The 72,089-nt window shown below is 36.0% G+C and overlaps 3 protein-coding genes and 1 long non-coding RNA gene across 4 annotated transcripts; 1 reads left to right on the top strand and 3 right to left on the bottom strand.

The window, feature by feature from the left end:
• Positions 1 to 5,466: 5,466 nt before the first annotated feature.
• Positions 5,467 to 21,781, bottom strand: LOC100377314 (protein Red-like). The gene is made up of 22 exons (XM_006814640.3): positions 21,673 to 21,781; positions 21,012 to 21,087; positions 19,933 to 20,034; positions 17,804 to 17,863; positions 17,641 to 17,710; positions 16,984 to 17,081; positions 15,609 to 15,723; positions 15,004 to 15,077; positions 14,786 to 14,829; positions 13,956 to 14,119; positions 13,066 to 13,180; positions 12,428 to 12,476; positions 11,902 to 12,028; positions 11,544 to 11,612; positions 11,158 to 11,210; positions 10,744 to 10,806; positions 10,364 to 10,465; positions 9,488 to 9,554; positions 8,722 to 8,810; positions 8,000 to 8,114; positions 7,076 to 7,107; positions 5,467 to 5,822 (listed from the first exon to the last, which is right to left on the bottom strand). The coding sequence occupies exons 1-22, from the start codon at positions 21,680 to 21,682 to the stop codon at positions 5,792 to 5,794; spliced, it is 1,725 nt and encodes a 574-aa protein (XP_006814703.1). The 5' UTR covers positions 21,683 to 21,781; the 3' UTR covers positions 5,467 to 5,791.
• Positions 21,782 to 29,841: 8,060 nt separating this feature from the next.
• Positions 29,842 to 31,955, bottom strand: LOC100377167 (pyruvate dehydrogenase E1 component subunit alpha, somatic form, mitochondrial-like). The gene is made up of 5 exons (XM_085498294.1): positions 31,893 to 31,955; positions 31,170 to 31,418; positions 30,840 to 30,911; positions 30,335 to 30,514; positions 29,842 to 30,006 (listed from the first exon to the last, which is right to left on the bottom strand). Exons 1-5 carry the CDS (start codon positions 31,953 to 31,955, stop codon positions 29,842 to 29,844), a joined length of 729 nt encoding a protein of 242 aa, XP_085354420.1.
• Positions 31,956 to 32,792: 837 nt separating this feature from the next.
• On the bottom strand, positions 32,793 to 37,705 carry LOC146746819 (uncharacterized). The gene is made up of 3 exons (XR_014929174.1): positions 37,654 to 37,705; positions 33,500 to 33,566; positions 32,793 to 32,867 (listed from the first exon to the last, which is right to left on the bottom strand). It is a non-coding gene; the product is annotated as an uncharacterized LOC146746819 (long non-coding RNA).
• Positions 37,706 to 55,754: 18,049 nt separating this feature from the next.
• LOC102805190 (monocarboxylate transporter 12-like) lies at positions 55,755 to 60,231 on the top strand. Its single transcript, XM_006814649.2, has 4 exons — positions 55,755 to 55,968; positions 58,364 to 58,507; positions 59,071 to 59,226; positions 59,942 to 60,231. Exons 1-4 carry the CDS (start codon positions 55,755 to 55,757, stop codon positions 60,229 to 60,231), a joined length of 804 nt encoding a protein of 267 aa, XP_006814712.1.
• Positions 60,232 to 72,089: the final 11,858 nt, after the last annotated feature.

Raw genomic sequence — 72,089 nt, 5'->3', positions numbered from 1 at the left:
CGGTAAGGAACATTCTAAATCCCTCAAAATTGGTCAACAACAAATCAAATAAACAACGTCTAAATTTATTTCAACAAAAGTTAAATCTTTACTATATTACCCGAAGTGTGTAATGAATTTTTTGAGTTTTCCGAACAGGTCATACCGTATATCAACCTCGCCTCCTTGAAGATAAAAAGCGCTGGATGCATGGAGCCGGGAACAGCCACTGGTGGCGCTGTATGCAATCGAAACCTATTTAGGCTTGCCAGCGCTCACGTCGGCATCAATGTAAACATCAGAAACACTTCTTACCCATTATCTGCTGAAGTTGTGTAGGCAGTACACCGGCGAAACAGTGATGCTGGTTGTGTTACTGTGGTTGGTTTGTTCCCGCCTATTCTCCCTGTTGTCCCTGGTGTATTAGTTTATCTTCAAAATAGAAAGAGTTGTCATTTCGGTAGGTCGGTGGCTAGGTAACTTTTTTCACATACACACGGGGCACATATATTGGTTTTCGGGTGTAGTGAACATTTCCGGATTAAAACGGCGATGCTTTATGCCAGCCTGTCTGCCATCCTTTTTTTGGCACTATTAAAACCTCGTATTGTAAAAATAAGGATTCTGGTGTCGATATCCAGATTATTCCCTAGCGTACCAGTATATTTTCTTCTTCCAGTGTAATAACCTCTTCTGTATTCGGTGTTTTTCACTTTCTATGTTTCTTTAAACATAAACAAACTCGCATGGCTTCTAAACATTTAGAACTTTGGCTGCCAAGAAGGAATGATGCGAATATGAACACTTTTTCTGTGCTTTGTGTGGGAAAAACAAGGAAAATGCATAAAAATTTGTAATATATATATATAAAAAGTATGTTGCCTAACTGTCAGAATTACTGAACATAGAACACTTATATTAGTTATTGGTAATTCTGTCTTTTTTGTTAGTTTTCACAACCACTGTTGACGATGAAAAACTGCTTACTTGCCACTGGCGCTCACATTTGCCAATTGCGTGGGAAGTAATATTTTCACATATTTATTTTCACAAAGTGTATAATAAAAGTGTATTACTTTATATGCTGCTCGTCAATAACATGCAAAAGATGATATTCATTGTGTTTTTAAAACTTTTTTTTTAACAGATGGAATTATCTGTATTTCCATCAACCATATATTTACACCACTACTTGAGGGACCAACATTACATCAATTACTTGAAGACAACATCCTGGAACGAATTCAGAGAATAAAGATTTTTTTCACGAAGATGGCGGATATATAATGACATTTCGATTAATGGTTAATTAGTATAGCTATATCCACTGCTGGGCAACTAATTGAAGATATATAAATAGAATAGATCTAGAATAGTAGTTACTTCTCACTCATTAATATGCTAATACACAAGTATCACTGCTCTGGTTCCTAGTTACATCTACCTTATACCATTGTCATAATCCTTCTGATACATGTTGTACACTTGCTTACAATAATGACGCGTAGCTCCTAATATACTATAATATATATGTTAATGCCAGGTTAAAATCTATATGCTAATTCAAATCTTTTAACCCAATTACGTAATGAAATACTGACATATTTATTGTCTATGACTAATAGCATTTCCTTTAAAATAAATTTATTCAGACATCTTACTATTAAAATGTTTACATTTGTGTATTTAAGTTGTGGTTTGAAAATCAAATAAATGATAGTATCGATGAATACAACAACTGGTTATAGTATGGAAATTCACAAACACGTCGAGTTACGAATAAATGATGAAGTTTGGGTGTTGATATGTTTTATCTACACTAGCTATTCTAGGGTTAGCACAATTGACAGTTGTATTGTCATGTAATTCCCTCCGTGTGTGTTGTGTTTGTTTGCCAAATTAAGGTATCATGTTTTGAAAAATGATATACAAGAAACCGTCCCAGACTGCGATTTTTTGAATTAGAAAAAATTTCTGCCAATTCTACAAATTTGACACAAAATAACAGCCTACGTTATAACCTATGAGTATAGTACTTGTGTGTATCATAAATCAGGCAATATATCAGGGAGAGATCGGCATGAATATGACTAAAAACAAAATGACTAGGTTGGTTATTCATGTTCGAAAAAAAATAAAATGCGCCTGTAATATGAATGATTCTGATACAAATGTGGACTGAAATAGTCTTGTTTATCTTTGAGAAAAGATATCAGAATTTAGCAATTGTTAGGATCAAAATGACCTCCGGTAATCTATATTTAACCAAATGGTAATGAAAACGATGTTCATATGCAAGACATCTTTGTGTTCAGTTCAAATGTGTTTTGTCAAAGCATGTCTGAGAAATGTCTTCGAACGCACGCTAACGCAAAGCTTACTTTGTTTTGAATAAATCGATGACTGGCAATTAACGTAGTGTTTCTGTTCAAATGTCAATGATTTTTTTTTATAAATGTGTGTGATCGGTATTGATGGATTTAATAATCTCAATGCGATAGTCAAAATCCCCATGTACCATGTTCGAGTACACAAATAGTAGCTGTGGCAGTGTCAAAGAGACGGACAGACTAATTTATTCTAAGTCAGAAGAAATCTGCAGGTGTGTTTTCTACATAAATCTTAACTGACAGACGTATTAATCCCCTTTAATGGTATGTTAGGTAGTGTGGAAATACGTGACTTCACAGTACAAACTCCAGCAGCAACCAATTCATCATAGTCACCCTGTTCAGATAATTTGAGCATGGTGGGTAGAAACTATAGAAGTGACATAATTTTTTTCAGCACATGGTCCAGAATGTGTTCTTTCAATTCATACCAATTCCACATAAGGACAGGTGGAGTAGCAGGTAGAATATAAAAAAGTTGTTCCCTGTCTTTAGCAGTTGAAGAAACAACCTGAACTCTCAAATTAGCGACTGCATACAAATCTTGACTTTAAACCTTTAAAACAGCAATATTCAGGTCACTGCAGTGCCTTTAGATTTAAATTGCAGTTGTCGACTAAACCTCTTGGCAAACCCAGTTCACATACATGTACCGGTATGTACATGTAATGGTCAATAGTAAACACTTGGCTACCAATTCAGGTACACATTCGAAGGATAACCTGACCGTCTTTCACCAAGACCAACCAAATACCTACTAACAGTTTAGCAGTGTCCCAGGCACAATCTCGAGCAGGATTAAACGGTTCCAAAATAATTTAAGCTTTACACTACAGCAAAGAACAATTAATACGACTAGAATTTTGCCAAACCGACCACCTAATTATTTAGCAGATTTGTGTAATTTATTTGCTTCTAAAATTTCAACTGATCACATAATTGTGAAGTTCAGTTGTCTACAATATCATTTACCTTAGATTTTTTCTTTTGAACCAACAGTTCAACTCTAATTTAGGCTTTATTTAATAAAAAAAATATACATTTAACTGATGGTATGTGGTGTTTGGAACACTGGAAGAAACTGAAACATCAAATAAACGATCTACTACTGTAGACTTGCACACAATAAGCCCCCCCCCCCCCTCGAGGCTAGCGTTCAGGATAGCGTTAGAGACAAAAAAAGACCTGAATTTTGGAGCTTTCTGGGTTATATTTTTAACACACTTTTACGGTACGTGATGAAGATCTTACAAGCAGGCAAACTTTCGAATTTTGATCCCATTTCTACCATGCTAAATCAAATGTATTTCTAAAAAGTGACATCACAGAATTATACATCAAAAGTTTTTATGAACGCATCCAAAAATGCAAAGCACATGTATTAGACACTTTGCCAATAAGCATGAAATCTATGAAAACGACACAAGATGAACACTAATTAAATTTTTTCTACAGACTCACTAATTTGTATTAAAATTATTTGAAATGTACATTTATTTGTCTTGCAAATTTGTGATCATCTCACAATTTGAGTTTTATCTTTAATTTTCATAACACATGCATACTCTTACTTTCTAAATCATTGAAAACACATTTTGTACAATAGAAGAGGGAATTATAAATCAAAGAAAGCTTAGAAAGAACTCCCATGTGCTGAGAGTATTGGAGACACATTAAATATAATTTGAAATTACTTAGCTGAAAACTAATTATGCAAATCAGAAAATTAACATGAACAGCTTTGATTGTAAAACTAATGAGGTCTGCGCAATGTAACAAAAACTCTATGTACCAAGTTTAATTGAAATTATGAATTATTATGCTAATTAGGGAAATAATATGAACAGAGTTTTACCCCAAACTAATTAGGTTTGTACATTGTCCTAGAGCATCTTTGTACTAAGTTTCATTAAAATGGAAATTAGTACTTTAGATATCATTGTGAAAGCTTAAAATTGGTTAATTATGCAAATTGGGTAATTAATATGTACAGATTTTAACCCACAATTACCCAGGTATGTCTATTGTCCTACAGCATCCATGTATAAACATTCATTGATATGTGATGATCAGTACCTGAGATATCAGTGTGAAAGTTGGAAATTGGTTAATTATGCAAATTAGGTGAGTAATATGCACAAATATTTACCAAAAACTAATTGGGTCTCTGCATAATTCTAGATTCATTGAAATGTGATGATTAGTACTTTAGATATCAGTAGAAAAGCTGAAAATTAATTATGCAAATTAGGTAATTAATATGCACAATTATTTACCCTGAAACTAATCAGGTCTCTGCATAGTCCTAAAGGATCTATGTACCAAGTTTCATTGAAATGAGATGATTAGTACTTGAGATACCCGTGGAAAAGCTGAAAATTAACTAATTATGCAAATTAGGTGATTAATATGCACAAATATTTATCCGAAACAATCAATCTCTGCATAGTCCTTGAGTATGTAAGTACCAAGTTTCATTGAAATGTAATGCTCACTACTCATATCAAAAGCTGAAAATTAATTAATTATGCAAATTAGGTAATTATATGTACTGATATTACCATAAAACTATCAGATCTGTGCAGTGTCATATGACATCTATGTACCAAGTTTCATTGAAATGTGATGATTAGTACTTGAGATATCAGTGGAAAAACCGAAAATTGACTAATCATTATGCAAATTAGGTAATTAGTATCCACGGATTATTACCAAAAACTAATCAAAACCTAGCATTAGTTCAGAGCATCTATGTACCAAGTTTCATCAAAATCCAATGAGTGGTTGTTTAGACATCAGTGGAACAGTCATGGAACCACTAAAAAATAACTAATTATCATGCAAATTAGGTAATTAACGAGCATGGATTTTTACCAAAACCTAATCAAATCTGCGCATTGGCCCAGAGCATCTATGCACCAAGTTTCATCAAAAACCGATGTATGGTTCTTGAGATAGCAGTGGAACAGTCGGACACACATATACACACACACACACACACACACACACACACACACCCAGACACACTAACTGCAAAGACTCCCTTTTTGTGCTTCACACATGGGAGTCAAAAATAATGATCATATGCATAGTAATCTTCATATTTATAACTGTTTATTAGATCTTAATTTCACAATTACAACCATGTGCTTCCATATAAACACATGGAGTGAAACTCCAATGTATCAATCAGCATATTCATAAACCATACCTTTGTGGTGATCACATAAAAATTCGATCTCCCATCAAATCCATTTTACCACAAAACTGATCATCAATTTCAAAAAATATCATTAAAACATCTCTTGCTGATGTAATTTATCCCATTAATTTCAGCTACCAGTGGAAGCTATCAGAAGGCAGTATGACACAACCAGAAGGCCTATGAACTCCAAGGAACTGTAAAATTGAAATCTTCACTCCTAGTATCTTGGTACTTTAACATGTTCACCCCTAAAATACAAGAATTACGAAGAATAATCATTAAAAATTGCATTCAGAATCTGAAATTTATGAAGTACCTTCCATGTAAATTAACTGCTGAATATAAATTGAAGCAGTCCTCTTAAAAATAGAATATTACTCAATAGTAAAAGTATGTCATATATGTGAGATGTGTAAAAAAATAAATAAAAATATGAGGTTACTGGATTAACTTTGGTGAAAATCTAAGTACAAATTAGAGTGAAAATAGCACGTTTTGAGACATTTTACCATTGTTTTGTATGAAATATCTAAAAATTTTGGTCAGTTATCATTTAGTCCAAACAAATTATTTACAGTCTCTCAGATGTACAAAGTATTTGTTCATGATTAAACAAATGAATAAACAAATTGCAATTATTTTAGTGGGCTTTTAATGAAAAATTCATTGAATTCTATGGAAACCACTGTTAAATTGCTATTTTATGCTTATTTGACAGTTGTTTATAAAAACAAACCATACTGAAACTAAAATTTATACAGTATATTGAGTAAAAGTCACAGAGTATCAATAATATTATTATCCATCAACTTTCACCTAAGTCACCAACAAGATGTTTTTTTTATGTAACTGAGCCCAAACAAATTAAATGGATTTTTTAGTATTAATTTGGCACAAAGAATTACATCAGACCAAACATTCAGATTGGCACCTATAAACATTCTATTAGTGACCATATATATTATTGCACTTACTATACATCAATTACTCTCTAAGGCCTAATGATATGGAGAGTCATTGTAAATGAATTACATTAAGAAGGACATCATCAGATTTGTCGTTAAAAAACACACAAACAATTACTGTAAAAGGGGTAATTATTCACTGGGTTTTAATTATAGCTTATTTCGCTGACTGGAAAAATGCGCTAAATTAAAACACAGTGAATATGTAAAATTTAGCATAGAACACATTATCTAAATGACGAAACCGTGAATTTAAACCCACTGAATATGCCTGAAATGGTAAATCAGTGAAATTTAAACCCAGTGAAAATTAGTCATTTTACAGTACTGTAATAAATGTTTAATACAAAAAACAAAAGAATCATATATATGTGATGTACACCTGTAGGATACAAGATGATGTTCTTTTTGTGGGTTATCAATGACTTAGATGACATCACATCTACAAAAACAGACCCCCCACCTTGATTGTTATTGTTTACCTGTTGTACAATGGAATAAAATAATGTTAACTAAATGGAATAAGTGAAACTTACTTTAATTCACTGGCTTTTCGTTTTGCAATAATCTAGAAAAGAGAATAATGATAAATTTAAAGATCATATTCACCTTTTCACAATCCCACATTGGATACTATTGCTAGTCTATCATATGCAATGTCATCACACTGTTTTAATACATTTTGCAGTGTTTTTGACTTTTGCCAAATTATATAAAATGATGGACAAGTATATTTAATCAAAGATGCACATATTAAGTATTGAAATCTGTCTTAATATTCACTAGCAGCTGATAAGAACAACATGCTGCTTGTTGGAGCTTTGAGATGAACTGCGGCCATGCTATGGATCAGAATGATGTCTCAATGACGCATACAAAATTGTGTGGTACAGTGAATTTATACCTTCGATTAAAAATTATGCTAAGATCAAATATACTGATTTTATATCAGAAAAAAAATGCACAATGTGTACACAAATATATTTTGTATATGTATGCTAAATGATTTTAGCACAAAATAAAAAGTAGACTTCATTTCAACAATTTATCAGTATATGAAAACCACATGTCATTAATTAATTTGCATAACAATAAAGTGTGTTAGTCTATCGTGTTTATTGTTATGATAATTATGTGTATTGTGTATTCAACAAATTATAAGTCTGGCTTCAAAACAATGGAACATGATTGCATGTTTAGTGTTTTACATTTTTCTCTACTTGGGACAATTTCATTCAATTTATTCCAAACAATCAAACATGTTCTTACTTATTTCCAATTTACAGATGTGTTGTCAAACTGCTGCTTCACACATTTTTGTTCACAAGTTAATTTATCAATCGCATGAAAACTGGTATGGATTATCAATTGGATTTTGACTTATGATCTTTGATTTGTGTGTGAATAACTTTACTGAACCAATGAAAAGCAAGTGTAATTAAAATATAGATGAAACTCACATTGCTGATCTTTTGCCACTCCCTGTTCAATTCTGCTTTTTCATTCTTCTCACCAAACCCTGCTCTTCTAGTTTTACGGCCCTCTGACATCTTAACTCCAAACTGGAAAGCAGCTCTGAATATGAGTATACATGTATAATATATAATATGTAATAAATAATAGAGATAAATGGGAATGCAAATTTTATTCAAATTATTTTATTTTCTGAACATCACCTGGTCTTCATTATTCAACTGTTGTTTCGATCAAGAGATATTCAAGGCTGCTTGGGTCAAATTCAAAGTGTTCACTACTGAGTACGTTACTGCCCATGTATGCAGTGCATTATGGGAGAGAATGGGTACACTATTATCTCCCTAGAAACTCTTTAAATTGTATTTCAATTTGTTAAAAATGCTAGATAATATTAGGACTCGTGTCCATAATAATATCATGACTTTTTATACCATGTCACCGTGCCAAATTTTGAGATATAACAAAATAATTTCACCAGAGAAACCAGTGCAAAAATGCCAGTTTAATTAATTTCTTTGACATTATTGTATTGTATGGATTATTGTATTTCAAAAATGTTATTGTTTTCATTTTTAGTATCCTGGTGGCATAAACCCACAACAATGAAAGTATGATAAACATGGCATATAGTCTTCAATGCAGCCCAAACGTCCTTAATTTTACTATAAATTCTAGATTATTCTGTATGGTTGCCATAGTTACTTACTTTGGCAGTGCCTCCTTATTATTCATGTAATCACTGTACTCTTCTTGTGTATCAAAATCCCATCGTCCAACAGGACCCTTCTTATTACCCTGTGAATCAAGTAAAACCATTCTCAGTGTCAATAGAATTTGGTGATGATCACATAACTTCTAGGGTCAACACATACAAAATGCACCTTACTGAAAGCCCATATTAAAAGTAGAGTTGTTTTACTTTCAACTTACAAACAAACAATTATAACCTAAATATGCATGACCTTTATTATGTCTGGAGGACGTAATACGGAATAGACTAGTATATACTGACAGGTACACTAGACTATGATTTTTCATGAACTGAAAACGCTGTTTATGTAGCACATGACAGTATTCCTTTGATGTAACTATGAAATTCCTTGATACGCATTTACAGTGGTTATTTTGGTATGTACAATACTGCTTGTGCGTATTAGTGGTTTTGATTTCTCATCTAATGAATAGTGTTAGGTGTTCTGAAAATAAGATGTTTTTAGTTTACATTGTATTTTAAATAATAAGTCTGATTTAGTCTACAGTATAAAAGTGTTGAAACACAATAATACTAAATACATGTTTTCATCCATATTGCATCTTTAATAATAGCATCAGCTATATTTGAGTGACATGAATGTCAAGGTATTTTACAACAATGCATGGACACATATAAAATGTGCTCGTAGTCGTACTGGTATTCAAGATTCTTTATTGGTAGCAGATAAACTATTTCCATGAATAAAACAATGACTTACTAAATCCATTTTACTGTAGTCTGGTTCATCATCACTGTCATATGTAGCATCTTCTGTTTCAATAGCTCTGTCAATACAAACACAATATCAAGTCATTGTTAAGTTAAACTGAAACAAGTCATATTGTGAATGACATCATCCTTGCTAGTGTTCATCATGTGTAGTCCCTGTGGTATCATCACAATTCGTATGACATATCAAAGTTGCCAAATTACAGAAGGCAGGGTTAAACACTATGGGGGTAGTTTTATAGTACATATGTGTATGGACAAGTAAAATTGGCATTCAAACAACTAAATACTGTTAAACCATTTATTTTCACTGGCATTTAGTTTGACAATTTTGATGCTTGAAGCCATGACTTGAAAGCAACAGTTACAGCAGTGTATGTGAGTTATGCATGTTAAGACCTAACCGATTTTTTTTTTTATTTGGAATACCTAAAATACTGACATGCATGGTGTATCCTGCTTTGCAAGACGCTGAACACAACTAGCCTAGGAAGTCTGAAATGTTCCATGTTCGCTTGGACAAAGTGGCAATAAATGCTATGAAATCTCATAACAAAACAAATGTTTAAACAAATCCCTCAACTTTCTTTCTTCTCGACAAACTTGGATTAATGATAGGCCACATTAAACAGCCGCCAGTTTCGTGTACAATTCAGTGGACTTGTTGATGCCCTCAGCTGCTGAAAATTGTATCATAGCCGAGTCTACATAAATGCTTGGTGATGTACGGCTGTTTGCAAACACTTTGTGACCCAGATATCTTGTGAATACTGTAATTGTTGCATTTGGTATATGGCACATACATAATCAGATTTGACAAACAAAATATATCTGGTAATGCAGCTTTAAAAGAGTATTGTCTTACCCTGGGTAACATTCAGCATAACTATCTGGCACAAACATATCTTTATCTCGTCTCTTGCCCTGCTTACCACGTGATTCATCTCGCCTGTACCCAGAACCATGCCTAAAAGTGGATTTTGGTTTTGTCATATATCGCTTGATGAGCATGAAAGAATGTTTGGACAACTCGTAACCAAAACATAATTATGTTCCACAACAATTCTGGTCACATAAAATATGACATCATAAAGTTGTATTTTAAGTTAACAATAAATTTTACATGCGTTGCATACTAACCAACACAAATTGGTATGACAACTGCTGATTTAGGTAATCAGACTTGTTAAACTACAACACAGACAAGGTGAACACTGTCCAGTACACAAGTTAATGAGAACCTACCCTCGATCTTTATCCTCCTTACTTGATGGTTTTTGATTGCCTTTCCCAGCTTCTTGTTCTAATGTACCAAAAAGTTAAGGAACCAACAAAGCAGCTTTTCTTACTTTGTCCCAAGTGATAGGACATACTAGTATATACACTATGGACTGATAAAAGATAAACACACATAATATGCTTATATGCTCATGCTCATTAAAGAGGGTCGATTCGAAAGGCTTTTTACATGCACATATTCAATTGTTTTCTATTGTTAAATGTAATAATAGTAAAGTGCATGGTTCCTTCACAATTCATTGAATGTAATAAATACTGAATATCTTAGAAACATGGAATCTGCTAATAAACCCAGTGAATATTTCTCCTGATATATACAGCATTACATATATGTAAATGCACAAAAAACTGAAAGGATATTTGAGATCCGCAGGAGCCCATCCAGCAGCTAAACGGGCATCAGTTTCTTTAGACTATTGGAAGAAAAATAATATTATTTGTACGATTAATGGACAATATGGTATTCAGTTTTTCTGTGACGTATACACAGTTAACATTTAGACAACAAACAAATGTTATTTTATGGGATGCACTGCTAAATGCAATACGTGGCAGTAAACAGGACATGTATCGAGCTGATATACGTGATGTAATGAAATAGTTATTATAAATATCATTATTGCGAATGATAATGGTAAATATGTTTAAAATCTGCAGAATGAAATGCCTATTCTTCTACAATAAGAACCTTATCCTTTTTCTACACTTTCATATAAGTATTGACGTCATAAATAACTCTCTCTTACCTTCCCAAATCTGTCATGAATATCTTTCACAAAATCTTTCGTAGATTTACCATGTCTGTCATCTTCATGCTAAAAAACACACAAATAATATGCATGTTATTCGGTAGTCCTCTCGCTGACCATGATGTGTTCCACCTATGTTACACAGCGCATAAATATTCTAAAATATATTCATCCTGCTTTGACAATTCCAAATAAACGCATACGTGATAAAAGTCATAATTTTTATGTATTCATCAGTGATGTGGATTTTTAACCCTTGCATGTTTGTAAAATGCTAATGTTAACAGGTTAATGTTAACATCAGCTAGATATATACAGTGTATGTAATTAAATATTTGCTGGAAACTCAACATACCTCTTCATCTTTGGGCTTTTCAAAATAACTTTTTGTCTTTTTATAATCTCTGTCCCTATCTCGACCTTTCTCCCTTGAGGAACCAGGCTTCACTGTGGGCATGTAGTCACCGATGTCACCGAATATACTGAAAAGTAAAACTACCTTGTATGAAGTATTCCTTTCAAAAGTTAACAAGCTACAACATAACTATAGTTAGAGATTGCATACAATAAAAAGTTTTGAGGTCACATATCACAAAGCATGAATTCCAGGTGACTATTTTACGTCAATTTTATCAGCCTCATCGCTGAGTTATTTTTAGCATCGCTGTAAATTCAGAAAGAAAAGTTGACATATAATTGAGTTTGGTTAAAATTAATAAATAGAACAAAATGTCTAAGTTTATTACGTTATAATTCGCCCATTTTGAACAGATAACCCAACCATGTTACAAATAAAAATTTTCTAGTTCAACTATGATGTGAAATACTGGTGATTAAAATATTAACAACAATTTTTTTTATTACATTTATTTAGCACTTACTTCTCCTCACCACCAGTCAGCTTTTCACGCCTCTCTTCTTTATCTTTGCCTACAAAATAAATACACTTCTTAATTATTATACTATGAAATACATGTCCACTCCACTCATGAAATATGGTTTCTGATATTCTAATAATCCTTCAATATACTGGTACAAAGTAACTGCTACCTTGTTGATAAAAACAAGATACACAATAATAGTTTTGTTCATTGACCAAATAAGGATGTAGTAGTCAAACTTATGCTCAATAGTTGAATTCCTAAATGTTTGGGCAAGCTTATTACATTTTCGGCTATATATATATATATATTTTTGACCACTTACTCAACTTCTAGGAAATATTATTTTAGAGAATTTGTTTTGTAGATATATTCTTCATTATATGATTTAGTATAGTGTAAGACAATTTTATGGATATTAAGTTATTGTACTTTTTTCAAAAAGTAAGCTTGGGGAATTAGCAAGCAAATTTGCAATAACTTTAAAACAATGCATTGCATCAACAAATTGTTTTATCTAAACCTTCAAGCAATTACATGTAAACTTAAACTCGATATTTCCTGTAATATTTCCACCACAAGCCCACATATTTCAGTGATGACTGTCCCACATACAGTAGAATATATGCATCACATACCTGCTTTGTCTCTCTTCTTTAGTTTTTTACTAGTTCTAGCACCTTGTCTCAAGTATGATAGAATCTGCGTCAGCTTGTTGATAACGATATCGTTGGTTGTCAATGTAGTATGCGACTACAAGAAAAATTATCATTACAAATTCACGTACACATTAGTAGTTCTGCATAATTTCATATTGTTTTGTGATAAACTTGCATGTTGAAGACAAACAATATGTATATGTATATCTTTGTGAAAGAGATCAGAAAGAAAATGTGCAAATTCTATGAGCAACAAAGAGAGTAAAGTCAGTTTCGATAACTTATTAATGGGGAGCTGAAAAACTTTTTGTAATCTACTACTTCTTATATGTACAAATGTATATAGCAATCAGTGGAAAAAAACACCCCCACAGGGCATTTAAGCACACTTGTCTATAATGAATATATTTAGTTGTTCGAATAGCAATTTTTTTAATCCCAGGAAATACAACTACCCATAGTGTCAAACGCCACCGTGACCCTATCTATAACTCTACTTTATTAAGACAACTGAAAAATGAGATAAAACACTGGTATTTAATTTAATATTTTGATCATATTTACTAGTTCTTATTTTCAGTGAAATAATACGTTGTGCTTTAATTTCACATGTTCTCAGGAATTCAATTTAGCAAATTCTCTTATCAGCCAAAATACCAACATTTAAATGCAGTGAATAATTACCATGTTTGCTCACATTAAAATCACATATTAATGACAGCATTGTATCAATAGTCTATAAGACATATTTCAATTATCTAGCATAAGATAAATGCAATTTGGACTTTTGTGTAGAGCAATAGACCAAATATTGAAATGCATTTACAGTATAAATTTGCAGGAGGAAAAAAACCATGCTATTATCTTACCTCTAGATTTGGTAGATCAGCTTTGCTTCTGATTAATGTTGTTGGGATGTCACTTTCTAGGTACTCATCCTCAAGGTCAACAACATATGCCATACGTCCAGGCCAAAATAATTCATTACGTTCATGCTGCCTCGAACGAAATAATGTGCGAAAGACGCTTTTTCCTGTAAATGTAAAGACTTTGATTACTGAGAAAAATATACAAAACACACAGTCCATCATTTTGCCATATGAGATTGTAACATGTTTTACTATTAAAGCTGGTGGTTTGATAATTACAATAGACATTTTGCAAGGTTGTTATAATGGAGATGCCATTAACACGTACAGCTTTTTAAGAAAGAGACAACTTGTTAAATAGTACGAGATAAAAGTAACATTTACAAATACATTCAAACCTGTGTTAGGGACCACCTGCATATAAGCCAACCTGTGTATAACGACCATTTACATGTATTTTATGTGACCGCCATTTCAAGTTTAAGCCATAGTTATGCAGATATGTTTTAGTTCAGCGACCAAAACAATATGTAGCATTTTAATTTTTTTAAAACAATTTTTAATTTCCTCTAATCAAGCATATTATAAATGCTTTTCAACTCAAATAAATGTGTTTTTGTTTCGACAGTTCATTATTTTCTGGACAAATATGTGAAATAGTATGAGTTGGCAATCCATAAAAATAATCAACCCTCCAGATAAGGACCATCCGTCTACAATTGGTGATTACTATACACAGGTTTAACTGCATGTTAAATGTCTCAGTGATATGTTGGTATGTGAGGTTCCAGCCACGCTGAAAATAACAGTCACATCTTTGGTAAACTCACCAAGTTTAGTCCTAAACTGTATTTTCTCATCCTCCTCTTTCTCCCTAAATAAACAATATTTAAATATTAGAATATCATAAATAACATTATACACCTGAAATTCAACCTGACTGTATATAAATCAGCATTCGTGCCTGCATTAGATAATGTTCTAAAACATCCTTAGCCAGATACAACAGACGGGCGAATGGACAGACAATGATACATAGTGTACTTACACATCTTTCTTCTGCTTAAACACATGCTCCAGTTCATCCTCTTCTTTCTCTTTAGTAGTGATCTCAGCTCTTACCTAAACACATAATAAAATACATAGTACTAATGCCATACAGTGATCTCTACACTATTAATAATATAATCTACACTAGTCTACTAATATGCTGTGAGATCTAATTTGCATTTAATTTGCATATCAATGACATATTTAACCTTTTCACCACCAGAATTTCTTGCCCAAATTGTTCTGCACTTTTTTTTTAATATCCTTAAATATTTCTGGAAATGAACCCTAATTTTCTGAGCCATTAGACAATATTGAGTCATTTTATGTTTTTACTCAAAATTTTTTACTATTGTTGTCCCAATCTTATGAAGGAAAGTACAGACTATAAACAGGAGCATTTTTGAATTTGTGATGAAAAGAGGGAACTGGGGGTGTAAGGGTTAAATAGTCTGTAGAAAATGAAAGGCGATCTAAAAAGTTCGTGTGGCGAACATACACACAGAAAGACTTTGGTTTCAATAGCACAGAAAAAAATATGCATAATATCATCACCAAGATTATTACTGAAATCTATTGTGCTCAATTAAATCGAATTCTTACCTTCTGCAGCAATGCATAATCCAACCCTTTCACCAAATGAGTATGTTCCATATCACCACCAAGGTATTTGGATTCTTCAATCACCTGACGACGTCTGATAGCAGCTGTGTCACCACTAAGAAGATAATAATACATATGATGTTCCAAAAAGCAAGTTAAACAGCCAAGGCCACACCAGCCACATGATTAACTCCTACATTGTACTTCCAACTGTTTCTTACACTGTCTATCGCATGCATGGTACAATACCACTAATTGATTTCCCATGATTGGCAATTCTAGCATTTAGTTGCAAAAGTTTAGTTGAGTCAAACTAGTATTGATGTGTCCTGTAGTCACCCAAATCGTAACATTTTTATGTGGTCAATGACAATGAAATTTTAAACATTGGTTTAATTAATGAATCAATGTGCTACTGTAAGCAATAATTATTCACTCTGTTTTCATTTCATCTTCTAATTTAAATCCACATGTGATTCGTAAAATAAGTTCAAATATAGAAATAGAGAAAATGAATGCTTCTACAATATCAAGCAACATGATCAAGTATGTCAGATAATGATGACCACCAAAATTCTATTAGACATAAATCTATCTACAAAACTAATTTTATCTGATCTACATTCCAACCATGTTGAGAAAAAAATACACAATCAATGTTGGAGGTACCCCAGTAACTAGTAACCATCAGCGGCTTTTGTTTGTATGGTATGATAGTCACTCTGAAATTCAGTGAACGGCTTTCATGATCAATGTCACAGAAAAATACAGGAGTCTGTGTCCACAACCATGGGGGGGGGGGGGGGGGGGGGGGGGGGGGGGGCTGGCAGGAATAATTTTTCTCATATCATCACTTCACCCAATAGCAGAATTAAACCATCATAAAGAAAGTGCAAGATGTATAGACTACATGACACGTTAAGAGTGCGCCCTCTAAGTCAATATGTTGCATCACTGGTGTAGAGAATTTTGGTGAGGGAATTAGTTATGCTCATTGCCAGACATGTCATTAACTCAATAGGGAATCCTACATTGAAAAAGTGACCTGAAAAAATATCTAACTACAGTTGGGAATTTGAAATTTGGTAAATGAGAATTCATACATGTATTTTTTAAACAAAATATGTGTGAAAACATAATCAGAGGCCACCAACATTTTTGTTGCACTATCTGGAATCACCAACAGTCATACTAATTTTTTTTTCTTATAGATCTCTCTTCCAAGCAGTCAAACAAGGTAACTTTAAATTATTCTGGGGATTCCATTTTGACTCAAAATCCATACAAAATCAGTTCTGTTAGATGACACACTGTACATGTACATGAGTCTCAATGCATATTATCAAGTGGTGCAGCAAGAGTTCAAAGTACTCACGATTGTACATCTGGGGCAACTGCTTTGTAGTTTGCAGTTGTACTAATCATTTCCGTTTCTTCGTAATCCTTGTTCACACCATCACGCCTTTCTCTGGCCTATCAAGTGTAATAATAAAGCTAGTCACATTATCCTTGACCTCAATTGGAGATTTAATAAAATGACAACCAACAGACTGTGAATATTGAATAAAGGTTTTCATCTCTACCATCGCGTACCTCACAATGGGGTTGCCGTTGAAATTAGCAGTTATCACGTTGCCTACAACAATTAACTTTGTCGTGGGGAACCCAAATATAGAAACTGGTTGTCCATTGGAACAACTATGAAACACAAATACAGAAATTCCACGATCACTTCAACCCAAGATAGTATTAACAAAGTATCTACAATTTCGCTGAAAACAAAATTTTAAATTATTTTGAGCCAGATTTTAACATGACTGCTGACCCAAACACTATACAGGTTTAAGTGAAAGACGACAACCAGCTTTTTTCAGAATATTTGGAGACCATGTTCCTCTATTTAAATTTAAATTCCTGATATATACACATCAAAAACAAAAGTACGAACACCTGTGAGGCCACACAGCAGCCATTGAAGCTCTTATTGAGACTAGGTGTAAATAACAGGCATGGCATGTATTTATCAACTTACCCTATCTCTGTATTTCTTAGCAAGTTCAGCTTGCCTCTCAAGTTCCTCCTTCTTGATTTTCGCATAGTAGCTATAATAATTTGAAAAAAAAATAAGCAAATTTAAATATAAAACTACACACTTATACATAACAACACCAAAAAACAAAATGAGGCGTACTCACCTTTTTTTCTTTCTTCTCAAAGCCCCTTTATCATCACTTTCTTCATACTCAACAGGCATTCTGTGATAGATACAACATACATGTTAATTACATCATGAACATTAATGAGTGATCAAAACTCTTGTCAACTTAGGCAGACTTCTCATGTACCGGTATACAAACATCACAATAACAGGGTTCTCCCCAGGGCTTTTTAGCGCCGAGGTCCGCGGCGCTATACTTGTGAATCTCGGCGCTTTACTTGGGACCTCGGCGCTATGTGTTCCCACCTCGGTGCTTAATTTCATATTTGACATGCCAATATCACATGTGCAAAAGCTTTGTTTGGTCACTCAAAATTAGTGACTACCACAGAAACACTTCCGACCAGGACTATTGTCTGATTGTTATCATAATTACGTACCGACCAACACGCATCCTGCCTGTCGTGGATTATAATTTGTAAACAATAGACCTAATTTGTGAAATTAGCACCTCTGTTTGTAAGTAAATACTTTCTGCGATAGTCAGTCTTTAGATTGAAGGCTAAAATTCTTTCAAAATCAATTCCACCTTGATATAACATGTTCAAAGCGGAGTTCACGATTAGTTCACGCTACTCACGAAAAAAACAACGTGTTTATTGCGTGATTTGGTAAAAAACATTTGAACTGTTATCATTGCGAATCATGTAAAAACTGTTCTTTCAAGACCTATTTTACCTTTTAAAAATTGCAAATCACCTCTTCCGAAAGCCATCATGCAGTTTTCAATTGAAAACGATGCCAACACATCGTGCTACGACATCGCTTTACTTCCGCAATGTAATGTTTTTGATCACTACCGGAAAACTTTGGATTCTACCGACATTACCAAACGGTATTTTTATTGGTTAATGGCATTCTTGACCCATTGGGTCAAAGGACACATGCTAATGTTTCACAAACATCATGGCGGGTCAGTTTTTTTTTAACAAAAATTACAAAAATATTTACCAAAATTAGAGAATTGAAAATATCATCACAAAATGAACAAATCTGAGAGAGGTCCACATGTAGTACCTATATATGTAATATCAAATCAATTGGACTTGCGGTTTTTAACAAGAAGTCGAAAATATCACTTTTTACCAAAAATGACAAAAATATTCACCAAAATTAGAGAATTGAAGATATCAACATGAAATGAACAAACCTAAGAGAGGTCTACCCAAGGTACATATACACCAAGTATCAAAGCATTCAGGCTTGTAGTTTTCAAGAAGAAGTCGAAAAAGTAAAACATTGACACGGACGACGGACAATCACTCATATGATAAGCTCCGCTCGACAAAGTCGACAGCGGAGCTAAAAAGATATTGGCTTTCACTTCAGCCGATCAGTTATTGTCCACCAAGGGTCTTATTAGCCTCATAGTTTCTTATGTCAGCCTCAGTCTAGGCCAATAACTGTGATAATGATGCTATAAAAAAAGTCGACAGCGGAGCTAAAAAAAAAGAAGTAACATTTTTTGAGGAATTATTGCTATAACTGGTGTATAACATGACCAAGTAAGTTATGTCACGTCGTAACTTTGATGATCGTTTTTTAAGCTTTATTTGTTCGCTCATTACTGTAATTGTAAACGTTTTAGAAGTTGATGATATGAATAATAAATTACAACAATACGCCAATTAATTACATGATCGATTTTTTGAAGGAGAATCTTTTTGGAGTGAATAAAATTATGAGATTCGTGAACATAAATCTGGCTTAACGTTTTGAATGCGTTTCACTCAACGTTTTACAATACAATTAAATTGCAACAATAATTTATTTGTGTTTGTTTTTAGGCTGCAGCATTTGTATTTCGAGAATGTTTCAAACTCTTCTAAATTGTGAAACATAATGTGTTGATTCCATTAAAAAAAATAATTGCACTATGACTGAGCTCACTAATATTCATAATTGTAAATAAGTTCTGTTAATCAATGAAGGAAGGATATGTAAATGATATGCAAATTATTATGCAAATTAGCCGCGACGCTATGCATTTTTTCTGGGGAGAACCCTGCAATAATAAAGAAGTCAAATCAAGTGAATTAAACAAATGACTGTTTTTAATTATGCTGCAGGTGTGCCATGGTTAGTACGATATATTGATATACATACGGCTGTTTGTTTCTTGCCATAGCTGTTGGAGGAGCCTCTTTCGGTGCTGACCTCGGAGTCATCAGAAGTTTACGAAAGTCTTCATTTGTCAACGTCTGTGATCTACAATTAACAGAAAATAGATTGAATGTTGTATAACATGGCTATGTCATTCATATGTATGATAGACATATGAATCATACATATCAACACTACAAATACATGTGTGTATAGCTTCAATTCTATATTAATTATCGTTGGTGAGGACACAAATCTTCTGAAAAGAAAATGTGTATGACTGTTATACATTGAACTATAAAGGTACCTATAAAGGTATCTATTCATGTACATTTGTGCACAATATTTTATCTTGAAATTTTGCTATTCAAACACATGAATATACAAATGTATATGTCAGGAAACACTTCAAAAGTCTGCATACATTTTATTTAAAACAATAATTGATGGACTAATCAGCATGTAGACACTATAGGGAATTTCACGAAGATGGTAATATAATACATTTCTCCGTATGCAAAATGTATATACAGAATGTGAAGGGGAAAAAAATGTTGGTAATTTTATTTTTTTACTACCACTAGGCTTTATTATACATGGCTGAACAAACAAAAGATGGTTAATATTAGTGATAACCAGACATCAATACATGAAAATATGAAGCCTGGAGGTCGAAAGACACTCGGTAAACTTAATTGATGTACGATGATTCACTTTAGGCTCAAAATTAAATAATATTCATACATGTATTCGACTGACTGGGCTACCATATTAGAATGTTATTAGGTGTATTGGTACTTGTAGCCATGTACAAAACAAACACGTCGTGTCAACAACAAAAATACAAATGCAATATTTCATTGTAAATATATTTCAGGAAAAAAGTAAAAACAAGTTAGTTCAGCTGAGCTTCAAAATTTTGAAAATAGTACAGTGTACATGTAGCCGTGAACAAGAATGGTTTGTATTCGGATACTTTCAATTTTGATCCCTGTTCACAATTCAAAAAAATAAACTTATTTTCACTATACCTAGATACAATTCAGATAAATAATAAATAGACTTTGATAATCAATACTTACCCGGATGCATCCATCTCCTCATAGGATATCCTCCTATTTGGTGGAGGCAGGGGGTTGGAAAATGGTTCATCTCCTTCTGTGAAAATATCAATAATTACATTGTCAGCGTTACAACTAATACTAAATAAATCGGAAACCAGTACTTAAACTACGGAATTCCATGAATAAACTAATTACTTGATACAACAAACGTAGCTGTGATGCTAATCACACTCCACATTAGCCCTGCGTACAGTGCTGTGTGTACGGGGACGCGTTCGGTTGATAGATCATGTGGTGGGGACATCTATCAACCGAACGCGTCCCCGTACACACAGCACTGTACGCAGGGCTAACTCCACATTGAACCCTCCACTGTGAATGTGACGAGAACAAATTTTGATTGTAGAAAGACCACCGAATATCCTTGTCACATCGAAAAAAAAACGATTTTCCAGTGGCAGTAAGGTTGGTGTGTCTGTCACATAGTGGTAGTCCGCGAAGGTCCACACTAACGACTCTATCGTTGAAAATTACACAACTCTGCACTTGAAAATGCGAAACGACAGAGAGGGCTCGGCAATTTCTACTTTCCGTGACACTAAACAGTAATTATCTTTTATATAGCATTATTTCACCCGTAAATTGCACTCGGTACATAACTAAATAAACGTATACTTACTCTCCGGCATGTTTGTAGAGGTAAAATCAGTCTAGATGCAAAGACAATTAGATATTTCGTCAAGGCACAGAATTTGTAAACACAGCATACACGAACAAAATGGCGTATGTATTGTTTGCGCATGCTCTGATCTGAGTTGACAGGACGTCATCACTGGGGGCGCTATATTTGTTGGCACTTGCAATTTGACGGCAAAGCGGGGATGGCCACTGAACTATTTGAAATTTGAGTTTTAAACAACCGCTTTGTCCAAACCATTACTTTAGGTTATTATACACAAATACAATGCTTATATAGAGTCTGTCAGTAGGGTTTTGGACCACTTTACTTCGAGTTGAGCTTAGTTGATTCTCAGACAACCAATACAATCGTAGCAAGTTTGTCATGGGTGCAGATGATTATAATTTCGTAAATAAACGGCGGTACATTGCCGCGATTCACAACTCTTCGCTTTAATTTGAATATACAATGTGCATTTATTGGCCTCGCCTGAAGTTGATATAAAAATTATCACCCTCGAGTTGTTACCGTGACCATGGACAATTTTTGTATTCGAAGGAGAACAACAAGGCACTTAGATAAAAAAGCGAACTTTCCGAGTTAAAAATTACCCTCCAGTGGAGAAACGCATTCGGAAGTGTTATGTGTTATACAGATATACATATATTTCATCGCCCCCCCCCCCCGTCAATGTAAGTGCCCCGGATGTCATGACATCAGAGGCCAGTAACACACAAACTGACGTCTGAGGTAAGAAATACGCAGGTAGAGGTGAATATTTAAATAATAACACACGATTTGATGCCTGCTCAGGGCCTGCCAATATTGTGGTCATGACCACCAGCCCGAGGGCAGACAACAAACAAATCGTGTTATTGCCCGAATGACCATTTTTTTATTTTATCACATTGAACAGACACCCACTATGCACAACTACACCTAGCATACATCTCACACACTCGCTCCCCCACAAAATAATAACACTTATATTTTAAGTATCCAATATTTTGTATATTATATTAAGTGACACATTACTCAATAACCTGCGTGTATGTGAAAACAAACCTGCGAAATACACAGTAATGTGTTTACTTTCAGCAGCGTGAATCATCATCATCAGGTATCAATTTATTGGAATGAGTTGAGTTCATCTCAAACGTTATTTCACCACTCGCTAGATAAAAATGTCAGCACGCCGTGGAAGTGTATGCAACACGTCCAAGCCGCCACTTCGTACCACACGGTGATTTCGTCGTAAACGTGCATTTCGTCCATAGTCACTTTGTACCACGTGGTAACTTCGTACCAACTCACTACGACCAAGCCATTTTCATACCACATAATCATCTCGTCCCAAGTAACTTCGTAGCGCATAATGTATGTGCATATCACAACTCATTTCACTATTTTTATCTGTCTTTTTTGCACGGCACAATGATAATGAATGCTTTCCATCGTTTGGTACATTTCAGTACGCACAACTATCGGTTATCGAATTAGGTACCTACAATCTGAAAGTAGAATTCGTCCGACAGTTCAGTCTCCCAGAAGTCCGAAAACGTGAGTGCGCTGCCCACACGTGTATCTCGGACGTGCCGGGACTGGTTACTTTCAACTTGAAGTTTCGGCCAAGTGAGTTAAGTATTTTTTTGTTTTGTTCGGAGAGGCTGGGGAATCATTGGGCTAATCTGCACTGGCTCGGAAGGTTGTAAATGATTAGCTAGTTTGAATTGGCATAACAATACTGACAATGAACGTGCATTCAACGCCACAAGTTTTTTTTTGTTTTTTTAGCCAATCAGAATTCATCTTCCGAGCCAGTGCAGATCAGCCGGAATCATTACATGAACCCAATCACTGTATTCCGAAAGCTAAGATACCTATGATACTCATGAATATATACAATTATTTATGACAGACAGTTTTGCGCTCCTCCGATTGAACGCCATATTACAAGCTCTGAATGCCGAGAGTATGGTATATGGACAGTATGCATTTTTTTAAGCGCTGGGTTAGTCTAGAGTAAAGTATAGACTATACAGCAAAACATATACGTCTTCTTTCATATTGCATAACTATTGCCAGATCCAAATTCTCATCAACCACTATTCACAAACTACCATGCATGGTACCGTGGTTTTGTCCTCGTATCAACATTGGGAGAAGTGTTTAGGTCTCAATCACCGATTGTGATACAATTTTCATTCCAAGAAAAACATGCCTTAAAGTAGGACAAAGAAGTTGACTACTTAGTATATACAGAGGCTAACTATACTTGTAATATACGTTTGTTGAGTCAATTGAAAGAGCAGACTTATATTGTGACGAATTCCCGGCAGTAAAACTCTGAAGTGGAAAGCATTAAAACTGCTGATGATATAATAGGTTTCATCAACCCAGTTGTCGTGGAAGAAACGGGTACCGTCTACAGTATGCCATTCAGTGTCCCTCCAAAGCAATGCAACTTAACATAGGTAATTGGTATTGCATAATTGCATTTCCGTAAATGTAATCATATGACTACGTAATCAAATTTACAACTTCCACGCCTTGTTATAATATATTATTATACATCTGTCACCGTAACGCCATAAGTTACAGCGTGCCGTAATTTTGCAGTATTTTACAGGGCATTTTCATCCTACCATATTAGGAAAGTGAATTCTAAATATGGAATGAATACGCACGTAAGCGTCTCTAATAATAATAAAAAAAAACATGGATGCCACCAGGGTTTGACCGGACTCCACACAAAGAAGTTCGCTGATTCTGTTCTAAACTTGTTTGATATGGGCATGATGTATAGGAAAAGATGTATATTGATAAGGTTATTACGAGGTTGCCTCAAAGTATGCACTCAGACAAAAAATGTACATTTTCTTTTTGAGTTATTCATAAAAATAAAATAATCGCAAAAGTAGTTTTCCGACCTATTACATGTATTTCATTTCAGACTTGATCTTAGTATGTTGAACTGTTTTCAACGGAATATCAAGCGATTAAAAGAATTATTATATGACATTATATTGTATGCAACAATTTCATCATCCCAAGTATGTAGTTGAAAAGAACCAGACTGTCGTTTTCTTGTTACATCGTTTTCCTTTAAATTACAGCATTGAAAAAAGCGTCAATCTATTAAACCTGAAGTGTTCAAAAAGTTACTACCCTATTTGCTGCAGTTTATGCAGCTCTCTTGGTCGTAGTATACGTTGCGGGCGACCATGTAATGACCATGTAACTGCAGCAACTACCCAACATGTGATGGACGCCCCTTCCTGAGCCGACTGATCACTCAACATCGTACACTCTAGACCACCAAACTGAACTACACTAATAATCACCTTAAACTTCACCTTGAAATAAACGCATACGTTTATAAACGTGAACGTTGAAATAAGTATTCCAAATATTATATGCTCGTATTTTTCTAAAATCAAAAATAAATTGAGCCGAAGTGGCGACTTACTGAGGCGCGACTTACCGAGTAGTAACTGTATTGTGCGGGAAACAACTAGATACATCTTGAGTGAAGCAGTTTGACACGTGAGCATCATGTGATAAGCTGGTGGAGTTGATGACGTCAGAGGAAGGACAACAACAATGGCCGAAGTGAGACCACACCGCTCTGAGCCAACTTGTTACAGGGCGGACTGAACTGTTTGGCGTGCACAGATGGGGACTACTAGTATATCGCCGATGAGAGTGGGTTAGAGACTCTGCTGATCAACAGTTGTTAGTGGGATCAGAGTGTTCTAAGTCAAACGGACTGCAGGAAATTTGTAATGGGAACTGGTTTTGTCACGTTTATGAAGCCATCGTATACGCGGGAGACAACACCACAAGACTACTGTGAGGGAGTCACCGCTGCCGTAAAGAACTTTAACTAGGTTTGATTTTGTTATTTGCGCAAACTGTCATACAATGTAGAACATAGCTATGTGCGACATTTGTGTTGATAAATATTGATTTCCCACAATCCCACAATCCAATGCGCAAGTATGAGGTTTGACCTGGGTGCGACGTGCACTAATTACCGCTTGTGATTCTCCTTTGATACCTTCCAGTCACCTAAAAAATACCTAATTACAGCTTGGTAACGTCTCAGTGTGTACTTGTTGATCTGCTCAACAGTCAAAGTCGCCATCTTTGTTTATATGAGACCCATATATCTTGCACATGCGTGGCACGACGACTACCACCCTTTAAACATACATGATATTTGTTTGATATTGTCAGCACAGTATAGCTATAGTTACAGCCCTAGAGTACCGTTCATGCAATGAAAACTTTGTGCAAATAAACTATTAAAACTATTATTATGTAATGTCCTGTGATGTGTTTTCAAAAGGTGATGGGGACTGAGTAAATGCAGTCTGGTAGAGCATCCTATTAGACTTACGAATGACATACCCATACAAGAGAGGCTTCATCATTTGCCTCCAGCAAGCTGTGATGATTGACATTGTTTAATAGAAAACATGATTGAATCGAAAGACCATCCAAGATGAATACGCCCTCCTGAGGATTGAAGAGCAAGGAGTTTTTAAAGGGAAAAGTTTGGTTCTCCACTGTTGACCTACAGTCCTCATATTGGCTACTGTTGATGCACAAAAATGACGTTGTTGAAAAAACTGTGTTTCTGACTCTGGTAAGACACTACAACTGCAACAGTATCTTCTAGCAAACATTAGAGAAATGTTTAGGGAACTTTGTAAACTACACTTCATCTAGATGATATTATGATTGAATGTCAATCAAGCAACACTGTCAGAGGCTAGATGAGGTTCTAAAGCATTTAAAGAAACACGATTTGAAAGTCAAGACCCCAAAGTGTGAGTTTTCCCATAGTAAAGTTTTTTGGGGGGACATGTTGTGTCACAATATAGGGTTAAGACCACTTTCACCAAGACATAAATAATTAGGACTTGGCCTGTAGCATGCAATGCTAAAGAGACCAAAGTATTCGCAGGGGTGATTGGATATTAAAATCCTTTTGTGGAAGTCCATTCTAAAATAGCGAAACCCATCAGGTGGCATTTGAAACTTTAGTTAAACGGCTCACGAATCCACCAGTACCTGGGTATCGAGATTATTTACTACTATTTGAGTTTCACACGGATAGTATTCTGTTGTGGCTCAGGCACTGTTGTTTCAGATACAAGATAGAAATGTGAAGAGAGTGATATCTTACACCAGTCGCAGACTGCCTGGCATCAAAACATTCTGTAATGTAAAACAGACTGTACTGCTTGTCAACTCTTTCTGGCGCTTTTCTATCTACCGTTCAAAACTTAGTCTGTGCACATTTTATCAGCCGCCATATTTTAATATTTCCTTTTCTGAACAATGTCCAACAATTGCTGCATATTTTACAAGTCTGTGATATCAACCACAAAATTTGCAGCAGAATGATGGAATTGAAAGCGAAATTCATTCTGTTCATTAGTATTGGACGATAATGTTATAGGGGCGATGCATCTGATGATGAAAATCCTGGAGAGTCAGTGTCTGTTCAGTCTGTTGCAGGACCTGAGTCTAGACTGTCATGGAGTACTAATCAAGATGTTAAATCAAGATGTTAAATGTTAAATTTTTGTTTCTGTGTAAGTTATTATGCATTTGTAAAACAACAATTATTGGCAACCAACAATTTTGTACTTGGTTACTACGTTTTTCAATTTGCCACCAGCAGTTGGATGCCAATGACCACTAGGATAATATAACTTGAGGGCTGAACTTTATCCTGTGCAAAATTGGAGTTTTTACCCCTAAAATGGGTGGTGATGGACAAGTCACTACTTCCAGGTATTCACAGAAAACAAATTAAACTGTTGGTGTACTTCACCACTAGTGCCAAACTGGAAGTTGCTGGTCACTGGTGGATGACAAGGTTGGCAGATTATAATTGTTGGATCTAATATTGCAGTGAGATGCTTTTGGGGGACAACCACAGGCAGGATACTCTACAGTTGAGGAGGGACGTCCCCACTGTTTGGATTAGGTTCCTCCAAAGCCTCAAGAATTAATTAGTGATCAGCAGTCAAGCTGTAGTAGCAATCCTTGAAAGAAAACTTACCCACATGAGTGGAAATAGTTCAAACATTCAGAGCTGTTGTTCAGAAATAGATGATGATATCCCGGCAGGCTTAGCGACTTTACCTACAATTAGTCGTGCTGAGTAGAAAGGGTTACAATTGACAACCCCAAGATCAGCACGGTATATAACTATGTGTACAGCAGTACACCACCTGAATGAAGACAACAAGCATTAGACACATGTCAGGTCTCTGATGAAACACCTGGGGATGCACGTCCGACTCGAGCAACTAAAACAGACACCATAACTGCAGAGAGAAGATATGCGATAAATAGTCGAAAAACAATATTATGATTTTAATGACATGAACAACATTGTGGATCTTAGGTTAAATCCTGGCAATGCTCATGTCCAACTATCAAAATGTTGAAGGTAAACTGCTGAGGTCGCAATATGGAAGAATACTGGGGCAATTTCCCAGCTCTTCACAGAAGATAGTATTAGGCAGTGTAGTCTGCAAATATATGTCTAGTCACTTCTCATTCACCAATCTGCAAACTGCCAAAAAATATAATGCGAGTAAACATGATGTTAAGAACTGTAAGAGAAATAAAATTTAACACACGCCAAACCCCTGTACAGATCTACCTGCGTGGGTAATAATTTAGCAGTATCTGATTGGATAGGAATACTGTTATGGATAGTTAATATTAAAAGTATTGGTAATAGTAATCACGATATGGTTGCGACATGCCTACCTTCTACAGATATATGGATGTCATCATGTTGTTGTGTAGTGAGGCTTTAAAGCATGAAGATTTGGTTGAGCAATCATCTGTCCAGATTGTAGTTCCAACGTATTGTGCGATTTCGGGTTGGTATTATTCTTCTCACATGGTTCGACAAGTAGGGAGATGAAACACGACATAGTAAGGAGGAGACTGGTTTGTTATTCATCTACCTGGAAAGCAGAGATGGTTTGTGAAGTAACTCCCAAGACGCTTACTGGGACTGCCTTTGATAAACCCCTGGTCATATCTGTGGACATGTATATTTGTGTAAATGTACAACTGCATGTATTTGCACTTCACTCCTGAGGTGGGTCGACCTGATGTACTGTTGTTTACTCGGGTGGTTACTTGTAGGCTGGACTATCAAATTCTCAAAGAGCAGATGCATTCTCATTAGGCCATAGTAAGACAGACTTGTATTAAGATGTTAAGTTCAGCTATCACGTATAGCCACTATGAAGACCTTGATTCATTTTTATGAAATGCAAAATGTTGTTGTTTACTTCGACATATAATCACTGGGTTGAACAATGTAATAAATTATACATGCTAACAAAACCCTCGTTGATGGTTTCACTACACTGGATCGCAGACCATGTCAGTAGATTCAGCCTTTAGTTTATACCCAAGTAAGGTGCCAATTATTGTGTTGTGTACAAATAATTGTGTGTGTCCACTGTTGCCCTTGACTCCCCTTTATGAGATACGAAATATAGTATTGCCAACTCATAATATGGCAGTTATGTTAATTTTTAAAATATATTTGACTTCAGCAAGATCTTCAACTGGACAGTAAGGTAAATTGGTAAAGAATGTTTCTCAATACCATGATACGATAAACGACCTAATCTGGCGTATAATAACCTTAACATGGTGTAGCGTAGGGAATGACCACGTTGACTTCTCTACGAATTTACATGGAATAAAATCTTTGTGATTTTTATTGTTAAAACAGAAAGTGTCCAGCTTCATACCCGATTATTCTCATTTAATGAGACATCATCTACAAACTGAGACAGTAATTGTTCTACGTGGTTGCCCGAGGTTTGTAACCGAGGAATTTACGACTCACTGTTACACATACAACAGACAATGAACCAATCATTGTCTAGTTTCAAAGAATTTATTGCAAAGTGAACGAAAAGTCACAATGCAACTTCAGAGCAAGTGGAACATAAGGGAAACACACAAATTTACTCAGAGGAGTCGATCATGAAATATTTATCCAACACTGTGTGATGCTACAATTGATCAAAAAAAAAACTGGAAAAGTAACAACGTGTGTGACGCTTTGCCGCCACTTAAAATGACGACTATAAAATGTACATTATACACACATTAGTCAGGATATATGTAGGCAGTCCAGGGATCGCACCCTTTAATAGGACTTCCAGAAGAATCACAGTAGACATCAGTGTATGTTTCACTGATGTCAGGTAATGGGTCTTTTTTGGCTAACTCTGTTGCTTCGAATAATTCTTCTTTGACATCGGCATCAATTTTCTGCAAATAAATTAATCAACAATAATATTATCATTGCTATCAGAAAACAAGGATTACAACTTAATAATTAGAATTTTGTACTGCAATTGTATTGCTACTATATTGGTGATTTTGGTATTATTCAATTGTTAAATATTTTTATCAGGTTGAATTATATTCGAATTAGTCGATTTGTACTGTAAAAGTATTCGAATTTTGATTTATCGTATTGTAAATTGCTGTGTATTAAAGTATTCAGGAATTGAAAGCATTTATTTTTCTGTCACGACGGGTTTAATTATTATTGCTCTTGTAATATATATATATATATTAAGACGTGCACTGTTACCGATAACTCCTGCAGGGTTGCCAGTTTAGATGTCAATAATTTGTCTCTTAGATTATGTATAGCATCACTTGTTGCTTTTACTCTATCCTCTTCTTCCTTTGTCCTGTACAATGCTGTGCTCGGAAAGTTAACAGAGTGACCAACATAACGATATGTCATAAGCTCAAGTATAATTGGCCCCTGAAAATAGTCGTTGTATGTTAGGATAATATTCATGTATTCTAGTATCATACTTACACCATGCAACATATAGAACAAACATTATTATGACTGATAAATATTGGCTGTAGTATTCGGATATGTGTATTGGACTTTATTTAACAATGCTGCGAGCAAACCCAAAATATAAAGTCAAAGACGACCCATCGTTTGTTATTACAGTGAGTAAATCTACGTTCAATTGATGAATAGAAATTACTAACCTAACATATGCGAGAGTTGTCACTTGCTGTAGATCTATGGCACATATACTATACATTGGTTGGACTCCGGGTAGGTTACTTACCTGGTTATCCCTGATATAATCTGCACAATACTTAGTTGCTTCTCTTACGGCTAACACATCCATACCATCAGCCTATAATGCACGTATTAGTTAATCTGTCATATTATTATTGCACTGTACGTCTACTAAATAACAGTTAAATGATGTAACAAATAACATTTGCATTTATCAATTGTAATATTCATTGAAATTAGATATGTGTATTGGATCGAATCGGTGACAGTATTATATCGAAAGAACATTACATCACATGCTGAGTTTGATAAAGAGCAGAATAAGGTGTCCCATAACATTTCTAAAACACGCTATGGTGGTTTGACATATGCTTACGCGAATTCCAGGAACAAAATCTCCCCGGGTGTAGAACGTCGTTGAAGCTGACGCACGTTTGACAGGCGTACTAATAGCATAGTTGTTGTTCTCGCATATATACATCACTGGTAGGTTCCACAGCGAGGCTATGTTGAATGCCTCGAAAATCTGGCTTTGATTCGCTGAGCCATCACCATAGATACCAACACTAATGTTACCCTTGTTCCGATATTTCATTGCAAATGCCATACCAGTAGCGATAGGAATCTATAGTGATTACGAATGTATTACTAGTCTGATATGGTTTGAGAATGCATAATTTCTACTTATATTAAATAAATACCGAAGATTAACACCTACTAATATTTATTAAGGTGTAAACGGTTTGAAAACATGATATATGGTTCAGACATGCTACTAAAACAACTCATTATAGATGAAAGCTTAGATATATGGGATTTTGGTAGTGCATATACGCCGTACACATGTTTGTCTAAAAGATTATCTGACGGCCAATGTCCGCCAAAATGTATGTTCGAAGAACAATTTATTATCTAAGGTTTCAAATATCATTGTCATGTTATTCTTAGTATCGTTTAGATAATGTCTGTGTTAACCATGTTGCCACCTTAGTTGAAGTAGTTGAATTAACCGAGGTCTATACATCACATACACAAGGCTGGAGTGTAGACAAAGAACATTGCGTCACAATATGGTACATGTATGTAGTAAAATTCTAACCTGAGATCCAAGAATCGTAAAACCTCCGAAAAAGTTATAGTCACGTGGTGCAGCTATATGCATTGATCCTCCCTTTCCCTTTACGCATCCCGTCGTGCGACCTGATTTTTTTAGTAAAAAGACGACAAATCACTGGGAAATGTATATGAAAGAGAGATTGCGAGATTGATACACGGAATGTCAACTAACAAATAAATAGCAATAAACAAGTGTGTTTGTTAAATGTTAAATTTCCGCTAAGATGCTTCGAAGCGTCATGCCCCTGGCGTAACCATAACCATGCGCACGGTAAGTTGTCACTATTGGGTCATCCAGCTTAAGTGCAGATATAATTCCAATGCAACAAGCTTCCTAATACAAAAAGAATGTGAATGAGCGTTGCACAGTAAACACAAGAATTACAAACGTCACGAATATTCAGTCGAGACTGCAATGCCTTCTCGTACAAATGATATAATATTGTCATTATAAGTTACAGTTTTTGTTACATTATAACGCAATCTAATTGAATATAAGGCATTTACTACGTATACCTGTCCCGTCTGTGTATGAACAGTTCCAGAAATCAGATCCTTTTCCTTCTTTAATTCAAAAAGTATCGTTCCGAGCATCCGAATTGTTTTCATCTGTTTGTAGAATTTCAGTCCTTCATCTCTATTCAATAATACATCAGTTGCTGGTCCTTTCTGAAGCTTGTGAAGATGACATTCCTTGAAAATTCAGTAATAGCATTGAAATATATCATTAGATGTAAGGATAAATGTTTGTGATAGGTATGGTAGTGATAATAATAACAAAAAATAGTCCCATATACAGAATATTTCTCGTTAACTGTCAGAAATATATCCTATCCAGTATTCGAACTTGCATAATGTGAAGGATCATCGGTATACTGACCTTGACTCTGAATGTGGCACACTGTGTACCATATGCTTGACCACCCTGATGTGTTGCTGATGCACGATGAAATGTACGCTGTATGAAATATTTCGCATTAATGTTCATTATTATGCTATCGCTTGATAATAGGAAGTGCGTCGTACTCTATACCCCAATTGATAATATTGTTAAGGCGGCTGTTCGAATTATTTGCTCATACACAACATGTGCTGCATAACATAAACTACATCCGTAATATTTCTACAAATGAACAGATGTAGTACCTATTGTACTGTGCTAGAGCGTGTAACTATAATTCTCTTGTGAGCGAGTTAATAGTTTATTATAAGCGATTGTTCCACTAATAATATGATGTGCAGAGTAGCGCATTAACAGCTCCATTTTTTTTTCTTTCTTTTTTCTCTCAATTTTTTTTTATTATTATTATTTTATTTTACTTATTTATTTCTGGAGATTTTGTTTTTTGTTTGTATGTGTATATGTGTGTGCACGTGTATATACGTGTATATATATATATATATATATTGGTTAGGATTGGGCCACAGACTAGATTAGTTCGGATGAACTACCTCTGTGGTCCACACCAAGAAATTATTATTATTATTATTATTATAAGATTACTAGAATTGTTATTATTATTGGTGAAAAATAAATCATAAAATAAATAAATAAATTAAATAAGCCACAATTCTTAATATCACACTAACCTGCTGTTTGCGCAAAAAAACGTCGCCAAATATACATCATAATAGACATCATCCACATCACCGGTACCTGTGATATGAAAATCAATACGTTAATTATTCGCCGTCGAGAAAAAACATAGGCATAACATTTTCAGAATAAAATTGAGTATTTCACTAGTATATATTTAATAAGAAATGTCTCAGTACTCTATACTTCAAATAGTTTTTGAATATATAATGAGCAACTTTGAAACAATATTCTCGTTTGTTCAATGGGTCTCGAAAGCATACTTTTGTTTTGTTCAACGGGTCTCAAAAGCTTACTTTCAATAGATCGCAGAGAAGCGGCTGCTCTGCTATATTTTGTTTTTGTGTCCAGGGGTGCCGAAACATGGGATAGCTGGTGTTATATACATGATATCTCTCAGCGTAATCAGGTTAGCAGTAAAAACTATACGCGTTGTTCGTAACTATCGTCCTTAGATTCGCTAAATACCCCCTTACTTTTAGGCTATTGTATGTTCATGCAACTGTCCATTCAGAATGAATCGAAAATAAAGTAGGTGCAAAGAGACTATATCAAATGTAATTGTACTTCATAGGAATATCATTGATGATATCAATCCCATCAGACTGATAGAACTCGTAAAAGTAATGAATTTAACGCATGGCAATGGCAATGTGCCATCTGACATATAACCAAAGTGAATTGACCATGTGCAAAGACAGCATTGTTGGTTTGCATAAGACAGCCCACACACATGCTATAAGGAGTAAAATCCTGGTATCACCAATGACAGGGCTGTAAATGAGTCAACATCAAACCAGAAACATAGAATGAAAATGCATGAACCTGTTCGTACAGAATACCAGTTTGTCCCTCATTATTTATGTGGACCATGTTGAAAAGATCTCAAACCATTATAAGGCCAATGAAAAACAAATTTGGTGTTTCCAGTATTAGGGTAAAAAATATTGGGTAGTTAGGCAGGGATTTTATTATTTTAGATTTATTTTTCCCCCAACATGTTCAGTCTACATCAAATACAATCATTTTAAACAGTTGTTTTTTTACATGATGATATTAATACCAACTTTTGTTCATTTTAGAAAAAGGTAACTCATTTCCATAAAAATAAAATTTGGCCTTATTAACAAATGACAACACATGTCATTGTTTAAGGTTGAGATGAGTGGCATGAACTGTTGATCGATGGCACCATTTCAAGAATGACAGCTGGTGACAGCAAAACTTTCACTGATGTACATGTGTATGTAGACATCAGCACAAGGAATTGGCCCCTATCAGTTACTGCCTAATAAATGACAGTTATGTACATTCTTGCTGTAGCCATTTATCTACAATAGCAACATCACAAGCATGATAAGAGCATTTTTGATGTACACATTGCAGCTCTTGCTGTTTCTTGCATGTGACAAAAATCCGTCTAAATCACAAGAAAATTGTAGTGGGCCAAACAATGGTCATAATAAAGTAAGAATGAGTACAGCCAGCCATGCCAATGTGGTGAATGAAATGCAGTTTTTTGCATGGCTTTCTGTTCAATATTATACAGTGTGTGGTAGCCAATATAATCAATGGCGTGGTCACAAATGATTAATCATGATCACATACTTCATAGACACTATGACATTACATTAGTGGGCGACGACTATAAATCATATTCATGCCCTAGACATGGCTACATGCGAGGTCATCATTTTGCCAATGCCATTCTTGCAATTTCATTATTGCTGGCTGCATAGACCAGACTAATGTACAAGTATTTACACATATCGGCTTTATTTTGTTTTTAGATGCTATTTTATTGAGATGCATCGTGACAACTGTGGCGTGAAGGACCGCTAGGTTAGGTATAATATATTATACACCTTCACATTTATCGACCAATCATCGTTATCCACACATCGACTGAGATAATCAGCTTTCTCATTTACGGTACGAGGTACCCATTGCATTTGCAACTGAATATTCATGATCTCACAAAAATCATATATACGTAATGCAATAATATGCAAATTGGGCTGTCTACTGCCCACTTCAATTATACGTACAACATTCTGATTATTAGTACGCCATTGTACTACTTGACCCTCAATGGTCATGCCTAAGTCATGCAGTACAATGCAATTATCATATCTCACGGAGAAGCCTCCGTAACCGATGCCCGAAGCATCGGAATATACAACCTGTGTGTATCTTGGCGTCCTATGCCAATTACGTCCATTTAGACGTTCCAAATTATTCAACCAGAAACACAACTCGTTCAGTGATTCTGAGCACACTAAGACTTTTCCCCACCAACTTGTGCGACTATTGATGCAATTTCACACTATTTCCCTCTATGGGAATTATTTGAATGGCCTTAAGAATAGCCGTCAGAGCTCGTTTGACTCGTATTTCTTGCCCATATACTCTCCCGTCTTTCAAATCGATATCGTATCCCAGCCACGGTACTGATTGCCGTGGGTTCCAAACACACTTATCCTGAGCGATAAGGAATCCAAATCGGCTTAAATCTCTTTCAATCTGTTGTGCCAATACTATTGCCTCCTTGTATGTCGATATACCAGCAATGCCATCGTCATAAAACAAAACTATTTTCTTACCTTGTCCTCGCCAATAACTAACCATGGTTCTGGTTACTTTTGTGAAAATATACGGGGCAGTTGAAACCCCAAAAGGTAGTACATTAAATACGAAATAATGCGTACCTTCCCCGAGATCCCAGCAAAACCCCAAGTATGTGCGATGACTTGGGAATATTTCAATATGATGAAATGCCGATTTTATGTCAAATGTGATTAAATAATCCCCCTGGTAAAATATTTGTTGAGCTACTTTCATATCTTCGCATCGAAATTTGAATTTGTGAAGAAACCAATTAATTGCTCTACAGTCGAGCACAAGTCGACACTTACCTTGCCGATTAACTGCCACACTCAAAGGATTTATAACATGTGGTTTAATCTCAGCAAATGAAATGCATTCTTTGTTCAGTAACTTACGTATTTCAGATGTCACAAAATCATTGTGTTTCAAAGCTTATGCGTTATTTCTTAACTCTTTGTTAGATGGAAATTCTTTTAGTGGGAGTTTGTATCCCTGATCAATTACTTCAAGTACAAAGCCATTAACACCAGCTGTTTTCCACATATCACGAGCAGCTTTCCATCTGCCTCGTGGACTCACAACACTGTCACACTTGTCATAGCCAAAGTGTAGTTTGCATTCACTCAATGGGTGGGATTTTGATCCACAACATTCAATCTGTTGCCATGCCTGACTCATCATATCAAAACAAACATCATCACTTTCTAATGTGTTTTCCTTACTTTATTAACCTGAACTTTGTCTTGACAGCGCAAATTATACCCAAATAAGCGTCTTTGGTTGATTTCTGGCACCCAAAATTGATTCTCGTCTCAGTCCTAATTACGCGTTTAGGAATGACCTGGTGATCCATTATTGACCTCGCATGAAAATACTGCCGCCTACGGCGGGTCCCGGGGTCATTGCGTCAAGTTTATCATACTGCGATAATGGAATTTCCATATTTTTGGGTAGCATTTTGTTTTTAATCCTGTGATTTTTCCCATTCAGCAACCGGATTTAATGGCCTGTGCCATTTTATCACGATACTCGGCAATAAATCAACAGCGATAGACTGAGCTTGACCTTTCGATGTGTTAATTAGGTCATTTTTTCAATAATACCCGTTTTTACTGCATGCTGTTATAAATAACTGCTTTTTCTATCGCAGTTCATACACACGAGGTAAAACGACACCCAGACGTCGCATTTCTCACAGAACTAACCCATATAACGCCGCGTTGCCAGTCTGTTTATTAGTTACCTGGGGTTAACTCAAGTTTATCATACTGCGATAATGGAATTTCCATATTTTTGGGTAGCATTTTGTTTTTAATCAGATTTAATGGCCTGTGCGATTTTATCACGATACTCGGCAATAAATCAACAGCGATAGACTGAGCTTGACCTTTCGATGTGTTAATTAGGTCATCTTTTTCAATAATACCCGTTTTTACTGCATGCTGTTATAAATAACTGCTTTTTCTGTCGCAGTTCATATACGCGAGATAAAACGACACCCAAACGTCGCATTTCCCGCCGAACTAACCAACATACAAACCTGCATCTATGTCCGTTCGGATCCAAAACGTCGGTGCGATGGTTGCCCATATGATATCCACTGAGAACAAATTTATTTCAGATAATCATGTACACTATGTGGGTCTTGTCCATAACATCCGCCCTCTGCCGTCGATGGTTGCTTCATTGTCCACCACACAAAATGAGAACGTAGAGGGCAGCCTGGATTAGTGTGTTTGTCAGTGCGGTAGTAGTATTTCTGTATGGTGGCTGGGTGTCAGTTTCAGAAATTTTACCAATGCATCTCCGTATGGGCATGCAGTGCAATGTTTCAAATGTTGTTCTAAGAAACTGGCAAAATTGTGAAATTAATTAAAAACACTTTGGTTCTAGCAAATATCGATTAAGTTACATTATAAATACAATTGAAAATAGTCGAAACCGACCACTGTGATTGAACTCTGTACAGTGTGGTTTGACATGTGCAGAGGTCACTACAATGCTGCATATATGGACAGATTAACAGAAATATTAGTGAGTATGATGAACCGATCAATCTATGTGGATGAGACTTTCATTCATTCATTCATTTCCGATTTTTATTTCTCGAGTATACAATAACAAGATTATTTGTAAAATCACAATAGTATAAAAAAGGTTAAATACGAGCATGATGTAACGATATTATTAATAGCAGATTGTTTCTCTCATTTTCTCAGCCAGTATCCAGTACATCTGGGAAGCGTAGTATCTCTCCATTCAGTATTGCCACAGCGCCATTTCTGTGCCATTGAAATTCAAAGACATCCAGTGACTTGTCAAGCATATGGTAATCGTATTCTTTCTTAATTCTGTGTTTTAGGCGAGTAGTGAAACATTGTGCTGCACAGACATCAGAATCATCATTAATTGTCTTGTATCTTTTAATGTGAATTGCAGTTTTCACCGAGACACAAAGGTAACACAGAATACGTTGTGTTTGTGTTATTGCTTGACGTCTTAGCAGACAAAGAAAGTAGTAGAAGTTTGGTATACTATCTACATCAAGTAATGTACAATCAATAGATTTGAAAATGACAAAGACTGAGTCGTTTTAGTCGGCTACAGTCCAGAGAAATATGGAGCGAATCATCGTGTTCTTCACAGAAAGGACAATTGCTGGTTTCTTGGATACGGGCAAAAAATACCAGTGGGATAGGCGCCATGTAAGTCGCCATCTTTTTTTTTATGGGTGTCAAGTAACAATCGCGAAAAATTGGTTGAAGTTTCTTTTCTAAAGAGATAGTCAGGTTGCCAGCCCCAGTTTTTTTGGGAAAAGCGTAAAAGTGCGTATGACTTAGGTTTTTTGGCTGAAATATGTTCTCCAGTATGTCTGCTTCAAAATTCTAATGGGTGCCCAGTTTGCACCCTTGAGCATTTTTTCTAATTTGCATAAATCCAAAATGGCTGCCAATGACGATCAAGCAAGCTATTATGATGATATCTCCGCATCAAGATGGAAATTTCAACTGCTGTATAATATGCAAATTGTGTATTGAGGCCCCCAAAATAAATGTTAATCCCCATGTTTGTTAAATTCATCATTTGCATAAATACCTCATTTGCATAAATCCAAAATGGACGCAATGACGATCACGCATGCTATTATGATAATATCTCTGCATCAAGATGGAAATTTCAACTGCTGTATAATATGCAAATTGAGTATTGAGGCCCCCAAAATAAATATTAACTCGCATGTTTGTTAAATTTATCATTTGCATAAATACCTCATTTGCATAAATCCAAAATGAATGCTAGAGACGATGGAACATGCTAATAATGGCACACTTGGGTCCTGAGAATACAATTTGACCTTATCCATTTTTCTTCAATTTAAATTCTTTATTTGCATATATATATATATTTCATTTGAATAAAATCCCGATGATCTAAATCACGTATTTTATATTGTGATAATGAACAATATGTCAATACCATCTGAGCATAAATTTGGTAACCTCAATCGTGTTAATAGTGGTAGTCATTCCCACAAAACATAAGTAGACTTAATATCCACAATTTTATAGACATGAATAGTAATTTAAATTTGTTTCGAGACACTGCAGTTGTATTCCAAAGAACCACTTGAAAATATGTTTAGTATCGACGTAAATGCACAATTGTTCAAAGCACAGATTAACCACCGCATCAAATAATTATAAAAGCTGAGAAACTGGTGAAGAGTTATGCTACCTATACAAAATATGATATTGTATAACAAAATCAACTCAACATGATGTAAAGTATTCCACATGTACAATAATATTAAATAGGGAAAGTGTTAATTCTAGTCCACATCTGAATCTTCAACAATAGTTGTTGGAATAGTGTTCTCATTGCAGCAGTTGTTTTCGCCTTCACATTTGCAATACGATGTACAGGAAAGCCTAGCCAGTTAGCAACTGCATCGATGCAGCTGTTCTGTGATTTGCAGTTGCATGCAACTACCTTCAACAAAGCAGTTGGAGCAAGTTTGGTAGGTCCGTAGATTGGGTGAGGGGTACAGTTCCCTTCAAAGTTTCCAGTCATAGCGTGATATATCAACTGATGGTGGATATCTCTGTGCTGCTGCACACCAAATGAGTGTCTGCAGATGAGCTCGTTTCATGTGTTGTACTGCAGCTACACGGGTTAGAGGTAGGAACTTGATTTCTGGAGGATCCTTCATCTTGCTGAAGTTTTGGTATCTGAGATTGTTAAAATCTTAAGTTGATGTTCCACCATAAAAAGAGTGAGGAAATTGATGCCAAAATTCAGGATTTCAACATCAGTGGAATTTGGATCGCACATAACACCAAGACCTAGGTTGTTCTTGAGCAGGAGGTTAACACATGTTATCTTGCCTTTTCCAAAGGGATATGATACAGTTTTACACCCAGACACAGCATGTAAAGGCACAATATCGCCACATTTGTCTCCTAAATTTAATACATGATTTAATAATTTGCGTTAATGTCAATTACCCTTCCATCCTGTTTTTTCATGGAAACTTGAGTTGAAATGCTGTTCTTCCATACATAGTACACCAATAGCACGAATATGTCTGTATCATCAGCAATTATTTGAACATGATTTTTCTGGTCATGGAACATGAGTAGATAACTGATGATATTCACATCTGCTTCTTCATGTTCAAACAAGCACTGCTCCTCACCAATGAGGTGAAGAGTTGGTGACTCGAAGTCAGTATTGCAAATCAATTTGATTAATTGAGTTTTGTTGTGATCACTTTTCATGATAACATCTCGTGCAGGTAGTGTCATATTTCGCGTGAGGTTATGCTCCTTATGTTCCTCCCACACGTCGCATTCTTTCATGTGACTTTGTGGAGCTTGGTATTTATTTATCCAAAATTACATAAATGTCATATGGTCTATTAAAACGCTGGAAAAAGCTTTATGAGAACTGTTCTACAGTGCCAATTTTGGCCAAGGTGTATGATAGAGAGCTTCATTTCCATCCACTATTTCCATGTCTACAGGTGAAAGATGTGTAGAAGCAAACACGGCCAACTTTGTCACGAGAACTGATTTCACTCCTTTCCGCATGTCTCCAAACTCATCAAAGATTGAAGAAGGTACTGGTGAGAGCTCGTACTGAAAACGATCAGGCAAGTGGACCTCTCTTTTCTGGGAGATAACAAGCAGGCGTGCATACAACTTTTCCATATCATAGACATTAGTATCTCCTATTTTAGAGCTTTTCTTCATAGTCTCCATGGTTATTACTTTCTTTCTCAGTGGAGTATGAAATCGTTCCAGCAATTTTGCTGAGAATTCGGCAACCATTTGCCGACCAATGAAAGTGCGTTATCTACATTCACAGTATCTTGAGCAAAACGGACACTAACAACATTGATAGTGCATCGCCTGGTTGTGTGGTAAGAGGATTACCGTACTTCTTTAGTTCTGCAATAATTCCTGTCGGAGGCATCTAGATCTTTCCTTCTTTTTCCCTCTTCTTTGTGAAAATTTAGTTGCATACCATGATCTTCATCAAGCGCTTCATCATACATTTTGTCACAAGCAAGAGATAGACTATTGCATAGGGGGTGAGAAAGTATCCAACCAGCTACTTGTTCTTCAGAAAGGGTCTTTTCTACTAACCCTCCTTTGGCCTTTCCATATCGTATGTGGATTTGTTCACCAAATTGGTCAAGGAAAAGTGAATTCCACACTCTACGACGGTGTCGACAAACATGTTCACCTCTCAGGAAAGCAGCTTGTACCACTTCTGGTAATGAAGTAGACATGTCACAAATGTGCCACAAAATATATCGTGCATAATTCCAGTGGCATGCTGCAAAGAAATATGGCAACATACACTTCAGACAATAAACTTGGAGCAACCAATCTCACTCCCTTTCCACATGGAGGAACAAGTGCGGGATTATGACAGGTGTAATCAGACAGTCTATCCAAAGGCGACCTGTACGTGAAGAACTGCGAACACTGTCAAACTCATCTTCCAGGTCTTCCAAAGTAAACTTCCTGTGAGAATCAATGGTTCTAATAGTGCTGCTGTGACCATCCTCAATTAATCCTCGGAGTTTCTTGGGCCATGCCTTTATTCCATTTGTCAGGGAAAGGCCATTGAATCTGCATAACTACCTTGTACAGCTGCATATCGGCAGATACATGAGTGTACGGTACATCATTCTGTTTCATGAAATCTTCAATAAACAAGATTGTTATCACAGTATCAGGATGGGAAGGTGGTGAATCTATCAATGGGCCGAATGCAAATCATGTTGAATGTCCTGGCTCAGGAACCATCGTGCTAGTAATACCAGTCATGTAACCAGACCATTCAGGTACTGGAGTGTTACCACGAGTGTTAGCAATAACTGTAGTAAACCATGTTATATCAGATTCTAGATGAGTTTTTATAGTCTATGAAGCTGTGTTTATTGATGAATACAAATAAGAATTTGTTTTTCTTCTCAGAATTGCTATTTTACTTTACTGTATTTTACTGTACATGTGAATTGCCATCTTGGAATTCTGCTAATGTTGTTCAAGTCCCTTCCTGGCACATGCTCAATACATAATTACTATTTACAGACTTTGTATAATAAATATTTTATTGGCTGTTTGGTGATATTTATTAAGGAATAATACAAATGACGAAGTCAATATACTTAAAATGGTTAACCCATTAGAGGTGACTGAGGGTCAACCGATCGTCGTCTGTGCCGAGAAACAAAAACTTTGGGGGGGGTCATAGGAACCCCATCATAGTTGTGTTTATCGCCAGTTTATCATGCAGAAACAGAGCAAAATCTGCCACTTTAAACAAATGTAAAGGTTTATTACCTCAATATTGGAAAACTTTACTTCAGCAAAAACTCATTGAATCTTGGCCTTAAATTGAAAAATAACAAATAAACTCGGCATCTCACAGACTGCATACGCGATCATACAGGAATGCATTGTTGCGCGCGCACTCTGTGAAATGCGTGAGTCTGATTGGCTGTCACAGAATAAGTAGACTAAAAACAACAGCTACTAATGATTTATTAATAACCTCCAGATCAGCCAAAATGTAAATATAGTCATGAATATATCGCCTTAGAGCCTGTTTGATTCTCATTTGCGGCCATTTTGGATTTATGCAAATGAAGTATTTATGGAAATTGTGAATTTAACAAACATGCGGCTTAATATTTATTCTGGAGGCCTCAATACTCACTTTGCATAATATACAGCAGTTGAAATTTCCATCTTGATGCGAAGATATCATCATAATAGCATGCGTGATCGTCATTGGCGTCCATTTTGGATTTATGCAAATGAGGTATTTATGCAAATGATAATTTTAACAAACACGGGGACTAATATTTATTTTGGGGGCCTCAATACACAATTTGCATATTTTACATCAGTTGAAATTTCCATCTTGATGCGGAGATATCATCATAATAGCATGCTCGATCCTCATTGGCAGCCATTTTGGATTTATGCAAATTAGAAAAAATGCTCAAGGGTGCCAACTGGGCACCCATCAGAATCTTGAAGTAGACATACTGTAGAACACATTTCAGCAAAAAAACCTAAGTCATACGCACTTTTACGCTTTTCTGGGTCGGCAACCTGACTAAGAGATTATCTGTTCATACATGCTTTGAAATATAACTCACTTTTGTAACTTATAAAGTAGACAATTTAAAAGTATGTCATTGTCTTTATCTTCGATAATTTCTTTAAATTGAGGTGGGATAGCTCTGTGCACCACATCAACTGCAACATTAAATACCCTTCTAGAACATATCGGCATTTTGTTCTACAAAATGTCACGTCCAAGCCACGCAGTTCCAGCGACAAGATCCCCAATTTTCGTAATGGCCGCATCACGAAAATGTGTGAAAGTGAGTGGAACAGCATACAAAGGGTGCAAAATGTGCCTGTTGTACAGGAGCGGTTCCCGAGAAACAGAGGTGGTCGGTTGTCATTTTCTAATAGTTGAAGACGGAGGACTAAACCTTCATAAGCTCACAATAGTAAACTGGAATAGTATGAACAGAAAGTGGCACATTTGCAACAAACAACTGTTTGTCATATTTTAAATTATTAAAACGTTTAAGAAAGTAAATAGTAAAATAAAAACTAGAATGCTTCTAATTAGAGTAAAAGTAATGTGTTGCAAACGAAAGAAGGCAATTCTTGATGGTAAAACTTGACCACCCTGTGAGGGTGGTAAATACATATATTCTGCAGGTAGCCAATGGCGACCCTGCCAAAAGAAATCAATAAAGAGTTTATGAATATGATGAATTAAAGTACTGGGAGGAATAAACAAACTAGCTTATGAAGTAATTTGGACACTGTCAACTGATTAACAACCAAAGTCCTCTATTTTTGTCGCTAACATCAGTCCATTATTTATCAAGCCACATACTAGGTGTATTCCCAAGAAATGTGCCAAGAACTCTAAGACCCAGGTTGTTCAAGTTGATATTCAAGGGCATATCAGTTCTTGTTTTCCATTGCCCCACCCATAATTCCTAGGACTTGTGTTATTTGTTAAAAAGAAACTGACGTCATCAGCATACGCAGTGAGATGGGGTGTTCCCCTCGCTGAATCACATACTTGAATACCCTGCATACCACTCTCAGTTCGTATATTGTGAAGCAACGGCTCAATACAAATAGAATACAGCTGTCCAGAGAGTGAAAAGCCTTGACGTATGCCGCCGGCGAATTGCAGAAGGAGCAGTAAGATTGCTGTTCAATCGAACAAGAGAATGTGTTCCTGAGTAAAAAAAAAAATTTATATAAAATTGATATATAGTTAGTGAAATTATCACCAAATCCGAATGTTTTGAGAGTGTTATTCAGATAATCGTGGAGTATACGGTCAAAAGCTTTTTCTCGATCTCAAGATACAATACCAAGAGCTGTATTGTTACATTTGCATACGTGATGATGTCACGTGCCAAGTTAATGTTGTCAAATATCTGTCGACCAGGTATACAGTAACTCTGATCAATGTGAATTATGTTACTGAGTACAGCCTTGAGTCTGAAGGAAAGAGCTTTGGTCAATATCTTATAATCAGAGCATAATAGACTGACCGGACGCCAATTCTTTAACAAATTATTGTTTCCATTTTTAGGCAGCAGAGTAATGACAGCTCGTCTACATGAAAGCGGTAGCTCCCAGTCCTTGATCGAGGCAAGAAAGACTTCATGTAGGTCAGAACCCAAGGTGGGCCAAAAATGTTTGCAAAATTCGCCAGGAAGGCCATCAATACCTGGAGATGTACCTGAAGAAATTGATTTTACAGACGCAGTAAGCTCTTCAAATGTTAGATCCATGTCGCACTTGTCTTTTAAATCATCATCAAGTTGAGGAAGATTAGAAAGTAATTTGTGTTGACAATCCATAGACACAGGGTCCGGTGAAAACAAGTGAGAGTAAAAATCTCTAGTTAGTTGTTGCATCTCATGTGGGGCATCAACGATTGTACCATCTTGTTAGCTCCACTGTCTACTTTGTCAAGCGGAGCTTATCATATGAGTGATTGTCCGTAGACGTCTTTCGACCGCGTCAACTTTTTACTTTTTCAACTTCTTCTTGGAAACTGTCTGAATGCTTTGATGCTTGGTGTATATGTACCTTGGGTAGGTAGACCTCTCTTAGATTTGTTCATTTCATGATGATATAATTGTCTAATTTTGGTGAATACTTTGGAATTTTTGGTAAAAAGTGATATTTTCGACTTCTTTTTCAAAAACGTAAGTCTGATTGCTTTGATATTACATATATAGGTACTACATGTGGACCTCACTGCGATTTGTTCATTTCGTGATGATATCTTCAATTTTCTAATTTTGATGAATATTTTTGTCATTTTTGTTAAAAATTAATATTACATATATAGGTACTACATGTGGACCTCTGCGATTTGTTCATTTCGTAATGATATCTTCAGTTCTTTGATTGAAATGTGTATTGCCAACAGCAGAGTTATCCCAGCCGACAGGCTGCTTGTCTTTGTAGTTGCAACGTGATTTTTTGACTGCCCCTGTTTTTTCAAAGTTAAAAAAGAACGAAGTTGGAGCATCGGTACTTTGTGCCTGGAGCGTATCGCTGCCCCTTGTTTTGGACTTTACTAAATTTTCAAGTAGAGCTTTCTTTTCATTGAGCTGGTTGACGAGATCAGGATTGGATTGCAGTTGTTGTTCAATATTATTGATGTCATGTTGTCATGTTTTTAGTTTGTTTCTAATTATTACTTAACTTGGAAGTGTACAGTTAAGTGAGATCTTGATGTTTCCAATATCTTACCACAACTGGATGTTATTGAAATGCGACTTCTTTTTATGCCATGTGAGCCAGTAATCATTAATTATTTCACAGAAAACTTGAAGAAGACTAGAGTTAAAACACCATACAGGGTTAAGATTTCGTATAGACTTGAATGAAAGACAAAGTGTAACAAGGCAATGATCAGAGAAATTATAATGTGGACAGATGGAACTACTGTTTATTTCTAGACGCAATAGATTTATAGAATGTGTCTATACGGGATTTGAATTCATTTCTTTTCCAAGTAAACTCTTTGGCTTAAGTGTTGCACTGACGCCATGCGTCAACAACTTTAAGCCTATGTAAAATATTGGACAGGGAGTTTGAAGATAAAAAGTGTGGTTCAGTGCTTTCAGCTCTATCATTCGCGGGGCATGGGGTACAATTAAAGTGACCCCAATGACAAATGGGTCGTTATTTAAGCTGTCCAAAAAGGATTTTAAAACTTTAAAGATTTCAAGAGGTTCAAACCCGCTTGTCGGAGCATACACATTAATTAAATGCACCGGAACGCTATCACCGAGTGTATGTGCGAGACGTCCAGGAACAACATTATTTAAATTTAAAATATTAACATTTTTATTTGGTTTAAAAAGTATGGCAACACCAGCAGAACGCGAACTTTCATGTGAAAAATACATAGGTGCTTTCCATACCACTTGCCACCTTACTTCATCAGAAGGTACGGAATGCGTTTCATGGAGGAAACAAAAATCACTGAAATGGTTTTGTTTAATAAATTCAAACACTTGATATCTCTTGAAAGAATCACGACAACGATGTAAATACCAAGTAATTCCTGAATGGCTCGACACCAGTGTGAATACAGGAAAAGTGTATAGAGAAAAACATAGGCGCAACTATTTGATTTATTATTAATTTTTTTCAATATTAATGGTTAGTTGTTAGTTCGCCTTATGCGATTTTTTTCCTTTGGAGGGAAGTCGTTATTTTCCCTGAAATGACTTTAAAGAGCTCACAAGTAAGCGCAGGTCCGGACAAACCTATTGGCTAGAGCAATCGGAAGTTTATAATTATAAGAGTCATCCAAAATGTTTTGTATTTTATCATGCGCAAGAAGAGACTTGATGTTTCGCTCGACATATCTGAAACGTCAAATGGAAAAATTTGGATGTTGATGCTTTGAGTCAAACGGATCGATGAACGATGGATCGACGGAAGAACAGGATGCCATCTCCTCATCATTGTTTGGTGAACCATCTATTATTGTTTTTGTCGCAGTGCTGACAATCTCATTAGCATTACAATGACCTGTACGCGCGGCATTGAATAGCATCTGTGCTGGGCTCAATCAAAGTTGAGTCGTCACCACACACGCCAGTCAGTTCAGTTTCCATATTATTTTTATCAACATTATCAGTTATTAAAATATAAAAAAATCTGTTTCATCATTTTCAGTTGAGTTTTGATTGCGTTCAGCAGTCTCAGTTATTGTGTCATTAATGGCAGTGCTAGTCATAATGTCAGTTGTAGGAGTATAAAGAAATGACGACCCAATAGAAAGACCCTCGGGCAAACCAGTTCTGAGGTAACACATTCAACAAAAACAATAACACTTCGATTGACACGGGAAGCAGCTACAATACACTTTGCCCCAACAATAGAAGATATTGCCTGTACATAGGCCTCAATTCCTACGCCATCAACATACTCGCACTTAATATCGTGCTTGCGAGTAACACCCGAAAACGGATTTCCAACACGTGGGAGCGGCCATCTTGGCACCGGCAAGACAACGAAAAATTAAATCAACCAAAACACGGCAGTTGTATGCCTAAAATGAATAGAAAAGTAATGACCATATGCAGAAAGTATTAATGAAGCAACGTAGATAAGCAAAAAAGTAAACTTAACTCTCAAAGAGGTGAATTTTTAGCAAGTTTGAAGAGCTCAGTGCAGCGATGTGTGAAGCTAATTAACATTCATTCATTCATTCATTCATTCATTCACTCCTGATTCAATAATGACTGTGGTTAAATCACCGATGCCGATACTATTAGTTGCTAGTAAGATTCTTCGAGTTTCTTTTTTGAATATTGGGCGCATGTTTAGCGCCAGAAATAAAAACATAAATAAAAAAATGACAGTTTCCTAGTGTATGCACTATAGATGATTGTTGTTGATTTCCGATATTTGCTTGAAATTTGAGCATTGAAAAACGTGTTTTTATAATTTACTGAATAAATACTGAGCCAGTATAATAATGATTATATTTGCCTGGCGAGCAGACGCAGCCAATGGACTCACTGGAGTTGAGTTAAAATTCATTAGCAATTTTTGTCATTTTCTTAAAGTGACAATTTCAGACATGTAAATTGCGTCAATACAATTGATACTAAGTAAAGATTTGTTCATTGTTATTTTTGAGTGGTGATCAATACAAGATTTCCCGTGTGTATTTTTATGCGCTCTTATCCTCACCTCGCCAATGAACATTAGTAAATACTGTATTCACATTTTCCATTATATAATACTATCAATAAGTACTTTTCTCAGTGTACTATTTGAGGTTGTTCAGCTTCAAACTTTTCAAATATTTCGTACTCAAGACATGCCCTCCCCTCAACTTAATAACCGAAATTTAAATGCGGAACATGACATGAAAAAGCATAGTAGCACAGACAATGCTCATCAAATTTATACTACATCACATGTTTATCGGAATATATGAACTGTGAACATGTTACGATAAAGCACCCTGCTAGAGGTAGCAGCGAAAAAAAAAACCATTAGGTTTTCTTCAGCTACGAAATTGGACTTCAGAAAATCCCTTAAACATCGGTTCAGCATATACATAACCGTATTCTATATCAAAGCTTTCAAACAATAGATTGGAATTATAGTATGCTTAGTACCTATTAGAGAATGTCTGGATAAACATCTTTCTCGCCAATAATTGATAAATGTGTACTCTAAAACGTAATCAGAAATACGTATTAATCCACTAGTTATGTATCCACCGATGTAATACATGTGGTCGGAATCACTTATGACGTCACATATAAAGCCTTATTATTGAATTACAGTTGGGATGTTAATGTTGTCATGTTTCAATACTATTGTACATGTCAGTTGTAGCCGAAATCGATACACGATGGTATAGAAGGCAACCATTTAAAATGGTTTAGGTCTTATTTGAGCAACCGTGTTCAGGTTGCCCATATAAATGGATCTCTTCCTATGTCAGAGTCCATTACAACCGAGGTTCCCCAAGGTTCCATTCTGGGGCCTATGTTATTTGTTATTTATGTCAATGACTTGCCTGTTTGTCTGAAATACTGTGATGTTAATATGTATGCTGATGATACAGCTTTTTATTTCAAGAACAAAGATATTGTTAAGGTCACAAGTGCTCTAAATGAAGATTTAAAAAATGTACATACATGGCTATATGCCAACAAGCTCAGCCTTCATGTTGGCAAAACTAATTCTATACTGATTTGTAATCACAAGAAAGTTCGGCATTTACCAACAGCCACCCTTAATGTAAAGCTAGATCAATTTAATTTAGAGCAATTTAGGGCTTTAAAATATATCGGTGTTTCTATAGATGCCCACCTCAACTTTGATGAGCAAATTACAAAAATAAATAGAGGTCTGAGCATTTTAAAACGCTGCTCTCCATTCATCTGTATCTTCTAGTAAGAACATCTCCAGATTACAGAGACTACAGAATCGCGCAATGCGAATTATTTTGAAGGCTGGTCCTCGGACCCATATTGAGGATATGTTGTCTAACTTACGATAGATGAGTGTTAAACAGCGAATCCATTTTAATAAGATGGTTTTAATGTGGAGAGTGTCCCATAATTTGGCACCTTTGAGAAGTGCACTCATATGACACAGTTTCAAGTGTATGGAGTGACTTTAGGGTCCCATCTGGCCACAAGTCCTCTCTCACTACTCACTACAGTTGTCAGAGAATGGAACTCTATCCCCCAACAATTTTGTATTCTGAAAACATAGCTTCAGTGCTCAAATATTTCTTGGTGTGTTGCCAAACCAACTGATTTTATCATCTCTCGCGATGATTACAATAGTCGATGGGGGTTGTCCTGCTTATAATATGAAAAAGGAATTCAACTTTACATACGTAAAAGCTTTTGCACATGCTTACCTAGGCAATACGTTCCTTGTCTTTGCTTTGAATTTGACAACCATTCAATCCCCATCTTCCATCAGGCCAATCAAGGAATCCTGTGCTGCCTCTTTTAGTCGTGGCGTAAGTTCCAAAGATGGTAACTAGATATATAGTATTCCGTTTTGACACATTTTCTACAATACAACTGCCACATATCTGACATGGCAGTTTGTCATATGGCCCTGGATCCACGGCATTGTCAATGTGTGCGTTATTTATATTCGGTCGTCTGCTAGTCACTCAACACAGGCATGAATCCTGCTACAGAAAATCATGTAGATGCGCATCAATTTGCTGTGGCACAAGGGCTAATTCTAAAACGTTTTTGTTCGATTTTTGCTGTTATTATCTATGACAATTTAAGTTATTTTCCCTAATTTTGAATATATAATACAATTGCGGAGTGTAACTAACAGAATATTTTGCTTTGACATCCGGATGTGAGGATTATATTGTGAGATTTCTTTTAACAATTGCCATGTATTTGTACAAAAAAAAAACCGTAATTTAACTGTTTGTGTTAATAGTTACGATTTGTAACAATGTCATGGCAATGCATGCCAAGCTTGTAAAATGAGCTTTTGATGCTTCGACGTCGAGCCATGTTTCATTGTCAAGACAATGACTGACTTCACAAAGGTTTAACATAATTAAAAAATATGTATGCACATTACTCAACGGCCAATACATACTTTCAGCGAAGATCCAATGGTATCCCTATCAATTAAAAATAGTTATTTTTGACTGTTTTACAATATGTGGGCGTGTTAGACAAACACATCTTTGCAATAATTAAGATGCAATGAGCTGGGTTACTACTAGAAAACACTAAGAATATCAGGGGCGTACTTTTGACCAGAAGTTCAATTCGGATTGACATTGTGAGTTGTATCTGTGCAATTTTTCTCCATATAAGATAGAAGAAGTTGTGTATTTCACTGTAGAACATATATTTCATTTTCATTTTCTTAACCGGCCTGTCTATTAGGGTATGGGCATACTTGACATCTCTAAACGCCTCATGTATGACTTCTACTACAAACAGTTTAAAGTATGGGAGCACTGTCAGCTCAAATATATACGGTCACTGACTCTTCACTTCTTGAGATCAAAAAGATGTCTACAGGAACATGGCCAGGTGGCATGTCTCCTATGGCACACCTGATTAGCCAAGACAGAATTTCCGGAATCCTATACAAAAGTGTGAGACAATGTGTCGTGGAAAAAGCACATCTGTCACATAGAATATGAAGACAGCTGTGTAAATTAGGTTGCCACTATGGCCACAGAGAACATTAACGTTGCTTGGAACATTAACATATAACCTTCAACCTTCAGAAAACTTAAGGTACCACACAAAATCAGTTCCCTCCAGCGTCCAGAGAGCAACAAACACATACCTGGCTTCTTTTCTAACCAGAGTCTCACTGTTGTCAACATCAAGAAGAGATACTTTGACCCACTGAAAAGGAGCATTTATTAGACAATCATTTATAAGTAATGCCACAGCGGCCATCATTCCATAACTTGGTAGGATAGTTGGTAGGATACCTCCATTTATTTAGCATATCCTACAAGGCCATGGCCAGATAATATGAACAATGTGGGATAGTGCCTCTATATCATATGGCGAAGCCAGCCACAATACACCATGGTATAGCGTACTGGCAATCATTTATTTCATGAGAAGCAATCACTGCATATATATATTTGGTTACAAATGTTTAACAACGGTGGTTTTCACTCTGAATATTATGTGTGACGCATGCATGGTCAACGTGGAGGTACTATATTGCAATACCTGCTAATTTAAGGTAAACCCTCCAACAATCCAATATATCCAGAAAGCTGCTTAAGCCTTTGTTGTATCCTCATGTGATTGCTGTGCAGTAGTTATAACTAATTAAAATAAGGATATTTGCAATTTGAGTTATAGCAAAAATTGTTTGAGGCGCCTGTCTAAAAACTTAATTGAAATGAATCTTTAATCGACACTAAGGCTTTCTGTAAGCATATACAGTTCTTCCTTAGTCTTCTTAAGTTCGTCCTTTAGTTTCTTCTATTACATTTCGAAGATGTCTTTGGGCACATACATTAACAGATTGAGGTGGAGGCTCCATAATGGGTAAAACTATCACTAAATTCTCATTATCACTCTCTGCAGCTACAAATTGCAATGTTTATGTTTAAAAGCTTATTCGTTGAAAATGAGCAACAAATAAGCATTTTTTAATGATGATCAATTTGTTAAATGTTAAACCCGGATCGGTACCAAATGGGTGCATTTGAAAATTGACAAAGATGATGATGATTGTATGCTGCGTATAGAAGTTCTTCCACCTCATCTCACCTCCACACCTCTATTTCACACAATTTAATCAAAAATTATAAAAACGACAATCTTAGATTTCTCAAAGTCTACTTCACCAATACCATGAGATGTAGACAGAATGTTGTATTCTTTTTGCACACAGGGCCCTAGACTACGGAAGTAGTATATAAATCACCAACAATAGTACATTTCCTGACTTTGGTTGAATGGTATATGATGGGTGGCATACTATACAATGCAATATACCCATTCATTCAATTTATTCCATACTACCAATGCTCCCTACCAACCACGTACACATATATTTCCAACCTTACTTTCATTCTTTTCATGGCATCATCAAAAAACAATTGTCCGAAGACAAATAACTTTAATCTTTAACCATTTATAATTGAACTAATATATTAGACAGAGTTGTGTGAATAAGTAAATGATCATTACTTATTATTTATATCTTCATCACATACATATCATAATTTAATTGGGATTTGGCGAAGTTAATCGACACTTTTATGTTGTAGTATTATCTCTCCGTATTTTCATCACTTCGAGGTTTTTGAACAGTCTTCCTACAAACTGGACAGTATTTTCCAAAACGATTACTATTATCCATGATTCTACAAACTAGTATCGATAATTACGGTTGGTGATAGGCATACTTAAATATCATGGTTATGATTTACATGCACTCATTGCATGTGTATTGCTCAAATCCAGTGCAATGGGGCCGCCCAAGTACATTTCCCGATTCGTTTATATGTAATTTGTGGCAAGTGGGATAATAGTCCGTGGTGCAACGGCATTTTTACAGGCAATTTAGATACTGGACTTATGGAAACGTTTGACTGCATCAACGCCAATTTCTCATTTTCTGGGTCTTTCCTTCCTTTGCCGGCAGGTCGGGTGGTCTACTTTAGGATTATAAAGAGTAACTTAGGGTGCGTTTTATGCACAAACAAACCTTTCCGGGGTATAGAGACGAGTCGATTGACTGGGTAGGGAAAACAACAGTTTGACCCCGCTCTGCTTCAGTTTGCTGTCTACATTATATGGGTTATTAATGAACAAATAACACTTGTGACCTGCTTTAGCTAGTGGTGGGCACGTGACCATTCTTCGTTATGTAAATTATATTGCCATTCACGGGAAACGGTGTGCCGATCATTGACATCATTCATATATAGTCGTTTTTTGGTACAAAACTCCCTCACAACATACGATGTATGCACATGTAGTATAATTTAAAGCGGGAGGGTCGTCACCTGCGCACGCGACGATAACACACGCTAAAAACGCAAAGGCTCATGGGTAGACGCTTGTTTGTAAACAATGACACGCTATGACCATCTGACGCATGCGCAGGTGCTCGACTCCCGCGCTTTAAATATATGCACTCAATACTGGAGAAATTATCTTTAGCTTTAAGTTTGTAAAAAGTATTTAAAAAGGGATCAAATAATTCCTGTGTTTTTTTTAATCGTTGGTATTGTATTTATTTTCACAATTAAATTGTCTGTGCTAATATAACATTCTGCCATGCATACTTAACTAAACTAAAAATGAGGCAACAGCAACTGAACAAAAAAACATTCTATCATATGCTAAATGAAAATATCGATAAACAACAAAAACGTCCAGACCAACACAACCTCCACCTATCGTCTATAATATATTGTTTGAATCGACACGCTGGGACTCAATGGAGCATTAAATGACGGATTTACCGTGGGTAGCTCTCATTGGATGAGAATTAATGAATACGTTGAACTTTTACACTAACTGCACTAATATTGCCATCAAAATTTGGCATATCAAATAGTGGTAGACATTTATGGGAAAACCAGCTCAGTGTCATCGTGTTTGCTCTCCGGTTTTGGGTTGGTTGGCTGGTTGTGGTGCGTCGTCCGGGAGAAATGAGTGACGCTGCCTGGGTTTAATTTGGGGGATGTTGCTTGGCTTTGAGGGTACTTCTGGGAATCGCATAGGTGATATCTGAACTGCTCAACAATATTTACACAAGTCACTGCATGTCGATTTCATCATATATAATATAACACGCACCCAGAGTTGTACATTCCGAGGTCGAATTGTACATCGACGCAGAGTGGTGAGCCGATCTGTCGTTCACTCGGTCTTCGACCCAACTCTCGTCGAGCTTCTACCCTGCACTCTCCACTGTCTACTCTACTCTTAACTCTCACTGACCTAACTCGTAAAGTTGCATTGTGGGGGTGTTACCTTGTGATCACTACGCTCTTTTGCGTAATCATGCGAAATGGAGTGCAGCGCCTTAGTTAAATACAATTCAGGAAGCAATCACCTCTGTAATTGCTCATATAGCCAAGTTCATATACTTGTAAGTGTATCTCAGACTGGTGACATCAGTGTAATTCACTATAACGCATATGGTACTTGCGTGTGAGTATACGTAAGTACAATTCCGTATCTCGTGTCTTCTCTTGTGTCGCCACAATTAATTAAACTGCAAGTCATTGCGGATACGTCTATTCGGGTATAGCGATTGTACGTCACATAATCGTGTTAGGTTTGCTCGACGTGACGTTATACTGCAAATGACGTCTGCTGTGAGGTGAGACGTTGTTTTCACCAATACAGCGTAGCTATGTAAAATTGCAACTCATATGTGCAATAAATCTAATAAAACATATATAAATATTTCACTAAAAAGGCTAAATATTCAATATTGATCAAATAATAAATTATAAAGAAAAAGGGCTTTGCTATGAGATTTTGAAAATCTTGACTGAACACGTATCAATTTATTCGGTTACAGCATGACCTCTAAAAATAGACGTCACGTGGTTGAAGGAACTGACGGAGGATATGGATGGTTGGTTGTTGTAGCAGGAGCCATAGTCTACGGATTGGCTGGCGGTCTCCCACAAGCTATGGGCTCATTCTTTATTGAGTTCCGGGGCTATTTCGAATCAACTGCAGAGCGCACAGCTTGGGTGATATCTATATTTGTTGGGTGTGTGTTCGCTAGCGGTGAGCAATTTCATTATTATAAATAAAATAATTACAACTTCAATTCAAATTCTTGATATATCAAGCAGACAGCTCTGATTGATAATAAACAAAAGAATCACTTATTTTCAAAGGTGGGGGGCAGCAGTCAATAGTGGAATGATGACCAATGGGCCGTTTATTTACATAGTTTTAATTTAATTTAAATCGGTAAGAATAACGTTTGGGTTTCCGACGTTCAGGCATTACACATCTTTCGGATTTGATCTCTTTCTATGATTACGAAGTTCTATTTTTAGTAAAGAAAACGCTATACAAACCCGATACCGCGTGTATGCAATCACGCACGGTCGTATCAGACTATCGACCGTAAATAGTAGAGGTGAACACTTAATTTGCGGTATTCTCGCCATAACCTTAGGTATTTTTTTTTTAGCTTATAGTATTACTGTTGGGGGTTAACAATCGAAATTAGAACGAAAACATTGTTTTAGTTGTTCGAACATTTTCGTTCAGTGTCGGGATTTCCTTCGCACTATAGCACTTAATAATGTTGAACGCGGCAATGTTAATGACGTAGTTTACCCCCAAATAAAGAAAAAAATAATAGGTTCGGTACGGATTTGAACGAGTGCAGATACAGCTTCTTGTGGAACAATAAATGACGGTTTAATAGAATGGCTTAGTCTATTTGAAGAAACGAAATGATATTGAAAACGAAATAGCGACATGGTTTTCGCCGAGATTTCAACAGTGTCAGTGTTTGTTTGGGTGATTCATTTCTACATTCGCATGAAGCATATTCTATTAAAATCCAAAGTGTAATGGTGTTATTTCATTGATATATCCTTAAATCAACAACTGACTCATCAAATTCTGCCTTATATATTTATATAAGTTGCAAATATGAAGTTCGAAATTTACGTCAATAATGTTGAACGCGGCATTGTTGATGACGTAGTTTACCCCAAATAAAGAAAAATTAAAAGGTTCGGTACGGATTGGAACGAGTGCAGATACAGCTTTTTGTGGAACAATACGGTTTGTATGGAATGGCTATTTGAAGAAACGAAATGAAATGAAAACGAAATAGCGACATTGTTTTCGCCGAGATTTCAACAGTAGTCAGTGTTTTCAAATCTACAGCATTCGCAATTTCAATTGACTGTTTTTAGATAGTGAAACGGGTGTTTCTAAAAAGTGTCCAAAATCGGGTCATTATGTTACACAGCACATTCAATTGTACGTAAAAAAACTAAACTAAACCAAGCAAACTAAATCTAACAAACGAAAATATCTGTAACTGTCGTCAAGACTACATGTATTAGCGTACCTGCGCATTGCCTACCATACCTAATTTCTAGTGCTTCTGGGATATATGTGGATATAATTAACGACTCTTGATTTCAATGAAGCACTCCATGATCTTGATGTTTTTGAAAATCAGATTTTGCTGGGTGATTAATTTCTACAATCTCATGAAGCATATTCTATTCAAACCCAAAGTTTAATGATGCAATTTCATTGACATATCCGTAAATCAGCAAATGCTGCCTTATATCTTTATATAAGTTTCAACCTCAATAACTTCTTAACAGTAGCCAAAGCCAGATCATCAATGCTTCGTTTATTGTCCACGTTTAGAGGATATTTTTCTGACACTACTAGTCATATTTATACCAGACTTTACAATAAAGGAGATGATTTTAATTTCAACATCGTGAAATTGCCACACATCTCATCTCTCGAGCCAATGATGTGTGTACATATCCCAAAGCATTCTGTATACTAAATTATTACATCAGGAACTCATTGCTAATGACTAGAATAGTCTTTCAAAACATTGTATCGCAGGTACTACGATTGTTGCAAATGGTCGCTGATGTTGGAAAACAATTTGGGGGGGGGGGTAAGAAATGTTACTATAAACAGTTTTTTGGTTATTACATTTCCCAACAAGGTTATGTAGTCAGATCACCGATTCAATTCCCGACTAGAGAAAAGCGGTCCTGAGGTGCATATAGTGGGTCGTTGCGAGTGAGGCAGCGGATAGGATGTTCTCACACATTTAAAGAAGGAAAATACTGACATCCATTCTTAGTTCTCCTTGGATTTTGTTTTCTTGGAATTGAAAAATTGTTTTAACTTTTTATGTTAGGTTAATAATATACATATTTAAACATATTTTGTTCACTGTCTTGACCAGTGTTTTTCACATGCTGTCACATGATATATCATTGACATCAACAATATTCTCACTGTCTGGAGAATCATAAATTATTTTTGCTACCTAAATGTCAAATTTTAAGGTTTAAAACGTTGTGCTACTGAGGCCAAAGTGCTGGGGGAATTGCCTGTTATTTCGTACTGGTCGCGACTTACTATGTGTAACCGTTGATGTTTTGTACTGTTGTAGGTATAGTTGGATCTTTCATAGCGAAGTGTTTTGGAACACGTCCAACAGTATTTGTAGGAGGTTCATTAGCCGTGTCAGGATTCTTTATCAGTAGCTTTGCTACTAGTTTAGAATTTCTGTATATTACCTCAGGAGTTATGCCAGGTAAGTATTCATTGTACTTTGTAATCAGAAAGTTTGCTTCTGTGTATTTATGCAATGAAATATACATTGCATATAAGATTGACTAAACTGACCCTTGACCTTAAATATATACTCATCAATAAATACATAGGTCTAATCGCTCCCTCAAGAAAGGGTGGTTGAATTGTCAACAATTTGAAAAAAGTAAATATACGTTGTATGGTCATTAAATAAATATATAGACTTGACTCGACAATCTGAGTTAAAAAGCGCGACACGACTGTTTTTTTTCAAAATGGGTGATGTGAAAATTTTGTCGATATCATTTGTGTTTGTAGCCGTTCACCAATGGCAATTTTACTATATCTAAACGAACGACTGCGTGACCAAACACAAAGACTTGAACGACATTGTCACCCGTATGCGCTAACTTTACACTAGAAAAGCACTCCGTCACTAGAGGGCGCAATTTATGTTAATGATGTAGAGTCACGTTAATTGATACGCAGTCTTCATACGGTATCACATTTTCAAAATAAACATTCAAGAAATTTATAAGTTTCATGTTTATATTGTCCCCTTAGGACTTGGCATTGGGATGTGTCTACCCCCGACGTTGACAATGGTCGGGCAATATTTTCCAAAGAGGTTCGCAGTAGCTAATGGCTTTTGCATGATGGGCAATGGTATCACCTTAACAATAGTACCGCTGATAATACAAGCCAGCATTGACGCTTACAGTTGGAGAGGAGCATACATAATACTGACTGGTTATATCTCTCATATTTTTATTGCGTGCGCATTACTTAGACCCCTACCGGGCCATAATACCAAAGCACAGAGCAAACACCCAGTGACAAATATCATTAGAAACTGTCAATGTCCAACATGCTCTCATGTCTGCCGTATGATATTTTGCGACTTTCTGCAGTTCACATTATTACTTGTCTCGCAGTTTTTTGGTCGGAATAGCTCAATTCAGTGTCATGATACTTGTACAGCACAGAGCTGTATTTAATGAAGTAGGTACGTTGCAACAAACCGCCTTTATCATTTCGTCTATCGGAATAACGAGCTTAGTTACTCGCCTCGGTACAGGTTTTATCGTTCAACGCCGCTTGCTCTCAACAACTACTTGCTACATATTATCGCTAATCATAGCGGGAACTGCATGCTGCGTACCACAATTGCCGTATACCTATGCTGGATTTTGTGCGTTTGGTGTCATCTTTGGCCTGACAAGTGGAACTCATATTACGCAGTGTATGGTGTGTACAAGGCAGTACATGGGACAAGACAGATAGGACCGCCACTGGCAGGTAAGTGAAACTGTGTCTTTAAGAAAGTTGAATTATATGTTTCTCGAATCAATTATATTACCTACAGATTTTAGGTTTCTTTTGCGCGTGGCATCAAATTTAAAAGTTTCAGTTAATTGTCTCTGTCCTCAATTAGGATCCGTGTTTGATGTCACACAGAATTATGATACTACATTCTACATCCTTGTTTCTGTGTTTATTGCATCCGGATTGATATGTATACCCGGTGTGATCGTGAATCAAATGAAAAACACGACTCGTACTGCACGGGAAACCAATTCCTATTTTGACGACACTGACATCCGGAAGAATATCTGTGAAATACGAACCATCGGTGTACAAGTAGATGAAACTGAATGGAATAACACAAATGACATGAGTTTCATCTTGGATTCTCCTCTTGCATCAAGTACAGATAGAGTATGATCATGTTATTGTTAACGAGATTATTACATGTTATTATAACAATCATTTATCATTCATTTTTGAGCGGAGTTATAATTTCTAATTGAAATAGTTTTTCAATTCAATTAGTATTTGCTTACCCAATGTTGCACGCAATTAGAGAAAACTAGTCTAGAAATCAATTGAATTGTTTAAGGTGCGTGAAACTACCTCTCCTGGTATTTGATGTCACGTGGCACATTGGAGATCTATGCAGAATATCTACGTTTTTTTGGATTTGGGGGAAATGTGAATGCAGCATGACTGTACGTAACTGTCAGGGACGTAAACAGTTTGTCGAATTCAACGAATTCCTCGCAATTATTGCGAAGGATAATATTAGCGGCAATGCATGTTACTAATTCACTATTTGAAACTTGGTGAATTGTGAAAATATTGTTGAAAATAATCAGAATTACAATTATCAAAGAGAACACCATACTTACAAACTTTTGACAGAAAAATATGCAAATAAAGATTCAGATATCAGACTGGAATAATATATTTTCTTTAAATATACTTGAAAATGTGTGTGTTTACCCCGTATGCTTTACGAGCGTTGGGGTGCCAACAATAAATATATAAAACGGGTGGTGTTGTCTTGCATGCATTGTACACAGTAACCTATTAAAATGTAGCTAATGGAAAAAAAAATCATTGATCAGTTGACGTTTTCTTATTATGTACCTATTGCAAATTAGAATTTAGTAGGGCATCACGCAGACACAAAATTGAAGTTCTTATTGCAGGTTATCCAAACACCCAGTCATCGACTGGCGCCCCATTGATCAATCATGATAAATGACAACACATGAAATATTGAAGGTTGTTTCCGGTTAATTCCTGATCATCTCCGCAGATGTAACGAAAAGCCGCCCATGTGTCACGGGCAAACACATTTCCTATTAGCCTAACTACAGACCATAATCCTAAGAATTGGAGCACCTTCTTACAAGATTTTAGCAAATCCCAATTGTCTGACTGTTGGTCAGCGGCGTTGGCACGGAATTGTGTATAGGGCGAGATCTGCTCACCATCTCTCACGCCGAAGGCGTGAGTGGTCGCGCCAAGTAGACGACTTTAGTAGGGGGTCCAGGGGCATGCTCCCCCGACTCGACAAATTTTAAAATCTAAACCGTCCGAAACGCTATTTCCTACACTTTGAGGGTCAAATTTTGGTGACACAATGGGGGTTCAGCTTGATTTGGGGGGTTTACATTTTTCCGATGCCACCGCCACTGTCTGTACAATGTTTGTAGTTGAATGGTGATCTCTTAGACAATCATTAGTGCTACATATGTCCTACCATATTCACCTATATTTGAGCTTTCAGACGATGTATAGTTTGTTACAGTGGCATACTTAGAGAATGCCTGAATCACAGATTTTTAAATAATTTTAAACTCATTTTCCCTGTTGCTCTCTTAATGGTTGAAAGTGTTGGGTCGTCTCTTAATGTATAAATATTGAAGCAATTGCCCTCTGGAGGTAATAGAGAATTAAGATCTCGTGACGAAAGTAACGAATCCGCAGTATACTATCAGGCTTACAACACGTCAACCAGGAGCGAATATATTTAAATAAGCCCTTTTTTATCGTCTATTTTCTTTTTTTACGTTAGGGATCTCGTGCCGAAACGTGTGTATGAACGATCGGGATCGAGTCGGTACGTGCCGAGAGTTGCTGCCTGAACGCTCGGAACGAACTGAAATCACGCCCTCGGTGGTGAATTTAAGAGAACATACACTGATACATACCAGCCTATGAAATAACAATGGAGGGAAGTACAGCAATATATATGGCAGGATGTTGTAGGAATGAATGAAATGAATGCAAAACGTCGTCAGAGACGCATATTTATGTTCTGCTGCACATAACAGGTTTTTTTTTATTTCAATGCTACATTGACGTTATTTTTTTCTATCGAATGTTCTTTGCCGTTCACGTACACGATGTCTCGTAATAAATACTATAACAACAAATGGATATAATTTCAATATAGTAATTATTATTATCATCATATGCGTATCGTTTTCCATATTTGGGTCAAAAAACAGATCGAAGAATGGGGGCGTGCTTTCGGCACTACATATGAAAATTTGTGCTTACAACTGGTTTTTAATCCGTGTCGAAAACGTGCACAGAATGGTCGTTTTGTGCACGTTTTCGACACGGCTTATCAGCTACCTCAAGTGCCAAATCCATGAAATAAACAACCAATGTCAATAGAGTAGCCTAGGTGTTAAAAATGGATTAAGTACTGGCAAACCAGCTTCTGCATAGGTATGTTTCTAAACGCTTGCTTTTTAGCTGATTTAGTCATCATTTTTGAACTCAGAAGCCCGCAAAACCTGATATTACATGTGAGAACGAAACAAATCCGTCGAGATTTCACGTTTTCCCGTAAAAGGGATGCTGGCTGTTCCCTCTCTGGACTCCCTCCCCGCGTATACTAGTACTGGTACTACCATGGATTAGTACATCCATGGTACTACCAACTCTAACCATGTCCCCATTTGGTGACGCATGTCAACTATAAATGGGCATCAATACTCATTTCGCCCAATATTTTGCTTTTATAACATTTTATAACATATCACTTAATTTCCGACCGGAAACACGACCATGTTTTTATCCCTTTTTTTCTCACTCGCTTATTAAAAACATGAGTTGTCGAAATGGTTGTTTTAGTGCTAAAGTTTGAGGATTCAATGAGTATTAACCATTATTTAATTTTGAACGACACTTCCAAACCATCATACTTTGTTTCGTTCGCGAACGTACAGCGGGACTGTGTTCCGTTTGAATCCAGGGCTGCTATATCGTTGCAACAACATGATTATCGAGACAATTACGTGATACAGGCAATGCTAACTCCTTAGGGCAGAGAGCAGATACACCAGGAACATATTGATGCCACGGCCATGTATTTAAAATGCGAGCATGCAGACGGGCGATATTTCTGGGTTCGCGCGCTCGAAAAAATAAGCGAAAATTATTCAACAGGCGGTTGCAAAAGCGATTAAAAATGATAATCGAAAAGCAGAAGCGAGCAGGAGGTTGGGTAAAATTAGTGCTGTACATTCAGGTCCTTCGTAAAAATACGATCGGCCAAGATCTATATCATTCTGAGGCACGCTAGAGACAGACAAAATGCAGTTTTAAATATTGACACCGTTCGTATTTTTTAAATGAGTCAAAAAATAAATAAATTGTATGCTGCTTAAGCGATGATGGAACGAAACAGACTCGTTTTGCAAGTTTTAACGGCTATGTTCTGCTGAAGATATAAGACTTCACTTTCGGAGTTATTACCGAAGATAATGTACGACAGCAAAAAACAACAACATTTGGTTATGTGAAATAGAGTAACATTCATGTAGGTCCAATCAGTACTGTTGTATCGTCTATTTCGTCAACCGAACGTTACTACCCGGACCTGCTCGTCGATTATTATTGCAAATGTCATTTTTTTTCCAGAATCAATTGGGTATAAGTACGTTATTTTAGAATGATTTTCATTTGGTTTCACCAAAGACAGTTGTCTTTGGTTTCACGTGATAGTTAATCTGATTTATCATATAGCATTACAAACAGGAAGTCCTCGGCATGGGTCAGAGTACTAGTATGCAACCTTTGTGATAAAAATGAAGTAGAAAATGAGTATCACCTCATGATGTCATGTAAAAGATATACCCCCGAAAGAAATGTCCTATTCGAAATAGCAAAAAACATAATCCAAAACTTTAAAAATTTGCCGCTAAAGACTCAATTCATAGCCTTGCTAAACAACAGTGGCCTAACACTCCCCGTAGCAAGGTACCTAAAGAAGTGTTTTGAAATAAGACAGCAACCCCAGTGACAACCTTCTCTCACTATTTGAGTTTTGCATTTTGTTTTTTATCTATCGTAGTATCATAATTTTATACTAGCTATTATCTGTAATGTATTAGCTTAGATTGTTTGTTTTTTTCTTCTTGTTTTTTTTTCTTATCTATTTTCTGTTTTGTAACCTTTTATTCCTTTTTAAACTTTTGTAACCATTGCCAATCCCTCCGGGGAATGTGTAAGTGTTAATAAAATTATTATTAAGTATACCCCAGACCACTCGTTTTGATGAATGGTCTGGGTGTGGCTTGTGGGTAAGAATAGCAAATGAATTTCGGTGAGGTTGTGATTATTTGGATTTTTGAGAACGGATTTTTACTATTGAAATGAAATTATCACGTCTAGGGGTGAATTGTTAATAGGTGAAGTGATGTTAAAAACATAAGTAGTTCATCTTCTTGCGTACACCGCAACAACAAAGGTTTATTTTCTAACACAGATCTCCAGTCAAGAGGGTGGCGTTTGGACGTAACCCCGGAGTTGAACCATAGACAAAATAGTAGGAAGGACAAGCAACTCCAGCGATTCTATTGTAGCAGGGTAGGCTGGAAATAAGTTAAGCTGATTTAAACTAACCGTTAACATAAACTAACTATTTATTTCGATTTCTCGTTAAGGTAGAGATGCCTGACAGGTATTTTAATTAGTTAATTAGGCAACCAAGATGACCTCCCTTGTCCACAAAACTATATACAGACAAAACAAAGTCAGCTTGGACATTCAGTTGTGAGACATGACAAAATAAACGGTGCCAGTGATAGATTTCGCGAATGAAAGAACAAAATAAACGCAATCAAAGGCGCCGACCACGCGCGTTCGAAATATATAAAACTGACGAGAAATTTCGTCTGCATCTTTCACTCACGCAAACGCACACACATGCTATTTCCGTATATTGAATACGTTGGTAACGGAAGGGACAAGTTTAAATCATCTTTGTATTAACACAACTTGAAAGCAACAGTCTCACACTGAATATATGTTTATAAATTATCAAACTAAACAATCAATGAAGCGGACTGCGTAATTTTGTTGATGAGAGTCGCCTACGGTATTCCATGGGTATTCTAAATGGCCGTTGCTGATCACGAGTTCCCGTGTGTAGATGATTTGCTCGATGTTTTTTTTTCGGATTTTGATGACGGTGGAAATGATAGTGAAGAAGATCCAAACGCAGCAGACACAGCAATTCATGTTAACAACTCTGTGTGTGTGATTCAGAGCCCGGGCATCAACATCGAAAATAACGAAGATTTGCGTTTTCTTGATCGTCACGTAAAAGAAACCCTTTGAAACGCTAACAAAAAACCGATAATAGTGAAAATAAAATAATAAAGACAATCGTGCCTCATTTATTCACAAGTATTCGAGTTATTTTGTTGAAATTATTAATAAAAACAGGGTATAACGTAGGTAGACGTGCATTCAGGCTGAAAGACTGGACGTGTAGTCAAGATGGCGACAGACGTGAAAACGGAAAACGGAATGAAAGTCTATTAAAAAAATGCGAGACAGACAACAACAAAAACAAGCGTAGTCAGTGAAAATAACAAAATTTGACGATTCATGCATCATGAAAACAATAATATTCGTGTATTTTGTCGAATACGGGGCACAAACGTACACATGCATTCCGTTTAAAAGTGTGAATAAGTAGTCAAGATGACGACAGACATAAAAACGGACGGATTGAAAGTTAATTTCAAAATAAGTGCAAGACAGAGAACAACAAAAACCGATCACAGTCGGTGGAAAATAACATAATAAGAAGATTCATGCATCATGAAAACTAAAATATTCGAGTATTTTGACTAAAACGGGGTACAATCTTAGACATGAATTCCGGTTGAAAGAGTGTGAGCTATTGTCAAGATGGTGACAGACGAGAGAACATACGGATTCAAAGTCTGTTTGAAAAAAAAAATGCGTGGCAGAGAAAAATAAAAAAACGAGCATAGTCGGTAAACAATAACATAATAAGATTCATGCACCATGAAAACAAAAATATTCAAATATTTTGTCGAAAATGGGGTACAGACTGAATATAACATGTACGGAAACATTACTGCCGTCTGAAACTAACTTTTAATTTTATTCAATTAATTAGTGACATCGTATGGAAGTAAATATGACGTCATTGTTTACTTGCTCATCATAATATTCCAGCCCTGCTTACGTTGGGCATACGGCGTTTGACATTGGTGTTACTATACTACTATACTGTCTATGGTTAAACAGGGCCCAAATTGATAGGGAGTAAAACACGGAAGTGGAAGAGCTGTCCATGCATTGACCAATCACACAAGAGCTCACAAATACCAATGAAATATTTGTTGTTGTACTTAACAAAGGGGTTTGGCACTAAAAACAATGGAACGTTTATAGGCTTAACGTTGGATTTAGATCGTGTTATAATCCAAATCCCCTACTAAGACTTGTAAGCACCAATTTTCATATGTAGCCGAGTGGGTCCCAAGTGAATCCCGATTAACGTGTACGCAACTGCTGTAATCCATTTACAATTAAGAAAGATTCCACATTTTGGCACGTGTCGAGATCCCGTAATGTTTACACGTGTTTCGGGATTTATTTAAATTATTCGCATATCATGTTAAAATATTGTAGGTTGACAGGTTACATTACATAATGACAACGTATTTGTCTTAGTACTTAGTTTCTGAAATTACATATACAATGTAGTGATAGGAAGAGTGTCTAAAACAATAGTCACCTTAACATTATTTCATTGGCGCGACCCTCTGATATTACACCCATGAAAAAAAGTATAGCGGCCAGAGTGTTGTAAGCCTGCTTATGACATTTTGGAAGGTGCTAAATTGGTCTGAAACTACACTTTGGGGATTGTTCGTCATCAGTGGGACGCCAGTTAGAACATGCAATGTACAATACGTATACAGTTGTCTATGACTGGTCCTAACAGTTGTAAAAACAGCATTGAAACATACCGCGAGTACTAACGTGCATACTAGTAGTTTAGGTCGCCCACTAATAATATTGTCCGTATTTGTCGTCAAATACGAGGGCCATCTTTTACCGCAGGCTAAAATTCAATATTTCACCTCAGTTCTGAAATCCATTTATTTAAACTGGGGATAGGAGTAGACGGTTAGTTGAGGTTAATTTTTATATCTCAATGCAACCATTTCAACTTTCAATGCGATATTGTGAAATAATGTCTCAATGGCGGCGGACTGTCCCGTACATAATTGAATTCATAATACATCTGTCACCGTTACGCCATGAATTACAGCGTGCCATAATTTTGCGGTATTTTACGGGGTATTTTCATCTTACCCTAGAAGGAAAGGCGAATTCCAAATATGGAACCTCTAATAATAAAAACAAAAATGGCTACCCCCAGAGTTTGACCGGATCCCACACAAAGAAGTTTGTTAAATCTGTTCTGAAACGTTTTGGATTTCAAGTTCGGCATTCCCATGATGTGTTCCTGGGAAGAAAAGATGTAATAACCTCGTAATATTTTTACTTAGTTATATATTTTATACATACGTATTAGTTGTACTGTGTACCGTTATAATTACCACACCTGCCCTCGTTTTAAAGACTCATGAGATCACGCACTTTAGGCAGTCATCGTGAATAGAGCTAATTTAAGCCAGCCTTGAATGTGACAAAGCTGTGTATTGGCTTGATGACTATGGTTCCTACTTGACGCTTTGTAGCTCGTCGCACAACGTGCTGAATACTACCAACATTGTCAACTAATGGTCCATTTTACACGACCACGAGAACATTCACACCGGCCTAGTCTAGCTTAGATGTAATAACCATTTAACCGTTTAACTTTGTTTACCCTCTTTATACAGGAACAAAGTAAATCATACCCATTGAGAGTTCCTTTTTAAAAGAAAAAACGGCCTCAAATGGGTCGAAAAGTTCATTACGTGACAGACAGACTACATAGAATCGCCAAACTATTGTACGTATTTATATTGGGTATCACTTTTATACACTGACAGATACAGCGTATTCTTTTGATTTGACAGTTTCGATTGGACTAATTTGTCGTAACATTGAACAGGTAAGTGGAGTTGACAAATGAATAGACTTGGTAGCTTCAATGACTGCCATTTCTGACCATGTTGTTTTCGATTTCGATCAACAAGTCGGTGCGCCACCTGACATGACATTTCCGCGTTTATTCACATCCGTCAAAATTGTCAGCTTCCCCTGCCGTTCATAAGGCGCTAACGACACAGACCATACATTCAGTGAATCGAAGAAGACGATGCTTTTTTCTGTTATTATTATTAGCCTATTCAAACACAAGGAGAGCATCTATTTTTATTCAAGGCTATTATTTTTGTTATTTAAGGTGGAAATACTCTGCCTTTACACGCATTTCAATACACTGTGTGCTTTGCTGGTGGTACGCCGCTTCGTCAACTTGGAGGGCTACACCTGCCTGCTGTTATGCAGTGGCGGTGACTAGTATTGTATTATCCCTTAATGTATTCGATCATCGGCAACGCTAATTGTTAAGAAGAACGTTATGTGCTTTAATTAGCACAAACTGGTTTGAAATATGACTTAATTAATATTTTATAGTAAATTAGGAAACAAGCATCGTTACTGTATACTGTAGAATACTTTATTCTCGCTGAAGGTATGATTCATTGAAAATAAAATACAGCAAATATACCTTTTTTTCTATATTTTATATTCAACTCATCAGAAATCAGTGAAAATAAATTCCATACAGAACACCCAAAATGTATTTTCAGCGAAAGTTAATTCCATCAGTACGTCCGTAAGTATTTCACAGTATACAGTAACGATGCCCGTTTCCTAATTCACTATAAAACAACGAAGGGGGGTAGGAAAATAGTGATACGGAATCTTTGTCGTTAAATGTTTCCATGAATTGATCAAAGAAAACAGTCATTGAAACAGATGGGATGAACAGCTCTTTAATGTACAGAATGTCTTATTTAAAACTAGTATATCGACCGGTATACTGTAAAACCTGTAAAATCTGTTTCAAGGAGACAATTCACTCAACGATCCCTTAAACATGACTTTTCCGATTTGGTGCTTTGCAAATTGCCTCTCAGGAATTTTTGCTCGATAAATATTGTACGCAAGATTATCAGCTTCTTAGACGTATAGTTTTGTGACTTTATTGGTGCTCTACGCGTCGTTATCGTGTTATTTGGAATGCGGACATCGCACTAGAAGTGTGGATTGCGATATCACAGTAACACTTAGATATATCTGATTACAGTACGTTTCTATAGTCTATTATATCCCTAATGGACATTCCTACTTCGAATATTAGACGTCCACGTTGTAGAATACCCGTGATGTGTATCCCTATAATGAGTTTTTTCACTTGTTTTACTGGTTGTTTCATTGGGCGCGTACATGACAACATGAGTTGTTCAATACCTTAACCAGTACAGTAACGCCTTCCAGGTTTTCGATAAAAATGTCACAAAAATGCAAACAACAAAATGCTCCCAGATGAAAGAGCTCCTCGAATGTAGAAGAAAGCAATTTAAATGTTTTATATCACTTATCATTCTCTAGATATTCAACTTTTCATCAGTGTTATGTAGTCCGCCACCCTGACTCTCAGGCAAAGGATTGTGGGTAAAGTGTGACGTCATATCCACTGTTTTGAACAATTGAGAAAATACTTTCATCACTAACGTGATAAATACTGATGAGAATTAGTTCAAATTGTTGGTGTACATATTACTCATGCATATAATTCATCAGTGTTATGTAGTCCGCCACCCTGACTCTCAGGCAAAGGATTGTGGGTAAAGTGTGACGTGTTATATCCACTGTTTTGAACAATTGAGAAAATACTTTCATCAATAACGTGATAAATACTGATGAGAATTAGTTCAAATTGTTGGCGTACATATTACTCATGCATATAATTATAGGAAAGGAAATAAGAATGTTACAAATAAAAAAAATTAAAGATTTCGCCAAAAATGTTAAATAAATAAAAATCGTTACTTTGTTCGTTAAAAATGAAATTAAACATTTTTGTCGCCTTTTTGTGGTCAACAGGTTATATATCACCTGTATAACCATGGCAACTATTTATATGCATGTTCGGCACCGCTACATGCATGCTATTGCAAGCCAATTTGAAGTTCAACTTTTGGAGTTATGAATGAAATCATTTACTCACAGTAGTGGATATGATGTCATACTTTACCCATAATTCTTTGCTGATGAACTACATAAACTGATGAAAATTTGAATATCTAGAAAATGAAAAGTGATATAAAAAAACTGTAAATTGAATTTTCTTACATGTGTCGAATTCTTTTTTCATCTGGGAGTTTTATGTTGTTGGCCTTGACTTTTACTTTACATTTAGTTAAGATTACATTAAATTAAATTTACAATTCTTCTCAAGTTACCACTGTACGTATATTCAATTTGTTGGTATTATAAATGAAGTAAAGGACCCCCCCCCCCCCCCTACTTCACAATATTACGTGATAACAAGGCTTGGACGAGGATGAGGATGTTCCCTTGAGTATTAAGCACATCTTCGTCTTTACCTGGTACAACGCAGTAATTGAATGCGCAATGTGTGTGGTATGTTTGTTGATTTAAACTGTTGTTATGGTACTTGGTGTTGTATATGCCGTGTTCTTAAGAGCGTAGTAACCGCCCAATCTAGTAAGCTGGTATACAACTCATTATATGTCGTGTATGTCTTCTGAAGGTGAACTTGACCGAATCAGAGCTGCAATGTACGTTACTCGAAATAAAGTACATTTCAGCAACGTAGTATTGCATTTATAATCCTCGAGTGTGTCTATTAAAAAAAAACTTCTAAAGATTAACGAGTTTTACACTCAACTATAAATTGATTTCATAAACTTTGATGATACATAATTCGATACAAAATAGTATAATGCTTCTGAGTGTTTTCGACTGAATCTTACATTATTTAAGTGTACTCATTAGTTACATTTATTCTGCTCTGAACAAACAGTATTTTCTGTTAATGGATATATCACTTTGATGATAAGCTAATGCTAAGTTAAGGTTTATGTAGTGAAAACACAGCAAATAAACGACAAAAACACCCGTTCGTCGGCTATTTGAAAAAGTACAGATTAAAACACGTTTGACAAAAAATTACAATGCAATAGACGTGCTTGTTGGGACATTAGAACCAATAACAAGATTCAGAATCCGATCATGGACAATAAACTAAAGTAAACTAAACTAAAGTAAACTAAAATAAAGTTGAGAGTCTCAGAGGGCCTAGAGTGCACTTTATGCACACCACTGTATATACACTACCATTCCTCAATGTATGTACATTAAGTACCTAACAAAGGATGAGAAAAGCGTTAGCCAGTGGCTAAGTTTACATTGCGCAGAATTGCCTCTTCAATTCCCCTTAAACGAATAATAACAATCTGTTAACCATGGCTTCACAGTAGTTTGTTAGCATGGACGACATGCATATTTAGCAGTGTATCGTTTATTATTCGTAAAATCAGTTATTATTGACCTTGACATTTGAAATATACGTTACACAATTGTTGTCATGTACGTTACACAATCAGTAGATAAATATATTAGTAAAGAAGTGAATTACTGAATGAGTATGGTCGTTATTTTCATGTCCCATGTGTTCAGTAAAAAGCAGAGTGCCATATTAGATGAAATAACACAGCGTGACACGACTTGATATCAATCATACTTAAATTGTTTCCACACAATGCTTGATGCTACAATCATTATGAACCAAACTTAAGGTGCAGTTATATTTTCTCCGAGAGTTATTTTGTATTATTATACGTCAGTCACCGTAACGCCGTAATTTTGCGAAATTGCGCTGGGTATTTGCATCTTTCCATATTAGGAAATGCGAATTCCAAATATGGAACTGTGACCATTACGCGTGTAAGCGTCCTTAAAAATAG

The sequence above is a fragment of the Saccoglossus kowalevskii genome, chromosome 4 (assembly GCF_978046115.1).
Source record: "Saccoglossus kowalevskii chromosome 4, keSacKowa6.1, whole genome shotgun sequence".
NCBI classification, from domain to species: Eukaryota; Metazoa; Hemichordata; class Enteropneusta; family Harrimaniidae; genus Saccoglossus; species Saccoglossus kowalevskii.
Note: the sequence above shows the minus strand (reverse complement) of the source record. Positions and strands in the feature narration are given on the sequence as shown.

Excerpts from the sequence above, each read along its gene's own strand:
- LOC100377314 (XM_006814640.3), bottom strand. Across the intron at positions 15,724-16,983 it reads GTTGCCCCAGATGTACAATC|TGGTGACACAGCTGCTATCA; the intron begins GTGAGTACTTTG and ends TTATCTTCTTAG. Across the intron at positions 13,181-13,955 it reads CTGATCTACCAAATCTAGAG|TCGCATACTACATTGACAAC; the intron begins GTAAGATAATAG and ends TTTTTCTTGTAG.
- LOC102805190 (XM_006814649.2), top strand. The coding sequence starts at position 55,755 with ATGACCTCTAAAAATAGACGTCACGTGGTTGAAGGAACTGACGGAGGA. Across the intron at positions 58,508-59,070 it reads TACCTCAGGAGTTATGCCAG|GACTTGGCATTGGGATGTGT; the intron begins GTAAGTATTCAT and ends TTGTCCCCTTAG. Across the intron at positions 59,227-59,941 it reads AGCCAGCATTGACGCTTACA|GATCCGTGTTTGATGTCACA; the intron begins GTTGGAGAGGAG and ends GTCCTCAATTAG.
- LOC100377167 (XM_085498294.1), bottom strand. The coding sequence starts at position 31,955 with ATGCATATAGCTGCACCACGTGACTATAACTTTTTCGGAGGTTTTACG. Across the intron at positions 30,912-31,169 it reads ATTTTGTTCCTGGAATTCGC|GCTGATGGTATGGATGTGTT; the intron begins GTAAGCATATGT and ends CGTGCATTATAG. Across the intron at positions 30,007-30,334 it reads CAACCCTGCAGGAGTTATCG|AAAATTGATGCCGATGTCAA; the intron begins GTAACAGTGCAC and ends ATTTATTTGCAG.